The 72,089-nt window shown below is 37.5% G+C and overlaps 1 protein-coding gene and 1 pseudogene across 1 annotated transcript; one reads left to right on the top strand and one right to left on the bottom strand.

Annotated features, from left to right (window-relative positions):
- Nucleotides 1-7,632: 7,632 nt before the first annotated feature.
- On the bottom strand, nucleotides 7,633-10,396 carry LOC145937912 (uncharacterized; annotated as a pseudogene).
- A 19,636-nt stretch (nucleotides 10,397-30,032) lies between these two features.
- LOC145937911 (uncharacterized) lies at nucleotides 30,033-41,861 on the top strand. Its single transcript, XM_083041266.1, has 6 exons — nucleotides 30,033-31,021; nucleotides 31,093-32,458; nucleotides 32,589-32,888; nucleotides 32,973-33,704; nucleotides 33,753-35,203; nucleotides 41,615-41,861. The coding sequence occupies exons 1-6, from the start codon at nucleotides 30,033-30,035 to the stop codon at nucleotides 41,859-41,861; spliced, it is 5,085 nt and encodes a 1,694-aa protein (XP_082897392.1).
- Nucleotides 41,862-72,089: the final 30,228 nt, after the last annotated feature.

Raw genomic sequence — 72,089 nt, 5'->3', positions numbered from 1 at the left:
ATGAGATACAATCATTGTAAAAATCGACACATAGGCTCTTTCAGTTTATAGAAGAAACTTATTAAAATTTTATTAAAAATTAATAAAATTTATAAAAATTTTATATAAGTTAATTTTATAAATGAATAAGTTTTTTTATAAATTTTATTAAAATTTTTAATAAAATTTTAATAAAATTTTTTTAAAAGAATGCGTGTCAATTTTTACAATGATTGTATCCAACAAATCTTGCATCGCTGGGAAAAATGTGTAACTTTGTAGGATTCATATGTAGAAAAAAAAAGTGTATATCGGAACATGCCCAAAATATGATGTTTCAGAGATTAAGTATTATTATCATTAATCCACATAAAATTTCACAAAAAAACGGAAGTAGAAATTAGTAATTTCAAAGTAATCTCAAAGTAAATTAGTAATCTCAACTTTAGCTAAAACAGAATGTCTTCAAATCTTGTAAAAAAATTCCCTGAGAATTTCCTGATCTTTCTTGTATTTTCGTTGAAAATTTCAAGTAAAATAAAAAAGTAGATGCAGCTTTTTAAAATAAGTTTTTTTTGTGTTCGTTTTTTAATGTTTTCTATTCATTGCAATTGCAAAGTTATTAAAAGTGCAGTTTTTCTAGCATTTAATATTGATTTATTAATTGTAAAATTAATTTAGACAATAATAAATTTTCAAGGTTGAACAAAATTTTCTAAGAATACTAAGTTTTCAAGATTTTTCCCAAGAGTATACACTCTATAAAAAGAATGATTTTACTTACCTATATTTTGACAAGATAATTGTGTATTTTGTATCGTTGCATAGCCTGTGAGCTCAGATATTCTAATTCCTTTTCCGTCTTTATAATTTATCTTTCAACCTTGGACACAGAATTTCTTTTCCAATGCCTTCATCTAATAATTATTTTTATCTGAAAAAAATTACAATAAAGATTATTAATTACGAAAAGAAGGAAGTAGAAATCACAAAATCAGATTATTTCAAAGTATAATAATCGATCTTGGCTAAAAAGAATCATTTTACTTACTAGTCTATATATTTGCGCAAGATAATTTTCATATATGTATATTACTGCACAGCCAATGTATATCACGCAATATATATCTTTTCTGATATCTTTGTTATATTTTTATCTGAGAAAGTTACAATAAAAATTATTAATTACAAAAAGGAGAAAGTATAGAAATTAGAATCTCTAACAGCACACATATAAAAATGTTCCAGCAGGGTGTTCTCTGAATGTCTTTCGAATATGCTGTTAGGGATATATCAATATAAACTTCAAAGTAATAAAATAGACTAAATAAATTGGTTAAGAAGAATTATTTTACTTACTATTCTATATTTACACAAGATAATTATCACTTTATCCTTTTTTATCACTGATGCGCATCCATATTACAGAGAGATTTATGTGCATATCACAGAGCAGATATCACTTCCTTCTTTAATGCGTTTGTATAATAATAATAAAGTATTTTTATCTGAAAAAAATTACAATAAAATTATTAATTACAAAAAAAGTAAAAATTAGAAAATTAGATAACCTCAAAGTATAATAATCGTCTTTGGCTAAAAAGATGAATAATTTTACTTACCTATTCTAAATATATTTGCACACTCTGTAAATCTATAATTTATTGTTATCTTTATACATATATTATATAAAACGCACAACTATTATATAATTATTAAATATTATTAAATTAAATTTGCACAATCAGTGTCCGGGCCAGCACGCACTAACATAACACAACACACAACCAGTGAAATTGGCGGGATTCCTTCCCGCGCATGCGCGGTAACGCGGTAGTGGCGGCGGCAGTGAATACATTCCAATGTTTCGTACAATAAATAGCAATCATGTGTGTATATTTGATGTATATTTCTACATTCGATAAATCAATTTATTTATCAAAAGCTACTAACTATTGCGTCCGTTATAAAATCGACTAATAATTCACGCAATATTTTCCATTTCTCTGCAATAATGCTGCAAGATTTTTACAATCTTGCGCCGTAATAATACATATATATTGCAATATCTAATATCTACAATGTCTCTGCGAGATTGCACTGCAATCTGCAAGATTGCAACGTTCCTGCAATGTAACTGCAACCATCTGTGCTGTATGGGTTAATTGTACCTATTAAATCATCATCATTCAACTCCATTTCTTCCTCGTCAATATTGACAATTTTTATCTTAGGTTTCATCCGCGATGACTCAGTAACGTTAAAATTCTCGCCCAGCTTGGCTTGTACTGTCGCCTTTAGCTTTTCCATTTCTTCTCCAGTCTCACAGCCGAGAATCACTGTTCCCTTACTTCCTTTTTTTAACTTCGTTATTCCCATAGCCATATTCTTGATATCTACCTTTTCTTTTATCAGTTTTTTAGTTGCTTCACTCTCCTGTTGCACCTTGGGTTTGACAATTATAATATTTTCTTTAACTGCTTCACTATAACATCTTTGAGCTCCTCCTGCCAGTCCACCCGCTCCCCCTTGTATAATTCTTCTCAAGTCTTCCAGTTCTTGTTTAATACTTCCAAATTCTTCTCGAACTATTTCCTTAACCATCATTTTAATTTCCTTCTTACATGCTGTTTCGTCTTTTATTTCTTTCACAGTTTTTACAAGCCAATCTATTTTTACGTCAATACTCGATGATCCACTCGCTCCTGATATTCTATTTCCACTGCTTGATGTCGTAAACGAACCCGTAGATCCTGTAGATCCTTGTCTTTCCTTGCTGCTCCCCGCTGCTGTCGGTGCCTTCTTCATATCTGCTTCACTTTCAATTGTAAATTTCTCAAATGGGCCAGGACACGACACCAGTTCGCGATTTCTATCATAAATTTTGTTTACTTGCACATCCTGGATGGTAAAACAGCTTAACATAAGACTTGCATGCAACAACTTGATTTTTTATTGCCTTCTTACATGCCGAGCATCGATACTCGTCATATTCATCGTTCATATCGATAATTACCGGCCGAAGCTGTTAATATCAGCATAGGCGGTCAATTACCTTTGTCCAAATTCACACGTCAGCGCTTTGTGTCCACCTTTAATGTCTACTTGTCGCGTGAAATCTCGATGCCTCATACAAGAAATATAACTCTCACGCTCACAAATCAGCATATTACTGTTAGATAACACTCATGTCTATTTCCGGTCTATGCAACTATTACTTCAATACTTTTTCGCCACTCTCCCTCACTATATAACCACTTAAAAGTTGGTCGCACTTTTGCAGAGCGATGTTTGACACGTCTTCTCAGAGAAAAAAAAAAAAAAAAAAAAAAAAGAGAGAGAGAGAGAATTAAGATTCATAGTTCAAAAATATGTTTTTTTTAGTCATACAGCTTAATTGTCTCAAAATTGAACATCTAATAATTTCGATTTAAAATCTTATAATGGAATTTAAAAAAACTTAATTATTGTTAGTTCTGTTTTTTTTAATTTAGATTGTTCTGTAAGTACTTTTCTTGATTTATTGATAAAATTCTCAAATTTTTATTAAAATATCTGTTAGATAATTAATGTTTTTAATCTTTCTCTCACTATATTGGCTCTAACAATAAGTTGTATAATATAAATGTGTTAATATTTTAACATAATAAAAATAAACAGGGTAGTTAAATTAATCGACCACACTAGCCAATGAATTTGTCTAAGTTATTACTTTATCGACCATATGGTTGTGGTCTTTATAAAGTATAACTTGAAATTATTAATTACAAATTTTTCATAAGTGAGAAAAATATTGGTCCGAAAGTCGCTGAATCGGGAATCGAACCCGAGTCTTTCGCTAAAAAAACAACTATCCTGTTGATTAATTTACTAGCGATATAAAAATAAAAAACATATTTAAATTTGCTCCTGGACCTAATCATGGAGCCCACCCGTATAGATGATTTTCCAACTGTTTAGTATACGCCGGCGGATATACAAGGCGTTATTTACAAATAAACTATATAAAAGCAAAAGAGAAAAGTATTGTTTCGAAGGGTCTGAATAGCTTAGAGGTAAGAGCAGTCGCCCGGAAAGCGAAAGACTCGGGTTCGATTCCCGATTCAGCGACTTTCGGACCAATATTTTTCTCACTTATGAAAAATTTGTAATTAATAATTTCAAGTTATACTTTATAAAGATCACAACCATATGGTCGATAAAGTAATAACTTAGACAAATTCATTGGCTAGTGTGGTCGATTAATTTAATTACCCTGTTGATTAATTTACTAGCGATATAAAAATAAAAAACATATTTATAATAAAAATACATGCTAAAAACATTTACACATTTATATTTCACTACTTATTGTTAGAGCGAATAATATATAGTAAGAGAAAGATTAAAAACATTAATTATGTAACAGATATTGTAATAGAAATGTGAGCAGAATTATCATAAATCAATAAATGTACTTATAGAGCAATCTAAATTTATGCAATTTCTAAATAAAAATAAAATATATATATAGTATATATCGTTAAAACATTTTACATATTTATGCTTTTACATATTTTTATTTTTTATTATTTAATATGTGTTTATGTGTAGGAAGAGGGTACAGAAATGGGAATGTGTATAAATCAAAATATTAATATTACATTTATATTAGCTTTTATTATATATTAATATAAAATATGTCTTAAAAGATGAATATAAAATATGTGTATGTTTATATGTATCATTTTAGCGTGTATAAACAAACATATTAATTTCCCCTCGTCCTCTTCTTCCTCGTCCTCCTCTTCCTCCTCTTCCTCGTCCTCCTCTTCCTCCTCTTCCTCATCCTCCTCTTTCTCCTCTTCCTCCTCTTCCTCGTCCTCCTCTTCCTCGTCCTCCTCGTCCTCGTCCTCCTCTGCCTCTATCTCGTACTCCTCTTCCTCTTGCTCTCATAGCTGATTCAACAGCTGTATTAATTATATTATTTAATTCTTGTGTCTGAAACACAAAATGTTAGGACAGGAATAAATATATAATAAATGTAAAAACATACATAAAAGGAATTACATACATACATATATACATATATCTATACATACATATTGCAACGCCTAAGTCTAATGCAATAATTATCTTATTTTACAAATTGTTAAAATTTATAAATATATTTAATATATCTGATAAATATAATAAAATAAAATAAATATTATCATTGATTATTATTTATATTATCATTAATTATTAATCTAATTTTTTTAGATAATAATAAAAAATTTCTGTCATAAAGCTACTAAATTAAAGAAAAATATTTTCAAAAAGATAAGAAAATATTTTTTTATAAAAAGAAAAATAATTATAAATACGAATTTTTAAAGGCTCCTATATATACTAAATATAATTAATAATATTAAAGGCTTTAAAGCCGTACGAGGATGTCGGCGCATAAATTTCTCGTTGGAATCGGCGCACCGACATCCTCGTACGGCTCTAAAGCCTTTAATATTTTTAGTTAAAAATAATTATATTATCAATCAAAATATTTTTTAAAAATAAGAAAAATGTACTATATGACTAAAAACAGAATTTTTCACATTTTTTAAATAATTGAATTCTCAATTAAATGCATTTTCAATATTAATAATGTGCAATAAATGTGAAATAAACTCTAATTAATTAAATATTTTTATAAAATGTGATGCTTACACTTAAGGCAGGCATGTCAAACTCGTTTTGCATTACGGGCCACATGATCTATTTTGTATTAAGCTGAGGGCCGCATGTTTTCAATGTTCCTAGAATAAATAAAATACGATTTTTTAAATTATTATATTTAGTATATTCAATGTATATTATACATAGTCGCTTTATATTTATATCTTATGTTACTTTTTAAAATAAAAATATTTTACGATTTTTTAAATAAAAAAACAAAAATAGAAACTATAATAAAAAATATTTTACTTTTTTTTATAAAAAACAAAAATAGAAACTATAATGAAAAATAAATAAAATCACAATTTAATATTATTTTTTAGAAGATATTTGACATCGTTTTTCACAAAACAATTTTTTTGAAAAGATTTTCAAGAAGTTTCGGCGGGCCGCAGTTTTTTGTTGACGGGCCGCATGCGGCCCGCGGGCCGCGTGTTTGACATGCCTGACTTAAGGGGATGCTGGAATGACGGCCGAACTCCGACGGGTTATCGCCCTCATCTAAGCGGAATTAAAATTGTCGGTAATTACCGACAATTTTAATTTCGCTATTATCGACAATAATATATATGTATAATAGATTTACATGCATGTTATAAAAAGTATTTCGAATTGTATTCAACATATATTAAAATCAAAAAACATTTTATATTTTTACTGTTCTATCGTTACGCACGCGTTTTTAATTTATCCAAGCGTATCAATGACAGTAAAACATATACATGTATAAATGTGTGTCTTATCTTTATCACATAGTTTGAACACAATTTAAATATTGTTTATATATATATTGCTTATATATATTGACATGCAATTCTTATATATATATAGGAAGAATAGAGATGTAAGAATATGTACCGGGTGTTTAAAATAAGCGTTACCAATTTTTATCTCTAAAAATATTTGTAGAAAAAAATGTTTCAAATAAAAGTTTCAATATCTCAAGGGGGGCATAGTTGATGTCATAGAAATGTTTGTAAAAGGCAATTTTCAAGCTTATTTTGGTCAATTTGATTATTTTATATAGAATTATTCTAAGCGTTTATGTAAATAGATATTTTGTAATATTCTGCATAAAAAATATAAGGAAAAGTAGCCAATAATTGAACAGTTTATGAGATATTTCACATAATCTAACATATTTTTGATATAAAATACAAAATATCTCGTAAAATATTTAGTTTTCAATAATCTTACTTTTATGTATAAAATAATTAGACGAATCAATTGGTATAAACAAACACGTTGTTGTTTTTACGAAAAAATATATAACTGCATGTTGCAAATTGTATATCTTTTCTTAAAAATAACTATGTATCTTTTTTATATTTGATTTGTCTAATTATTCTATACATAAAAGTATCGAACACTAAATATTTTAAGAAATATTTTTTATTTTATATCAAAATATGTTAGATTATGTAAAATATCTCGTAAACCGTTCAATTATTGACTTTTATCCATATAATTTTGTATGCAGAATGTTACAAGGAATCAATTAACATAAATACTTAGAATAATCCATATAAAATAATCAAGTTGACTTTAAAATGACCTTGAAAATTGTCTTCTACAAACATTTCTGTAACATCAACTTATGTATATCCCCGTTGAAATACTGGAACTTTTATTTGTAGCATTATTTTCTAAAAATAATATTTTTAAAGTTAAAAATTTGTAACGTTTTATTTAGAACACTCAGTAAATATATTCATACACACACATGTGAATAAGTAATTATATTGATATATTACATGTAACTCGATAATAACAAAATATATAATATTTATTTAAATATCGAGGATAGAATGGGCCCCTCCATCGCCCATTCCCGTGAGAACGCAACCAAAATGTTTTTTTTTTCGTCTCTCCGATTATAGCAAACGAGACATTTGCATTGAGGCGTCTTTTTGCAACGATATTTATTGGAATATCACAAATTATTGATTTGATAAATTTTTATTTAGGAAAAGGCGACAATTTATTTTCTGCTACAATTTGAAGAAAATGTTGCCTCATATATTTAACATTATTACAATATGTATCTTTACAAGGATTTCCTCCTAAAGCTATAGTTGTAGCAAATGCTGCAGCAAAGATTCCACAACATATAGCATCAGGTTGTATTTGAACCTTTTCAAATATTATATTATTTTTATTTATTTGTGGATAACGGCGATGAATGTAATTTTTTTCTTTAGCCACCAATTTATCGTATGTACAACCAGGTAGACTGTCGTACACTCGAAGCTTGGTGCCGTCAAAAGAAATACATCGCCAGTGATCACTGCAATTTCCTCCAATAATTTGTAAGCTTTTGTCGTTACGACTTGCTTCAATTATATGAGGATATTCCACATATAGCACACTTTGTGTTTCAAAACAAGAATTATCTCTTACGACGCGCAACAATCGATCCAATGATTCGTCATTTATTTTACTATGTAAAGGTAATACATTAGCCTTTACCAAATAAAAAGGAGCTACCGAATTATCTAGAAATTCTTTCTGTTTTGCCATATCGTGTTCAGTTAACTCTTCTGTATTTCTCGAGCAACTAACCAAGATGCAATCATCATCTTGTTTTGCATTCAAAGCAGTAATAGTTGCTTTTATCGATAAAATATTTGAATCGAAACATTTATTTTCTTTGGCAAGGTTTTCGTCTTCTACATTACACTGTCAAAGACTTGTTCGGTTAATTCATTTTTAGCTGCTTCTTCTTTAGCTTCTATTATATAGCTTGGATTTCTAATTAGCATATGTCTATTATGCCGACTATCTAAGATTTCCGGAAGCATGCAATCGTAATAGAAACGTGTTAAAAAGGGCAGCATTTGATTACTCCAAAATACATTGTCCCTATTAACACGTACTATTTTCAAGCTGTTTGGCGTCCATACAGCGAAGATACAATAATCTCGCTGCGTTATATTTAACTGGCCTTGAATTTGATAGAAAAATCTATGATTTCGATTCATTTTATCTGGATTTTTCTTATCAAAGATGCCTTTCAGTTGAGGCAACGTCTTTAAGGCCTCTTCTGCTGTTAAATGCTCAGCTGATAGAGGACATTTAATTTCTACCAGACCATCTTCATCTATAAGTCCGTCAGGAGAAGCACCCAAGCATGGATTTTTAATATCAATAAATAAACCGCAAGTTTTTATCTCCTTTTTTAATGTTACGGCTAATTCTTTTTTCGCAATTTTTTCCATTTCGCGACCATATTTCATAGCCGCAGTATCGACAGAGGGAGGAAATAAAAGGTTCTTTACAGTCGCGACGCAAGACGTTGTCGGTCTCATGCGACATACGGTTCCAAAATTAGACGCCGTCAACAATTCCTGTCTCAATGTATGCCACAAATTTGAATCACTTTGCTCCGTCGTATTACGTTCAATTTGTCTCCAATTTTTCCCATTTTCAAACAACTTTTCCAAATGATTTTGTCGAAGTTGTTCAAAAACATCGGGTGGAAGATCCAGTTTTTGTGATTGCGGACCGTAATGACAATCTGTTCCTGACTCCCTTTTAAATTTCTTTTGCCTTCCATTTACTTCCCGAGATTCTCTAGTTCTTGCAACTTTTGCTTGTCCAGAGTCTCGATAACAGGAGGAACATTGCTACTCATGCTTTTATGTACTTCCGTGAGAACATGTTGCGTATTAAATTGCACAACTGCTCCCGCAACTCTAGCATTGTAGGAGCCCCGGTTACCAAAATTAATGCGCTTATCACCAATTTCTTTGCAGATTATCGAATTGAACGACTCTGCAGGATTGTTGGTTAATTTGAACAACAAGCTGTCGGAATAAGTGCTTATATATATGATAGCATTCTCAACTTTTTGGTAAAGACCGTGCAACTTAAGAAACGGTACATAATTTTTCTTCGTTTCATTAAGGTCACATATACGACTGCGTTCCTTACATCGTTTATGTTCACCAAATATATGGCTAGGAATATTTAATATATCTTTTTGTAATTCTGTAGCCTTATAATCGTCAGATTGCTCTTGTTCTCTTCGTAAATCAATTGCTTCTATCACCTCTTTTCGTATTTTTGAAATGTTGTCTTTTACAACATTTCGTTGTAGCTTGACGAAACCACGCTTTTTCTGCGTTTTTTGCTGAGTTGTCTCTGCTACAGCCTTCAGCTTTTTGCATAGATTTCGAAGCAAATAATTAGTACATTCAATTTTTTTGACGATCACCATTTGTTCCCGATATGGTCTGTTATCAACGATGGCCTGATATACGCTGCAATCACCATCGGCAATAACCGTTCTATAAATTAATCCATGCATTTCCAGACTACATTTAAAGCCTTCTGCAATGGCGTCGCTCTCCATTCTTGTGGAACTTGCGTTACGATCAAAATTTTTATAGCATTTATGGTCTCTTGGTTCGATTCTGTTTCGTTCCGCTACATCACATATCGTGCAAAATTTATTGCGGACACCGACGAAGAGAATCTTTTCCGTGCGGTAACCAATTATAGCACCAACACCGGAAAGAGAATCGTAGGCGGTGCCGTACGATCTCTTCATTCAACTACCATCCGCTATAACAGTTATGTACGGAATACCGTTTATAACATTGTTCCTTTCGAGAGCGAGTTGCTTTTCAACTTCGTCAGCCATTTTCATATTTTCCATGGCTGTTTTCTCAAAATCATCGACTAATTTTTCTCGATTTTTAATATAAGTTTTCTCGGACATACATGGAATATTCATGGCTGCACACAGTTCTTCCAGCTGAGCATAGCCAATTCCCACTGTTATAGTTTCTGCTACAGCAGCCATATGAATGTCCAATGTTTTTGGCTCTTTGGGTTCTGACCAGAAGTTGGCTGCAGTATTGCACATTTGGCACTTAAAGAAAAACTGCGTCTTTAACCCTTTGCGTGAACAGTATGCGTGAGTTTCCAATCTCTAAATTGGCACTCTATTCCTTTCATATGATCATTAAATGTTTTTTGGATTTCATTCCATATATGAGAAATGTCGACAATGCAACGGCCTTCAGGCAAGTCTTCTTGTATACAACAACTGTCTGAAAGGGCTTCGTTGTCAATAACAAGAGAATTGTTATCATCGCAATTGTCATCGACAATGCGATGGCCTTCAGGCGAGTTTTCTTGTATACAAGAATTGTCTAGAAGGGCTTCGTTAATAACAAAAGAATTGTTATCATCGCAATTGTCATCGACAATGCGACGGTTTCTCTGAAGCCTTCCAGCTAAAAAGAAGACAATGCGACGGCCTTCAGGCAAGTTTTCTTGTATACAAGAACTGTCTGGAAGGACTTCGTTGTCAATAACAAGAAAATTGTTATCATCACAATTGTCAACAATGCGACGGCCTTCAGGCAAGTTCACCTGTATACAAGAACTGTCTAGAAGGGCTTTCTTGTCAATAACAAAAGAATTGTTATCATCGCAATTGTCATTTTGGTTATACATACCTTTATTTGACTTCAAGCGTTGCATTACCTGGGTACTGATTTTTGAATCCATGTTGGGTGATCCCTTTGATTTACAAAAATCGATGGATTCGTCATCAGTAATCTTTATAATATTGGAGTTAGCTTCTTGGGCCTTCAATGTCAATGCCTTTAAAAATTGTCGCCTGCAAAGGAAAATAGATTGTTATATTATAAAATCTTATGCCAAAAAATAAAATGCCACATGTAACATACTTCCTAACAATTCTATATATTTTAAAATGTTTTCAATATTTAAAAAACGTTTCTGAAAAATAAGTGCAATCCTTTGTTTATAAAATCTAAAATCGTAGATTTATAATAGAAATAATAATTATTATTAAAAATTTTGTGACAATATAAATGCCATATTTTTCACTAAACCAAAGCGCACATGCTAACCGCATTTGGTATAAAATATTTTGTGAAACAACCAGCACACGAATAGATCGCCTCTGGAATTATTTTTTAAAATAACCAGCACACGAATAGATCGTCTCTGGAATTATTTTTTAAAACAACCAGCACACGAATAGATCGCCTCTGGAATTATTTTTTAAAACAACCAGCACACGAATAGATCGCCTCTGGAATTATTTTTTACAACCAGCACACGAATAGACCGCCTCTGGCACTAACTACAATAAAAATTATAATAATTTTTAATTATATATGAAAAAGTAAACAAAGGATTGCATTATCTTTCAGAGAAAAAAATATTTTTAAAATTGCATTTTAATAATATTTGATATTTTATTTTAAAATAAATTTTTCGCCAAAACATCTATTTGAATCTTATATAACAATTATATACACCTATATATATGTATTAGGGTGGTCGTTAAATGGAAGATCATGTTGGATGGTCATAAATCAGCTCCAAATGTAAAAAAAATAATTCTCTAATTTTTTCAGATTTTTATTTTCAGCTTTGAGTCTCTCTGTTTGCACGTGGATTTTTTCCATTTAAAAAAATACCAATTTAAGTAATTTTTAGATTAAAAATAGAATCAACAAACCTGATTTAAATAAGTTTCGCTGCCGTGAGGTATAGCATGAAATTGTATACGGGGTAGTTCACTCGACTTATGTTATATTCTTATATCAATTCATTTATTTATTCATTTATATGTTATTTAAATATTATTTATATGATATTTTTTAATAATTTGAAAAAAATACTAATTTACTTCAGTTCTAGATGGAGTCAGCTGCAAAAGTAGTGAACAAAATTATTCAATTTTTCATAAAAGATAGTCAAAAATCGTATATGGGCTATTCCACACGAGTCGTGGGTGTTTTTAACTCAGTTAATTATATTTATCCATCTTTTAAGCAATGTAACGACGTATTTTATATTTTTTTGAATCTTCCTTGAACTTTAAATCGTCGTTATTTTCGACTATATAGGAAAAAGATGTGTAGGGAATTCCATTCCAGTGCTCAATGATTAAGCGCAAATTTTCGATAATTTTTTTTTTTTTTTTAGAAAAACATTGATAACAGAAAAAAAATTGATGACAGAAGCAGCTGCAGAACTGTGGTGTTAAGATATTAAGCTCTCATGTGAAATACCTAAAACAAAAGCCCAATGTATCATCAGGACTACCAATACAAGAAAATAAGCTGTATTAAAAAGGAATACAAAAAAAATTATATCTTCAATAAAAAAAATCAATGGAAAATAATAAATTAATCGATATATTGATTACTCCGTAAAATAATAATTTAAATTTTTTCACTCGATTTGTGTGTAGTATAACACACACAACTCGAGTGAAATACCTCATATACGATGTTTTACTATTTTCACGGCAATGAAACGGTATTTCATAAAATGTCGCTATTTTAGACTAGAACTAACTTAAATAAATATTTTTTAAATGAAAAAGAAAATTATATGCCAACAGGGAGACTCAGGACTCAAAATAAAAATCTGAAAAAATTAGAGATTTTTTTTTTTCACATTTAAAGCCGATTTACGACTATCCAACATTAAAATTCTGAAAAAACCCATATAACGACCACCCTAATATGTATATATATATATATATAACATAATCGAATAAATTATTTGTGAAATATGAAGACATGAAAAAATAGTTCATACCGACATATTCAGTACAAAGGGGGACATCATATAGTAATAAATGATTATTTGATGAGTTGAGACATTGAGGGCATTACAAAGTCAACTTTATTTTTTTAAATGGAATGCTATATTTTTTATTTTATAGGCTTTTTAAATACAAGTTCATTGATATTACATAAAGATATTCAAGGTCATAAATACATAGTAAAATAAAAGTCTAATGTATGACTTGTATTTCAGTTCTAACAAAAATTCAATTGACCTTAGACTTGACGACACAGATGAATTTTATGTCATATGATGTACTGCTTCTCTTAGTACTTCTAATGAAATATTTTTAAGTGTTGCAGTTATACGAGCAATCATGTATTATTATTACGAATTGTAGATAGTTTTGAATACACATGTTTTTTACATTGCCCTATAAAATATAATCTAAGAGAATCTAATCTAATGACCGGCATAACTGGCATTAACGTCCAATCTGATAAATTACATTTATCATGGGAATATATGAAAAGCATTGTGTATTCTGAACCATCAACAACTCATAATAATTATACATACGATTGCTCGAATAACTGTAACACTTAAAAATATTTCATTAGAAGTACTAACAAGTAAGAGATAAGCAGTACATCATTTGATACATAAAATTCATCTGTGTCGTCAAGTCCAAGGTCAATACTTTGAATTTTTATTTAGAACTGAAATACAAGTCATACATTTGACTTTTATTTTACTATGTATTTATGACCTTGAATATCTATGTAATATCAATGAACTTGTATTTAAAAAGCCTATAAAATAAAAAATATAGCATTCCATTTTAAAAAATGAAGTAGACTTTGTAATGCCCTCAATGTCTCAACTCATCAAATAATCGTTTATTACTATATGATGTTCCCCTTTGTACTAAATATGTCAGTATGAACTATTTTTTCATGTCTTCAAATTTCACAAATAATTTATTCGGTTACTTTATATGAATCACATACATACATATAAATATATATATACATACACACAGTATTTAGTGTAATGGTGCGCATGATTTTTGAGACGTTTCTGATAATTTAAAACAGTTTATATTGTGCAAATTAATTTGTTTCACAGGCTATTGCGTAAAATAGAAAAATATGTAAAAAATTTTTTTCATGAAAAAATTAATGTCACCATAATTTTTAAAATAAAAGTACCATATTCAATCTAAATCAATTCGTTACAATATTCTGCATAAAAATTATAAGGATAAGATAGTGAAAAAGTGAACAGTTTACGAGATATTTTAGTTTTAAAGAAAATATGTAGTTGCTAGTTTACAATTTATATCTTTATTTATATCTATGTATTTTCTTTACACCAATTGATTTAAAATTGAAATAAAATCATCAGAAAATTATTTTATGAGATATTTTATAGTTTATGTATAAACTAAAGTATAATATATTTCATAAGCTATTCGCTTTTTGACCATCTTACATTATAACTTTATGCAGAATATTGTAAAGAATCGATTTATATAAAAAAATATGATAGTTTCATTAAAAAAAGTTCAAGGTAACATTTACTTTCTTTATGAAAAAATTTTTTCCTCATTTTTTATTGCTTGTAATAGCTTGCGTAACACAGATTAATTTTTACAATATAAATTTTTTTCTAAACTGTTGCAAACATTTAAAAAATCATACGGACCGTTACGCTGAACATCGTATATGTATATACCGGGTGTCCCATTTTAAAGGACCCACTCAAATATCTCAGAAACACTGCGTTAAATAAAAAAATGTTTCCTACAAAAGTTGTAGGGTTTAGAGGGGGACGTTGAAGCTGGAGGGAAACACACCCGCAACGCCAAATCGCGACACAGAGCGGGGAGGCAGCAAGGACACGACAGCTGACGACAAATCCTTGCCATCTACACCTAAGGTGATAAAGCGTCTAAAGATCCTGAGGACCGAGCTTAAAACGGACGACAGCGGAAGCCAGTCAAAAGTGGCAATCCTGGGACGATGCCAGCAGGACGAGGACAGCGATGACAGCGGGCTGGAGCCTACTGCAACACCTGTAAATAAATAAATAGTAATAAATTATACTTAGTTATAAGTAGCATATAAGTGTACTTATAGGCGAGATGCCTATGAATGCGGCGAGCATTTTTCTTTGATTATTTAGTATATTATATCTTATTTACTGTTGAGTGCGAAAGCGTGAGCGAGAGAGCTCGAAAACACAAGAAGTGCAATAAAGTGTAGCTTCACTGCACTTTTCTATACCTGTAGGACTTACACTTTCCTACACATTCAGTCATTACTTATTTGTTTTGTTACCATTGGAAATGTATCCATATATTTTATTTGTTTCACACGCGACAAGGGTAAAAAACCCGATATTAGCGTAGAACTTTAATTTAATCAGCCTGATCACCCTGAGCACAAGCGCGAGGCGGCGGCGAGGAGTGCGCATGTGTCGAGCCGCCGATGGAGCGAGCATAGTGGGGAAAAGGTATATAAGGAGAGACCGAGAGAGGATCGAGGCTTTCGGTCAGACAACAACGAAGTATTAACATCTCGTGATCGGAAGACAAATATAGTGGCTTTCCAATTGGGTATGAGTAAGAATTAACATCTCGTGATCGAAGATCAAGTCTTATGACTTTTCGGTTAAATAACAACGAAATAGTTAACATCTCGTTATCGGAAGTCGAATACTGTGCGCGTACAATAATAGCAGTTTTTGTTCAAATAACAGCGAGATAAATAATCATCGCGAGCGAAAGTACGCTGTGATAGGACAAGCGTTTCGGGCGAATTACCATCGCGAATAAATCCGGGCGCAATCCTGATTGGACCAATGACGCGTGCGACGTGCGTCAGCGTTTGACATTGTGATAATTAAATCCAAAGACTAAACCTGTAAACACGTAAACATATATATATCTTTTTGTTAAATATATTTTATTTATATATTTTAACTAAAGTGAAGTTACTTACCTTGGCGAAATCCCGACATCCTGGAAGTCCGTAAAATCCTGTGTCCGTGGTGATCCTGGAATCCTGCGAAGACCTATAAAAAAGGAAAAGGACATTAAATAAAGGTAATAAGGGAAAAGTGAATGCGAACATAGCATACTTAGCTGGGAAAAAGTATTGCGTCATCACGACGTGTCACGACGTGTCGAGGCAGCCATCTTGGAAACAGTTGGTCGACACAAAGGAACTGCGTAGTTACGGCGGCCATCTTGGACACCGTCGACAGCCAACAAAGGATTGATGCGCAGTGACTAAAATAAAAAAAGCATCCTTGATCATTAGAGGTGAAATGATCTGGCGACCGTGTATGTAAGGTAAGAGATATCAATATTATCTCAATCTGTAGTTCTCGTCCATGTATCGTCCGATCACAGTATAATTGCCGCGGAATCGAAGTAAGACGCCAATCAACTACTCTGACAACGCGGTTCTGTAATCTGATCGAAGTCTGATAACGTTAACTCGGGAGCTCGATAACCCGTGGCGTTTTTCCCCGGAAACAGTAAGAGAAGTAAGATAAAAAAACTTTTTCTTTTCTGGCGACTGTGACAGGACTCTGTCGATTAAAAGTGACGTTAGTTTCGGTATAAAGTGTCTGCGCGAACGCGAAAGCGATTTCGGTAAAAACGCGACGCAAATCGAAACGCAGCGACGCGACGGAGTGAAAGTCGAGATAGTGTTAGAGCGCAGATAAAAAATCGATAGAGCGGTTAAGATGACGGACAAATCAGACAAAGCGAACGAAGCGACGGGAGGACGCGATAACGCGAAAAATCCGCCCGTAATTAGATCGCCAACGAAGCACACTGAAAAAGTAATTACGCGTGCGACGACAAAGAAAATGACTCTCGAAGAGGAATTGATCGCGAAAAACGCGGAAGTGCAAATGTTGAGTGATCAAATTGAAAAAATGAAAAGACGCGTAGCGGAAGCAACGAAAGCGCGCGATGACGAATCGGTTTACAGTAGGGAACCGGAAAAAGAAAAAAGTGTGGTAGCCGAAGGGCTCAGCGAAGTGCTGCGTGAGTTATGCCGTCGTATGGAATCGATGGAAAAACGCGTGATAAAAAACCCGAGCGATCGCGGACAGCACGGAGATAGGGAATCCGGCGATAAAATGTCCGATGACGACGGAGAAGCGGGTATCGCGAGACGAAGTACGGTGACGGTAAACGAAGGCGCGCATATAGTAGCAAAATTACCACGCGGAGGTTGGTTAAAAAACCCCTTCGAAGATTTAAAATTCACGGGAAAAAACGATGTGTAAAACCCGATGAAATTCATACAAAGATTCGCGAAGGTAGCAGAGTACGAAGGTGTAAATAGGCACGAGCAGTTGCACTATTTCACAAAGTGCATGAGAGGAAGCGCAATGAATTGGATAGACGTTAGAGAGCCGGATAATATAGACGAGGCGAAAGACGCGTTTATAGATTATTTCTGGGGGGAAGAGCAGCAAGCTCGTTTCCGAGAGAATATATATACCGGTAGTTATAGATTCGATTCAAATACTTCCATGGCCGAGTACGCGATGAGTATAGCTAAGCAGGCTAAATTGCTAAATCCGCCGATGATGGAATCGGAAATTATACGGTGCGTAAAGAGACACTTCGGTGTAAGCGTGATGCGAGAAATCCGCCCTACGACTGTTAAGAATATCGAAGAGTTCATAAAATTGCTAGACGAACTCGAATACGAGAGGAAAAAGTTCCAAAAGACGAAATTTCGAGATGAAAATCCGAAAGGAAAGGAGGCCGGAAAAGATAGTAAATTTTCCGGAAAAAGATTCGGTAACGCATCCGGACAGGTCGCGACGCGAGCGAGCGGAAAGCAGAGCAACGGCGAACGATCCGCGAAACCGTATCAAAGCGCGAAGAAAGAATCCGCATACAATTACGCGAAGCGCGATAACGCGAAACACGCGGAAAGTAGAGCGGGCATACGGGAGGTAGATGACGATGACGACGTGAAACGCGACGACGACAAACAAATAGTTCCTTATGACAAAGACGTTGCTGAAAAAGCGATTAAAAAAGCGTCGAGCAGCAAGGGAATGTCGAATCGTAAGAAAATCGCATCGATCGAAACCCAAAGCAATAGCGCGAGCGAACCGGAAAATTCGGATAGCGAAAACGAACAAGATCGCGACAAAGACAAACACATCGCGATTATGAGAACGGAACAATTGATCAAAGACGTGGATGAAGTCACTAAGGAGGATCAGAGCAGAGCGTTGTGCAAAGCAATGCCGTTCGTAGTAGCGAAGATCGGAAGCGTAGAGGTCAAAACACTGATAGACACAGGCGCGCAAATATCCGCGAACTGACGAGCAGCGGAGTGCAGATGAGAATCATTCCGATCCGCAAATTTTCGTTGGTGGGAGCATTTTCGGATCGTGGACATCCGATCGCGAATAGAATCCAAATTAGCTTCACGATCGCGAACAGAGAATTTACGTACGAATTATATGTAGTGCGAAATTTATCTTACGAAATGATTTTAGGATTAGATTTCCTAACGGAACAAATAGCGACGTTGAAATGCGGACGCGAAAAATTCGAGATAGAATTCCCGATGAATAGCGAAATGCGGTTCGAGATGAACGCGATAGAGATAGAAGGCGGAAAAAAACAGCTAGCTAATATACTCGAGAACAATTACGAACTATTCGAGGACGGAGTTGGCTGCATGTCACACTATTCTCACGAGATAAAAATGAACGTGAATCGACCGTATAAAACGCGAATATATCCAGTGCCCGAAGCACATCGCGAGCGAGTGAAGGAACACTTGAGCGAATTAGAGGATACGGGAATAATCGAGAGAGCATCGACTCAATACGTGAATCCATTAGTGGTAGTCGTTAAGCGGACAGGCGATATAAGACTATGTTTAGATGCGCGAGAGCTAAACAAAAGAATGACAAACGAACACGATCAACCACCGACGATCGACGAGGTATTTAGGCGCATTGGCGACAAAAAATATTTCACGACGTTGGACGTGTCGAAAGCATTCTGGCAGATTCCGTTGACTGAGAATAGTAAACAGTATACGGGATTTATCTTTAATAATCAAACATATGTTTTTCGAAGAATGCCGTTCGGACTAAAAACCGCAGGTTCAGCATTTACTAGAGCGATAAATAACGCGATAGGGGACGAATGCGACCCGTTTACGATAATATATCTCGATGATGTATTAATAGCGTCAAACACGCTAGAAGAGCACCTGTTTCATATAAATTACGTGCTCGAAAAATTAGCGAGAGTAGGTTTTCGACTAAATAAACAAAAGTGTGAATTTTTAAAGACGGAAATTAAATTTCTCGGACACACTTTCAATCAGATTCAAGCGAAAATGAACGAGGACACGAAACTCGCGATTCAAAATTTCGAAAAACCGAAAAACAAAAAAGCGATACAAGCGTTTTTAGGTCTCGTAAATTGGGACAGACGTTTTATCAAAAATTTGGCCGGAATGGTCAAACCTCTGGAAAAACTACTGCGAAAAAATGTAAAATTCGTTTGGTCAGACGAAGAGCAGAACGCGTTTAATGAGGTTAAAAGAGCTTCCAGAGATGCGCCGAGTCTATACGTAATACGACCGGGATACAAATTCGGTATCTACGTGGACGCGTCTAAATACGGACTAGGAGCGCGATTGTATCAGTACAGCGACAATGATCCGGAAAAACGATATACAGTAGCTTACGCTAGTCGTAGCTTAAAAGGCGCGGAGTTAAATTACACGGTAACGGAGATGGAGTGCCTAGCGCTCGTATGGGCGTTACGAAAATGGCATACTACGTTATTAGGTAGACACGTGCGCGTACACACGGATCACAGAGCGTTAAAGTTTATGACGGCGTGCGCCGATGATAGCGCGCGTATAGCCCGGTGGATAGGGTTCTTAAATGAATTTGATTTAGAAATCTGTCACATACCCGGAAAAGAGAATACGATAGCCGATACATTGTCCCGTAATAACGTAAAAAACGGATACGTCAAGAAAGAGGGCAAAACAAAATATATCGTTGCGATAACTCTACCGGACGACAACAGGGAAACCGCGAACTGGGTCGAATTCATAAGAAATGCCCAACAAAGAGACGAGGTAATATTACGCGACGCGGAGGAAGCGCCGGAAGAAATTAAAGAACGCGACGGATTAATCCGTATAGAGGAAAATAACGACGATAGAATAATCGTGCCAGAAGCAATTAAGTGGAAACTCTTGCACCGCGTACACGATTATTTACTACACTTCGGTACGGATAAAGTGTCGGAGTTCGCGAAACAATATTTTGCGATTAACAATTTAGAGCGAGTAGTCAGAGACGTGGTAGCGTCATGCGAGATCTGTCAAATGACTAAATATTACACTAAACCGACCCGGGGAACACAATATTTCGAGTTACCGGAAAAACCGGGACAGGTAGTGTCGATAGACTTGTACGGACCGTTGCCACAAACATCTCGCGGGCTCAAATACATATTGGTCGTAATGGATCAATTTTCGAAATTAACGAAATTATACCCGTTGAAAAATCAAAAGTTAGAGACAATTATGGATAGCTTACAAACGCGATTTTTCCGCGAAGTAGGAATTCCGAATGAAATATTGTCAGACAACGGCGGGCAATTCATAACAAATAAATGGCGAGAATTTGCAGACGAGATAGGTTTCTCTATCCGTAAAACCTCACCTTACAATCCCCAATCAAACCCCGTGGAACGAGTGATGCGGGAATTGGGACGAATAATACGCGTATACTCCCATGACAACCAAACAAGATGGGATAAAGTTATAAAGCGTACGGAAAAAACCATAAACAACACAGCACACAGAAATACTGGTTGCAGACCCATAGATTTCTACGGAGGAAACGAAGATCAACTACCAATCGACGACAGACTCAAACCAATCAAAGGGCAGAATAACAACCCGGAAGACCGAGATCCAGAAGAAATTTTACAAGAGAAGATCGACAAGGCTACCGAGACCCTACGGAAGAGAGCGAGTCAGAGAAAGGTACAGGCGGACAAACACGGAGAGGCGGAAGTGTACGAGCCTGGAACCAAAGTCTGGGTAAAACTGCACCGGAGAAGTGATGCAAACAGACGGTTAACAAAGAAGATACACTTGGTATACGACGGACCATATACGGTGCAGCGCGAAATAAGAAGAAACGCATACCTAGTTGCGGACGAAGACGGAAACGTAATAGGTTCTTTCAATTCGAGACAGCTGAAACCAAATCGCGAAGCCAAGATGAATCCTGAAATACGAATAAACGTATTAACACCCGAAAGGGAAATTAAAAACATATCAAATAAAGACGTCGACAAATACATAAAAGACGCTAAAATACAAATAATTACCTTGGAGGATCCGAGAGGACATTCCACACCGAAGAGGAAGGAGCACACATCTGAAGAGCCGGATACGAGTGCTGAAACAGAAAAACAATCCAATAAGAGAAGAAGTCAACGCGTCAGTGAGAAAGGAATGAGACACATCTCAAGATTGACGGACTTAATAGCAGAAAAAAAATCTTTACCTTACGTTACTGGACACGTAGAGGGAGAAGAGATGAAAATAATAATAGATACAAGGGGAGAGTTCAACATAATCTCCAAAGCAGCTGTAAAGAAGATAGAAAAACAAGGTAAAAAATTGGAAAGAATTAAAGATTCAGACAGCATTCCAATGTATCTTAAAAGGGAAAGAAAAACAAGATTTAAAGCGGTACGAGTACAAGTATCCATACTCAACAAAATCAAGGAAGTAGAAGCAATGATCCTTGAAGCCAAAAAACCATGCATGTTAATAGGAAGAATAGCACGCAGGGAAATTGAGAAAAAACTCAACAATTCGTTAATAGTCCAATACGAAACGACAAAATGGAGAAACGAACAAACCACAGGGAGCGAAAAAGAAAAACTTCCTGAAAATAAAAGTACTTACCAAGATGATCCTGAAAAAACGCTGGAGGAGCAGGAGGACAAACACCTGAGGGAGCCAGACAGGAAGAGATCTAATATCCAACGAGAATCTAAACCAATCCTGACGAGAGATGACCCGAGGGAATCCGCAAATCCAGGGGAGAAGTCCAAAAAGGTACCTGAAACAGAAAATAAAAACATTAATAACGAATCGGAAATAACCGATGAAATAGCCTACTTAAATAAAAATATTAAAGAAATTAGGTTAGAAAAACAAACAAACGTAGATAATAGAAGCGACATACAAGTCGTTAAAGAGTTTGTAGAAAACATTATTAGTCACGCGAATTCATATAAAAACGTACAAACGAATAGCGAACGCGACTATATATACAAGATAGAAGTTGTAAACGCGAAAAATATAAACGAAACAAAAACTTGCGAAAAATCTAAAAATTTGCAAGATTTCGACAGAATAAATATAAACGCGAACAACACAGACTTAAATAAAAAGCTATGTAAAAAAGTAGAAAAGTCTAACAAAGTTATAGAATATATAAATATAGGGGAAGTAATAGATATAGAACCCGACGATATAGATATATTAAACGTAGAAAGAAATTCATCTGCGGATACTATAATTTTAGACAATACTAGCGATAGCGAAATAGAAATAGATATACAATCAATAAGGGATGTAAATTATTCATCGTATAATAACACAAAACATGCGAATAATTATATAACACCAAATATAATGACAAAAATACCGATGGGTGTGATCGACAATCACACAAATATATGTAAACCCACCGAAAACATCCGTGACATCAAACCACACGCGTGCGGCAGTTTAACGAACGTACCGTGGTGGTGGCGCTGCCAGAAAAGCCCACGTGACCGCGCGGACCAAGATGGCGACAGACCCGTCTTGACAGTCACAGCGTGCGAACGTATTGTTAATTCGAGTGCGGAAATATACATAAAAAGCGAGCCACACAGTGAGGAAATGATTTCTCCGGAGGAAGCAGAAAACATACGCGAGGAGGAGAAAGCTCTCATGCGAGACATCGAGGCGGACACTGTTCTGGAAGAAATAAAAGCATGTAGAGAGAGAAGATTGGAGATACTGCGAAGCTACGCATCGAGTCAACAGAAGACATCGAGGCCGACGTTGCAGGAAATTCTTCGGGTGAAAAACGAGGAGGAAGAACGCACTAAAGAAGTCATAAATAGAATTGCCACCGCAGCACTAGCCGAACAAGCGAATAACGTGTTTTACGAGAGGGTAATTCTAGGCGAATCCGACGAACCCGTGGCGGAGGTGACGACGCTAATTTCCGTGCGAAACCTAAGGCCTAATACGCAACACGTGAAACCAATAAAATTAAATTTCACGATAAAAGGCAAACAGATGGCACAGAACATTATTTTTATAAACGACGGAGACAACATCACGCCCGGCGGAATCGAAAAAGCTAAATTCAACGTGAGTGATATACCGTTCGAGGATGAAGCGGGACCTTCACAATCATCGGAGAAAACAAAAGAATCAAAAAACTCCGGTGAAAAAAGCAAGTCTCGAGTAACAAGTAACGTGGCAGTAAGTCTCATCGATATTTGCAAAGCACGTACACTGCGTGAGAGAGATGAAAATAAGGAGAACGCAACAGAAACCACCAATTTGGCCGACAGAATTAAAAGCGCCAATAAAAGAACAGCAGCAGAGAGAAAACAACTTCCGGAAACGGAATCCAAGAGGCAGAAGAAAACATCTGCGAATATAAAAAAGAGCGGACGGAACACATCTGAGCAACCTGAGTCTAATAAGGAGCTTAGACGTTCCGAGACGTCTTGTCGAAGCCCCTTGGCTGGGGAAATGAAGCCGGAGGGAAACACCCGCAACGCCAAATCGCGACACAGAGCGGGGAGGCAGCAAGGACACGATAGCTGACGACAAATCCTTGCCACCTACACCTAAGGTGATAAAGCGTCTAAAGATCCTGAGGACCGAGCTTAAAACGGACGACAGCGGAAGCCAGTCAAAAGTGGCAATCCTGGGACGATGCCAGCAGGACGAAGACAGCGATGACAGCGGGCTGGAGCCTACTGCAACACCTGTAAATAAATAAATAGTAATAAATTATACTTAGTTATAAGTAGCATATAAGTGTACTTATAGGCGAGATGCCTATGAATGCGGCGAGCATTTTTCTTTGATTATTTAGTATATTATATCTTATTTACTGTTGAGCGCGAAAGCGTGAGCGAGAGAGCTCGAAAACACAAGAAGTGCAATAAAGTGTAGCTTCACTGCACTTTTCTATACCTGTAGGACTTGCACTTTCCTACACATTCAGTCATTACTTATTTGTTTTGTTACCATTGGAAATGTATCCATATATTTTATTTGTTTCACACGCGACAAGGGTAAAAAACCCGATATTAGCGTAGAACTTTAATTTAATCAGCCTGATCACCCTGAGCACAAGCGCGAGGCGGCGGCGAGGAGTGCGCATGCGTCGAGCCGCCGATGGAGCGAGCATAGTGGGGAAAAGGTATATAAGGAGAGACCGAGAGAGGATCGAGGCTTTCGGTCAGACAACAACGAAGTATTAACATCTCGTGATCGGAAGACAAATATAGTGGCTTTCCGATTGGGCATGAGTAAGAATTAACATCTCGTGATCGAAGATCAAGTCTTATGACTTTTCGGTTAAATAACAACGAAATAGTTAACATCTCGTTATCGGAAGTCGAATACTGTGCGCGTACAATAATAGCAGCTTTTGTTCAAATAACAGCGAGATAAATAATCATCGCGAGCGAAAGTACGCTGTGATAGGACAAGCGTTTCGGGCGAATTACCATCGCGAATAAATCCGGGCGCAATCCTGATTGGACCAATGACGCGTGCGACGTGCGTCAGCGTTTGACATTGTGATAATTAAATCCAAAGACTAAACACGTAAACATATATATATCTTTTTGTTAAATATATTTTATTTATATATTTTAACTAAAGTGAAGTTACTTACCTTGGCGAAATCCCGACATCCTGGAAGTCCGTAAAATCCTGTGTCCGTGGTGATCCTGGAATCCTGCGAAGACCTATAAAAAAGGAAAAGGACATTAAATAAAGGTAATAAGGGAAAAGTGAATGCGAACATAGCATACTTAGCTGGGAAAAAGTATTGCGTCATCACGACGTGTCACGACGTGTCGAGGCAGCCATCGTGGAAACAGTTGGTCGACACAAAGGAACTGCGTAGTTACGGCATCTTGGATACCGTCGACAGCCAACAAAGGATTGATGCGCAGTGACTAAAATAAAAAAAGCATCCTTGATCATTAGAGGTGAAATGATCTGGCGACCGTGTATGTAAGGTAAGAGATATCAATATTATCTCAATCTGTAGTTCTCGTCCATGTATCGTCCGATCACAACGTAACATAGTAATATTCATATGACCTTGGGCGACGTCTCCAAGGTCAAGTGAAGGTGAGAATAAATTTTTTAAATGGAAACCCATATTTTTTATTATAACATCTTTTTCTACTAATTAATTTGAACAACTTTTATCTGAAGCATTTTTTTATTTTCTTTAAAATTCATTCTCACCTTCACTTAAGGTTAACCTTCACTAACCTTGGAGACGCCGCCCAAGGTCAAATGAATATTACTATGTTATGCCCCCTCGAAACCCTACAACTTTGTGAGAAACATTTTTTTATTTAACGCAGTGTTTCTGACAATGAGATATTTGAGTGGGTCCTTTAAAATGGGACACCTGGTATATATATATAAAACATTGTTATAAACAGTACAAATAAACATTTAACAATTACATGTATCTATTTGTTATACACATACATGTACATAATGAATAAATGAACAGATACAGAAAGCTGAAGAAAAGAAGAAAAAAAGAGAAAGATAGTGAATATGAGCTCTCTAGCCTTTTTATATTATAAATATATAAAGCAATATACATATATATGTATACATAAATACATACATACATACGTACATACGTACGTACATACGTACGTACATACGTACATACGTACATACATACGTACATACATACATACCTACGTACATACATACATACATACGTACATACATACATACATACGTACATACATACGTACATACATACATACATACATACATACATACATATTGTGACGGGATACATTTTGAGTGTCCGTCACAAGGGCCGAAAGGCTCGGTCGGGAGGGTCCCCGAGACCTCTGCTCTCCTCCCGTGTAACGGAAGAGAGAGAGAGCGAGCGCGCAGGGCGCGGAATCGGACGCGATTCCGCTGCCATCAGTCTGCGTAGTTTATAAAATAAGGTAAATAGTTAGCGATAAGAAGCGGCTGGAGGAAGTGAGACGAGATCCCATCCGGAGGGGAAGGCAAGACGAGGGGCGACGCCAGGACGAGAGGAGGCCGCATCCAACACGGAGCACGCCAGGTGAGATACGACCGTAAATAGTTATATGATTCGACAGTAAAAAGGAACCGACGCTGCCGCCCCTTTAAAAGAGACCTTCCATCCCACAGGAACCGAGGAGATCGCACGGGGGAGGCCACTCCGAGAGCAACGCGCCCCGGAGCCCCCACAAAGGAGCGACGGCGAGAGACCCGCTGCAGACCCCGCGCCGGGGACCGGATGCGATCCGTAATCGACCCAGGATTCGACTAGGAGGCCATCCGGAGCCCCGGGGAGCGGGAACGGGTCCGCTGTACGCTGCCGAGAAAAATCCACCTCGGTGCCCCAAGAGGAAAAAATACGGGGAGCAGAGAATTCGGGAAAACCCGCGCCGGCCGGATTAAACGACCGCGCGACGTCCCTGACACCCGGGAGCGCCACCCGTGGCCTAATTGACAAGTCATCCGCCGGCGTGTCTCCTGCGAGTTTCTCTCTCGTCACTGATCGGCGAGCGTACGCGGAGAGTAGAGGTCCTGGAGAGAGAAGCTCGAGAGCGTACCCCGAAGGACGAGAAGCGGAAGCGAAGAGATCCCGGTGCGACGGCGTCGTCACCCTCCAGCCGTACTAATAAGGTAGCCGGTTCGGACGTGTAAAGCAAGAAAAGACAGGCCACCGCGTAATTCGTTGCCGCCCCTCCGGGCGTTTTGTCGCGAGTATAATGAAAAATTACACTATATCGACACGTGGCCTCGCGGTACTGTTATAATAAATATAAAAATATCACTGAAAATATCACAGAGTATATGTCTATCACAGTATTCGACACGTTATTACACGTTATAACAGTCGAGTCGCGCTGCTGTGTAAGCACGTGCAGTACGTACCGCGCGACAAGTGAGCCATCCCGCGCATATATACAGGGTGTCCCAGAACTGGCGAAGAAGCTTTTAATGACAGATTCTTCATGAAATTCTAAGTCGAAAAGTTCTTTACAAAAATGTGATCCAATGAATAGAATTTGAATGGTGAGGCATTGAAGTTGACGTATGGGAGCGCATGAAATTCGCGCGGTCAGGAGCGTAACGGCCAAGCTCGGCACGGGTACAACTTATAACTCGTGTATCGCGCCGATGCGTGTTTATCGTTACTCTATAATATTCTGTTATTAATAATATGAATTAATTATTCTCATTAATAATAATATTTATCTTTATCAATTAATAATTTTGTGTACTTGACCTACTGGTTGAATATCCTTAAACTATGGGATATGCGAGATATTGATTAGACTAACTTAACAAATGACACATTTAAAATAAATTAATAAATAAATTAATCATAATTTTATCAATTAATTAATTAATTACTCAAATAACTGAAATTAATAAATAATGAGTAAATAATAAATATTGAAAAATAGAAAAAAATAAATAAATAGTTAATGAATAATTAAATAATAGTGTAATATTGAAATAAAGTTTCAGAGAAGAATATAAAAAATTTCAAATACATATTTTGATAAAATATCAAGTTTAATGTCTTTTGATTAATCAGAAAAGAATTACAATTATTCATTAAGTATTTATTTATTTTTTTCTATTTTTCAATATTTATTATTTACTCATTATTTATTAATTTCAGTTATTTGAGTAATTAATTAATTAATTGATAAAATTATGATTAATTTGTTATTTATTAATTTATTTTAAATTTGTCATTTGTTAAGTTAGTCTAATCAATATCTCGCATATCCCATAGTTTAAGGATATTCAACCAGTAGGTCAAGTACACAAAATTATTAATTGATAAAGATAAATATTATTATTAATGAGAATAATTAATTCATATTATTAATAACAGAATATTATAGAGTAACGATAAACACGCATCGGCGCGATACACGAGTTATAAGTTGTACCCGTGCCGAGCTTGGCCGTTACGCTCCTGACCGTGCGAATTTCATGCGCTCCCATTCGTCAACTTCAATGCCTCACCATTCAAATTCTATTCATTGGATCACATTTTTGTAAAGAACTTTTCAACTTAGAATTTCATGAAGAATCTGTCATTAAAAGCTTCTTCGCCAGTTCTGGGACACCCTGTATATGTCATTGCGCGCGCACGATTCCGCTTACTACGTTAAATAATATGTATATATATATATAAATATATATATGTGTGTAATATATACAATATATTCAGCGTAACGGACCACAAAATTTTGAGACAATTCCGACAGTTTATAAAAAAGTATATATTAAAAATTAATCTACTTTACAAGCTATCAAATGCAATAAGAAAACTTAAAAAAATTTTTTATAAAAACCACTGTTTTAAATTTTTAAATAAATAAACCATATTTTTTTATATAAAAAAATTTCTTACAATATTCTGCATAAAAACATATAAAAGTAGAATAGTGATAAAGTGTATAGTTTTCGAGATATATTTTAGTTTAAAATAGACATAATCTTACGTAAACTATTAATATCTCGTAAAATACTCATTTTCTCATAATCTTATTTCAATACTTTTATGCACAAAATAATGAGAAGAATCAAATTTATTTATTTATTTATTTATTTATTTAACGGGACTCATCCCTCTAATATAAACAAACAAAATTGAAAATTTTATGTATTAACATTGTTAAAATAATTAACTCATTTAATTAGATATTTCATTTTCGTCATTTCTATTCAATATTCTCGATTTCATCTATTTAAACGATTCTCGCAAAAGCCGTGCAACGGCTCGGATTATCGCCGAGCATGTTTACGTTTTTTCTGTATCTCGCGTCTTTCCCCGCGCCTCGCCGCCCATCGCGGCCTTATTCAACAGCTGTTCGAAATGAAAACACTTTTCGAGACCTTGACATATATTCTTATATACCACACAGTACTCGACCGACTTTTCGTGCGTTTACACCTCTCTCGATCAGCTGCGCTTCTTTATCACGAAATCCTTTGTTCGCTAATTTTTCAAGTCTGTGATAATCTCTTGTGTTTAATAAGATTTTCTGTTCTGAAATAAACTCGTGTAACTCAGATCATTGTGTCGCTTAATTGAGTATTCACATTCGCTTCGCTTTAACATTTATTTTGGTCCTTCGAGCCGGATTTTCTACTTCGATTTCGCGAACATTCTGGAACACTCGGCAGTATTCTCTCGTGTATCTCGCGTTAGCAAGACATTTTCTCTATCTCTGTGAGTGTCAGTGTTCTATATTGCCGCATCATCGTGAAGTGCTATCTCGATCACATTGCATTCGCATTGTGAAACATATTATAATACATTGTTCTAAGTGACCGTTAACAATTTAATTTCAACAACAAGTGCTCGTGACCTTTTTCACACTCAAGATGACAACATTCGGAGCAGTCGTCGAAAAGCAACATCTCTTCGGCTTGATTTCCCGCGCTTACGTGAACGCCAAAAAACTGGGGCCCGAGAAATTCAATCGATTCGCTATTGATGCTCGTCTTCAATCTCTCGAGTCTAATTGGGAGACATTCCAACTAAATCACGACAAGATCATCAGCAGTCTTACTGAAGAAATGCGTAAGCATGCATATATCACTGACGATCTTTACTCTACGTGTGAAGAAGCGTTCCACGACGGAAAAGCCAGTCTGATGCATGACCGCGAACCGCTCCTTCCGAAACGTGACGAAGGAAACGAATCTTTTCACGGGAAGAGTGCGTCAGGATCATGTCGCGCGCTGCCAAAAATCAACTTGCCAAAATTCTCTGGCGATTACCATGAGTGGCCTTCATTTCGCGACCTATTCCATTCTATGGTCGGATCGAATCGCGACATACCGAGCGTCGAAAAATTACATTATTTGAAGTCGCAAACCACCGGCGAAGCTGCTCGGTATATCGCCAATATTCTGGTGACAGAAGAAAACTTCTCGCACGCGTGGGAAGCGCTCACATCTCGGTATGAGAATCGCCGCATCCTCGTCACTACCTATCTCGATCGCATCTTCGATTTGAAGCAGCTTACGCAAAAGTCTTGTTCGGACCTCAAAGTGCTATTATCGACAGTCAAGGAATCTCTCGGCGCTTTACAATCTCTCGGTGCGCCTACCGACCATTGGGATATCCTCATCGTCTATCTCGTCGCTCGGCGTCTCGACTCGCAAACATTGGAGGCTTGGGAGCTCGAACAGGGAACGTCCACCGACCTCGCCACCTTCAAGGATCTTGAAACCTTCCTCGAAGGTCGCATTCGGGCATTAGAGACCGTGCAATCTCGCTCTTCAAAATCCACCAACGCTGCCTCGAAAGTGCCTCCGAAAAGCAAACCCGCCGCTCGTGCGCATGCTGCTGTCGTCGGCAACACGAAGTGAAGTGCTCGTTCTGCAGCGCAGCACACTACATCTCTTCATGCTCAGAATTCGCTGCTAAATCGCTTAGTGAACGCCAAGAATTTGTCAACCAGAAGCATCTGTGTTTCAACTGCCTCGGAACACACCGGCTAAGTGAATGTCGCACCTTGAAGAGATGCAGGCACTGCAAGGGACAGCACCACACGCTTCTCCATCGCGACGTCGCGTCAGCTCCAGTCGCAGCGACTTCCTCAAGTACTTCAGCAACATCTAGCGCAGTACCATCTGGATCTTCTACAGCGCCTGTTATTCGGTCTCATCACGCCGCTGTACCATTCGAGCGTCCTCACGTATTGCTGGCAACTGCCTGCATGACGCTAGTCACTGACCATGGTGAGCATTTCAAGGTCAGAGCACTACTTGACCAAGGATCAGAAGTATCGTTGATTCGAGAGTCATTGGTGCAACTACTTCGATTTCCTCGTGGTCGCGCGTCACTACCTATCCTCACTGTTGGCGAACAGCACGTCGGCTCCACTCGCGACATTGTCTCATTACTCCTTCGATCGCGCATTGATCCAGCGGTCGAAATCAACGTCTCTGCTTTCGTCCTGCCTCGAGTCACTGGGCAAGTTCCTGATCAAGCTGTAGTGACTTCTTGGACGCATCTCGCTGATCTATCATTAGCCGATCCAGAATTCGCGGTGCCACGCGGCATTGATCTAATTCTAGGCGCAGACGTTTATGGCTCTCTCCTGCGCGGCTCTGTTCTTCAAGGACCTCCAAACGCTCCAGTTGCTCAAGAGACAGTCTTCGGTTGGATCGTTTCCGGACCTACCAGTTCGGTAACCTCCACTTCTCGTCCAGTCTCATACACCGTCCGATTCACCAAGGTCACTAATCTGCACGATGAGCTGCAGAAATTCTGGCTCCAAGAAGAAGTCAACTCTTCATCATCCAGTCATCTTCTTCCTGATGAACTTGAATGCGAGACGCACTTCCGCGAAACACACTCTCGAAATCCTTCAGGAAGGTACGTCGTTCGTCTGCCATTCCGGTCTAATCATCAACCACTAGGAAAGTCAAAGTCATCAGCTCTTCGATCGCTCGAGCGAGTCCGTCAACGACTACAACGAGATTCATCGTTCGGCGACCTCTACGTCAAGTTCATGACTGAATATGAGGAGTTAAAACATATGCAACGTACTGCCGATTCTTCAGATCATCTCACGGCAGTCTACCTTCCGCATCACGGTGTTCTTCATGAATCCAGTACCACGACGAAGTTACGAGTGGTATTCAATGGCTCGTCGCGCACTACTACCGGCGTTTCATTCAACGACTGTCTACATTCGGGACCGAAACTGCAGCAAGATCTCGACGCAGTTCTCTTACGCTGGCGAACTCACCACTTCGTATTCGCTGCCGACATTGAGAAAATGTATCGGCAGATTGTGATGCGAGGACCGCCATTATCAACGAATTCTCTGGGGTACCGTCGGAGCCCCTCAGGAATTTGAGCTTTGCACTGTGACGTATGGCCTCACGTGTGCTCCGTACCTCGCTCTTCGTGTTCTTCAACAGCTCGCCTCCGACGAAGAGCACAACTATCCGCAAGCAGCCGCGATACTACGGAGGGAAACTTACGTGGACGACGTCCTCTCTGGTGCTGATTCTCTACCAGAGGCTCAAAAGAAAGCGGATCAGTTAATACGACTTCTCACGGCGGGCGGCTTTCACTTACAAAAATGGGCGTCAAATGAAGAGTCCATCCTGACTAGCCTCTCCATGACCTCTGAAACCCCAACCTCTCGAGAACTTCCAACCGAAGCTCGCACTCTCGGCATCGCTTGGCATCCTGCGAACGACGCCTTCAAATTTCACGTGAGTCAGACTACGTCCTCACTCACTCTCACCAAACGATCTGCCTTGTCTCGTGTAGCTCAATTATTTGATCCTCTCGGATAGCTCGCTCCAGTAACCATAGTCGGCAAAATCTTCATTCAACGCCTCTGGCAATCGAATATCGGATGGGATGATCCATTACCGTCATATCTCGCCAACGCCTGGATCAACTTTGACGATAATTTGAAGGACGTTTCCGAACTCGCAATACCACGCTGGATAGGAACATCTTCATCAGCACGAGGCATCGAATTTCATGGATTCTCCGACGCCTCGCAAGATGCACTTGGAGCGGTTCTATATATTCGAATCTCTAATTACTCCGACGCCAAGGTCACACTCCTCGCAGCCAAGAGTAAGGTAGCTCCCGTCAAACGGCAGACAATTCCCAGATTGGAACTCTCAGCCGCCATCTTGCTAGCTCGTTTGGTTGCCCGAGTTCAAGATATTCTCGAATACCAGCACGTTCCTGTACATCTGTGGACCGACTCGAGTGTCATCCTCGCATGGATCAGAGGTCATCCATCCAAATGGAAAGAATTCGTTTCCAATCGAGTGGCCGCCATTCAGGAGCTAGTTCCCGACGCACGGTGGCATCACGTTGCTGGAGTCGACAATCCAGCTGACTGCTTGTCTCGAGGCCTCTCACCACGTCAACTCCGTCATCACCATCTCTGGTGGCACGGCCCAACTTGGCTCCAAAGTCCCTCAATTGGGTGGCCTTCAGATGCTCCTCCAATTGACTCTTCAATCGATCTCGAAGAGCGGTCTCAACCTCCTGTCCACGTGTCGATGGTAAGAACACCACCTCCTTACTGGGACTTACTTAATTGATTTTCACAGCTTAATCGTCTGCTGCGTATCACGGCCTGGATCATGCGCGCCACGCTCCTCTTCAAGGGTGACACCACACCAGCCTCCACAGGACTGACCAGCGACGAGATCCTCAACGCACGGACATTCTGGCTAAAGGAAACGCAGAAGGCCTATCTTGGCCGAGAACTGGAGATCTGCGCTCAACCAACTGCTCTTTCTCGCACTCATCCTCTACTCAAACTGTCGCCATTCATCGACTCGGAAGGCATTCTTCGCGTCGGCGGACGCTTGAAAATCGCATTACTCGATTCTGAAATCAAGCATCCAGCTATTTTGCCTCGCGGCTCTCCTTCCTCACGCCTTGTAATTTCAGACATCCATCAACGGACTCTCCATGGTGGAGTTCAGGTCGTTTTAGCTACGATGAGACAGCAATACTGGATCATCGGTGGTCGAGCCCCGGTCAGCGCTTTCATCTGCCGGTGCGTTCGATGCACTCGACATCGCGCCGCCACCGCCAGCCAAATGATGGGATCATTACCGACGTCTCGCGTGACACCAACGCGCCCTTTCTTCAACTCCGGGGTGGATTACGCCGGTCCGTTCATGCTTAAAACCTGGCGTGGACGCGCTTTTCGCACCTATAAGGGGTACCTCATCGTCTTCATCTGCTTCGCCATATCAGCCGTCTATCTAGAGCTCGCCACGGACTACTCGACGCAAGGATTCATCGCAGCGTACCGACGATTCATCAGCAGACGCGGTCGATGCAGCTCGATCACGAGCGATTGCGGCACTAATCTCGTCGGCGCCGATACCGAACTTCGCCGTCTATTTAATTCCACTTCTCGAGAAGTCGCCCACCTTTCTCATCTTCTAGCCGCCGACGGTACCACGTGGAAATTCAATTCTCCCTTCGCTCCACATTTCGGTGGTAAATGGGAGGCCGCGGTAAAATCCACTAAATTTCACCTTCGACGCGTTATCGGTGACTCCGTGCTCACGTACGAAGAGTTCAGTATGTTGCTCATTCAAATAGAAGCCGTCTTGAATTCGCGACCGCTTTGCGCGCTTTCGGACGATCCCGCCGACGTCATCGCATTGACTCCCGCGCATTTTCTCGTTGGCGAATCTCTCATAGTTCTTCCGGAACCGTCGCTAACCGAAACGCCGATCTCTCGCCTTTCACGGTGGCAACTTCTCCGCCACATGCTCGAACGATTTTGGCATCGCTGGTCAACCGAGTATCTGCAGCGCTTTCAAATTCGAAACAAGTGGCAGCAGTCAGCCAATTCAATTGCAATCGGGTCTCTGGTACTAATTCTCGATGAGCGATACCCACCGTCGAAATGGCCGTTAGCGCGAGTCACTGCTGTACATCCAGGTACAGACGGCCTAATTCGGGTTGTATCCGTCCGTACTGCCACGTCGGAGTTCAAAAGACCCATCGTTAAATTGTGTCCGCTCCCGATCAACTCGTAACAATTATGCGTGTAATTGTCGTCACGACTTTCAATGCGTCTTCACTTTCTGTCAAACTGTCCAATCTGTTTAAATTCACGTTGCGTCGTTTACCATCTCACTGCGTACTGCTTAAATCATTTAACTTCTGTTCATTACTCATTATCACGTACAATATTGTAGTCATTTTCATCCATTTCTTATTATTCATTATAGTTTCATTACTTCAGCGGCGTCCAGCCCCTGAGGCGGGCGGTAATGTTAAAATAATTAACTCATTTAATTAGATATTTCATTTTCGTCATTTCTATTCAATATTCTCGATTTCATCTATTTAAACGATTCTCGCGAAAGCCGTGCAACGGCTCGGATTATCGCCGAGCATGTTTACGTTTTTTCTGTATCTCGCGTCTTTCCCCGCGCCTCGCCGCCCATCGCGGCCTTATTCAACAGCTGTTCGAAATGAAAACACTTTTCGAGACCTTGACATATATTCTTATATACCACACAGTACTCGACCGACTTTTCGTGCGTTTACACCTCTCTCGATCAGCTGCGCTTCTTTATCGGGAAATCCTTTGTTCGCTAATTTTTCAAGTCTGTGATAATCTCTTGTGTTTAATAAGATTTTCTGTTCTGAAATAAACTCGTGTAACTCAGATCATTGTGTATTAATTGAGTATTCATATTTGAGTATTCATATTCGCTTCGCTTTAACAAACATCAGTAAAAGACATAATTCAAATAATTATAATAAGAGACAACGCAATATAAGTATTAAAAATCAGAAACAAAAAATACGTGATAAATCAGTGAAAACATTTCGATAGAGATCGTTTGAATGAGTAGAGCGGACAGTGAAAGAAATCGACACGATCTGAAAATTTATTCGCCAATATGCTAAGTTTGTTTAGCGGTTTAAATTTACCAAATGAGGTACGATGAAATTCTTCCCCAAAAATTGGACTGATTCTAAGAGGTCTAGCTGGGATACGCAAATTTACTCGTGCCAATAATTCCGAACAACAGATATGGCCGTTGATTAATTTATATAAAAACAGTAAATCTAAAAAAACTCTTCTATCTTCTAATGTGCTTAAATTAAGCTTCTTCAAAATTACATCATATGTATGATCGGAGAAATGCATTGGCCTGTCCGTAAGAAAACTCATCCTGCGGAGAAATCGATGCTGAACTCTTTCAATTAGAATGCAACAACTCTTCCGATACGGATCCCATACAATCGAAGCATATTCCAGCTGAGACCTAACAAGCGTGCAATACAACAATCTTAAAGTAAAAATATTTTTAAAATACTTGAAAGAGCGCATTATAAAGCCAAGTTTTTTAAACGCCCAACTCGTGATATTTCGAATATGTTTACCAAACGATAAATCCGCGCTAAAAGTGACACCCAAATCTCGTATGTCATCAACAACTGATAGAGTAAACCCACCTATCATATAGTCGTGCTTATACACTAATCTTTCATGATTAAAACGAACTACATGACATTTAGATAAATTAAAGTGTAATTTATTCCTATTGCTCCAATGGTCAAGGCGAAGCAAATCTTGCTGTAAAAGATCCGCATCCACAGAGTTATCCACCCGACAAAAAATCTTTAAATCATCAGCATAGAGCAAAAATTTACTATGATAAAATATTTCTCCAATATCATTAATAAATAAATTAAATAGTAACGGGCCTAAATGAGAACCTTGTGGTACGCCTGATGACACTTTTATAACTCTGGATAGACAATTATTGAACTTAACGGTCTGCAATCTATCAGTTAAATAACTAGTTAACCATTTTAATATGTTACCCCCAATGCCACAGGCACGCAATTTGCAACGCAGTATAACATGGTCAACACTATCAAAAGCTTTTTTAAAATCGGTATAAATAGCATCCACCTGGGAGCCATCCTCAATTGTCGCGCTTATAAAATCCTAATACACCAATAAATTCGTAACCGCAGAACGACCAGCAATAAATCCATGCTGCTGCTCAATCATTACATTCTTCATCATTAAAGCAAGTTTATTAGTAATCAAATTCTCAAATATTTTTGGTATAATATTTTGCTTACTTATAGGTCTATAGTTGTAAATTGATGTAAATTAAACATAGTTATTTTTAAGAAAAAATATGTAATATGTAACTAATAGCTACATACTTTTTGTTAAAATAACTACGTATTTTTTTTACATCAATTGATTCCTCTCATTATTTTGTGCATAAATATATTGAGGTAAGATCATGGGAAAATTAATATTTTACAAAACATTTCATAGAATATGTAAAATTGTGCAATATTAAAATGTACAATATCTCGTAAACTATTTTAGTCATTCTACCCTTATAACTTCTTATGAATATTATCAGAGAAATCATTTTATATAAAAAAATATGAGTTTTATTTAAAAGAATCAAGGTGACATTGATTTTTTTATAAAAATATTATTTTTCCATTTTTTTATTGCATGTGATACCTTGCCTAAAACAGATTAATTTTCACTGTAAAAACTTTTTTTTAACTATTGAAAACGTTTCAAAAATCATGCGAATCGTTATCCTAAACACTGTACATGAAGTTGCTTTAGATGAAGACATGCATATAAACACTAGCATATAAAGGTAACAAGATAAGTTTGATATAAAGTTGTTCAAAATTATTCCATTTTCCTTTTCTACATATCGATATAAATAAAAAGATGTGAACTTCATATGCAGATGAATAAGATGTATAAATATATATATATATATATATAATATATATATACATAAGTATTTTATTAGCTTATTACAAAATTAATTCGGTATTCAATTTGCCAATTATACGGGCGGTCGATTCATGTCGTGTTTATGTTATCATTTGTGATATCAAATATTATCTATCAATTATTTTCAGACAGGTAAAATGTAAATATATATAAATTTATTTCATACTTTATTTATATGAAAATAATTGATACAAAATAATTGATAAAACAATAAGATAACACAAAACACGACATGCATCGCAAAATTGTTAAACAAAAAGTAATAATTTAATTACATAATGTTTAAAAATTATTCGATTTATGTGTCGTGTTGGTGTCATTTTAATCACAATAAATCATCAAAATTATTTGCAAATAGATAAAAAAAGAAATACATACATTTTATTTTCTGTAAATAAGAAAGATTATAGAAAAAAAGTAACGATATTTCTGAATTGTTGTGTAAATGTAACATAAATAACAGTATTTATACAATAAATCTCGGTACAATTAGTAGTCACATATACTAAGTGACAGCTTCGTATGTACCGCATAGACCTCGAGACTCGAGTTCAAATCCAAGTACATCCTGCACCGCCTGCAAGTGTATAAAAAACGTTCCTCGTACCGCCCGTATACGTGTCTGCGCTAATATGCGCAGACCACACTTTTGCAATTTTTTTTTATGAAAATGTAAAATAATTTGGCAAATTGAATATCGAATTTATTTATGATTTTTTAAAAATGTACATATTTATGACTTTCAAAAATGTAATTATTTTCTATAGTAAGATGACATACATGGTAAAATTAAAATACATTTTAAACATTATATATATATATATATAATTTTAAAAATGTTTTAATTATACCTTTTATGTCATCGTACTATAGAAAATAATTACATTTTTTGAAGTCATAAATATGTACATTTTAAAAAAATCATAAATAAATTCGGTATTCAATTTGCCAAATTATTTTACATTTTCATAAAAAAAAAAAAAAAAAAATTGCAAAAGTGTGGTCTACAATTTTCGATAGCAGCGTTATTCCACACGCAATTGCCTGTTGCCAACGTCTCCAAACTGGCAACGCTGCGTGTCTGTTACCAGCGTCTCGAAAGTGACAACACTGTTGCCTTTTGCCAGCGTTTCGTTACTGGCACTGGCATCGTCAGTTCATTGTCGTCGATCGTCGAGTCACGTCGGACGTCGGACTTGTAATACAACGATGCCACGACGTAAGTATTATTTTATATAAATTATTTGAAAATAACGAGTTGAGACATAAAAATTAAGGTAACTGTAAGTACAGATTACGCTGCATAAATTATAATGATATGTATAATCTCTCGCTGTTCTCGTTATCATCCTCTTTCTTAGGTTATGAGCACATGCTTGCGACGCTACAGTTTACGTAAATCGTAAGTGTAAGTAACGCACAAGATTTGTCGTATGTCGTAGAAATGTACTACAATCGTTACTTTCGATTGTAGCACGTTTTTATTACACGCCAAAAACTTAGAGACGCCAAAGACTTACGTAAATTGTTGCGTCGCAAGCACGTGCTCATAACCTACGAAAGAGGATGATAACGAGAACAGCGAGAGATTATACATCCCAGCAAACACAGAATATAACTATTATATAATCCATGGTGTAAGAATACCAGGTGTAACATTCCCGAGGATACGCAGTCGTTCAAAATAATGGCCACTCTTGAATCAATCAGAAATTTGCCCCAAATTCTAAAAACTAATATGGGCACCGCTATAAGTTAGGTTAGTGGAACCCATGATTTATTACATATTTGTTTTTCTTTGCAGACATAATGCCCTCGTGCTGCATACAAAATTGCAAGAGTCGTACATATTGTACAGATAAAAAAGGAATAACATTTTTTAGATTCCCAAATGAAGATAATATTCGTCAGGCATGGATAAATGCTTGTCAAAGGAGCGAAGTAGCACTTATTAATTGACATAGATTATTATTTATTACTTATTATTTTCATTTTTTAGTTATATCATAATTTTTTATTAGCTTTCACTTTTTAGTATTATACTTTTCTATATTTTCATTTATTGTATTTGTACTATATTTATTTTTATAATTCTTAATAATATAAAAAAATTAATAAAAATTAATAAAAAATATTAATAAAACTAATAAAAATTTTAACAGTAATTAAAAATTTTTATTCTTAATATAATATTTTAATATAATATGTAATACAACAGACAGCACGTAAAAATGTCTAAAAAATGTTGTAAAGATGTGTTTAAGATATTTTTAAGACATATGTTGTTTGGGTATATATTTCATCAATATTATGTTTGAATTCCGCGCCAATTTTTGGGGCAAATTTCTTATTGGCCTTTCCTGTATTCAGCCGCCATTATGCGCAATGTTACACCTGGTATTCTTACACCATGATATAATCTAGAAGTAACACGCAATATAACATGAGTTATACATTATTAATATTTATGTTACATAATTTTTTTTGTAACTGCAATATAATTGTGTTTTAAAACGGTTATATTTCTTTGTTATTTACTGGTTATAACAGCAATATAACTGAAATATTACACATTATATAACAAATGCTACATTAGCATTACTTTAATATTACATAACATATGTAATATTTTATGAGAAATGTTACAGTAATATTCCAAAAATAACAATATTCAGTAATCATTAGTTCTTTCATTTACCGCTATGCGACGCGCGATGATCTAGCTATCTCGTATTTAAATTTCAGTCATGAGAATTATATAAAGCTTACAAAAAATGACTATTAAGATTAAAAAGATGTCATAATTAATTTTTGTCAGTTTAATTTTTCTGATATATCCCAATAGAGAATTCAGGTATTGAACTGATCGAAAACTTAGAAAGCGAACAAATAAATGTCCGAATGAGAGAAAATCGCTCATAATATTATAATATTTAAGTTAAGCTATAAAGTTTACTATTTTTATATAAATAAAATTTTTAATTTGAAATAAAAATTTTATAAAACAATTTTTTTAAAAATATTATAAAAGAATTTTATAAAATAAATTATTTAAATTTTATTATTTTTATATTTAATTACATTGAACTAATTGTAAGTACTTTTGTCATATACGCATATACATACATGCGCCTAACCTTCATATTTGCATGTTATAACATGTATATAACAATTTTATAACTTATACCGCGCTATATTTATGTTATATCACTGCAATTTTGTATAAATGGGAAATTACAACTAATTTTTATACATGTTATGTAAGTATTATATAATTTTTAAGAAAATTATATAACATGTTATTTACGTGTTACATTAATGTTATATAGCTGTAATATATATGAGTAGGAAATTATTACTAACGTGTATATAACCTTGTACATTCGTGTTATATTGCGTGTTACATTTCGTTTTATTATGACAATATAACAGTTATATACTCGTGTTTGCTGGGATATCATAATTTATGCAGCATAATCTGTACTTACAGTTACCTTAATTTTTATGTCTCAACTCGCATGTGCTCATAACCTAATCAAGAGAATGTTCTTATACCCTTATATTCTATTAAAAATAAGAGAAACATATTTAAAAAATGCATTTTTGTAGCACGAAGCGAGGGCAGTAAGCCGATGGCAGCAGCGACGACGATAGCGGCAACAACAACGACGACGACAATGACGACGATGCCAACGGCGATGACGACGAGGACGGTAGCGATGACGACGAGGATGGCAGCGATGACGACGAGGACGGCAGCGACGGCGCCGAGGACGGCAGCGACGGCGATGAAAACGACGGCGACATCGCCGTCACAGCCATTGGACAACAAGAGAGGAAACGTAAGAAATGTAAGTTATTTTATGTGCGAAAGCAAAAGGAGTGAGTGCGGACACGGGCAGAAAACTAAACTCAGAACTTTAACGCGACAAAGATGGACGTATATTTGACAAAAAAAATAAACGATTACAGAGAAGAATATACTATGTATTCTTTTGGTACACAACGAATAACGGAACTTATTTCGAAGCTTTATAAATCCGCAAGCGACGGAAGAGAATAAGCGCGCAGATTATTAGACAAGCGATCTATTAATTTGTGTATCCCGACTATCTTTTCACCGTGAGAGCTACTAAGTAGTGAGAGCGATGGTCGCTCGAGAGGAGGTTTTATACACTCGGTTTTCTGGAACGTTCGAGATCTTCCAGGAATATTGTTATTGCGAAAGATCGAGACATCCGTTGACACTGCCTATTGTCATGTTTGTTGTTATTTGGTATCCTCTCGAACGACCGCGGCTTGTATCGCTTTCGATCCAGACGCGCGTTCCGCGTGCGCGGCCGGCGGCGCGTTTGTGAAGGCGCGGGGCGAGAGGGGCGTCCCGCAGCCGCGCGCTTAAACTACCGAATTACGACGCTTAAAGATTATAATTAATATAACCAATAAAAATGTTAGTAGAAATTATAATTATTGTATCACTATTCAATTTACGAACAATAGAACGGGATTCGTTTTGAACATTTTATTTGGCTGAAATAAGTGTGCAGATTTAACTTAACTATATACACACATGTAGACATATACTAACATCTACTTTATTATATTATTATTTGCAATTCTCATGTTAATTTAATGCGTTGTTCAATACTTAATATCATTTGCAAATCACACATTAAATTAACATGTGAATTGCAAATAATAATATAATGAACAAGTCATCAGTATATGTGTATATGTGTATATATATGTGTGTGTGTGTGTGTGTGTGTGTGTGTGGCTGCGGCTGCGGCTGCGGCTGCGGCTGCGGCTGCGTTCGGAAACGTCCCCCGAGTGCATTCCCTCTCTCTCTATACCACTCCTATCTCACAAGGGGAGGTCGCGGTTGACTCTTCACCGATTTTGATCTCCTTTGGTATGGTGAATCTACATCGAAAAAAAGTTGCTCCGTGTTCGAGCTTTTCGTCCAATGCGCCTTGTAAAAAAAAATTTTTTTTTCCCGAAGTTTAGAGAAATTGTCAGGTTCGTTATGAGGCCTAAAGAAAGACACACTTTCGATCGGTGCCGCTAGTGCAGCGGCAGAGCACAAGAATAGTAATCCCGGGATCCCAGGTTCAGAACTTTGGGCTGTCATAATTTTTTTTTTTTTTTTTTTTTAATAACGTATTATTTATTATGATAAATAAATATTCGGCATATTTTTATCGTTAGTTATGCATATATCTCTTTATATATTTAAAATTAATAAAATGATCGTAATATAAATAAAATATTTTTATAGAGAAATATTTTTAGAAATATTTTTACTTTTTAAAGATTTATACATTTTTTCAAATTTTCTTTAATCTAATAATGTTAGAATACACACTTTTCATAGCTTTACAAAATTTAATTTATTACTCATTATTATTTTTTGCTTCAATATGTAATAAATATGTCATAAATATATAAGTAAGATATTTTCTAACCGACCTTCTAGAACCTTTATTAGTAGACAGGATCAGACGACCCTCTCCTCTCCCTCCAACGTTCCTTACACTTTCACAACCAGCGATTTCATCCAGCGGTTCACAGCAGGTAGAAAATCCGAATTTTGTAAAGCTATGAAAAGTGTGTATTCTAACATTATTAGATTAAAGAAAATTTGAAAAAATGTATAAATCTTTAAAAAGTAAAAATATTTCTAAAAATATTTCTCTATAAAAATATTTTATTTATATTACGATCATTTTATTAATTTTAAATATATAAAGAGATATATGCATAACTAACGATAAAAATATGCCGAATATTTATTTATCATAATAAATAATACATATTATTAAAAAAAAAAAAAAAAAAAAAAATTATGACAGCCCAAAGTTCTGAACCTGGGATACCAGATTACTATTCTTGTGCTCTGCTGCTGCACTAGCGGCACCGATCGAAAGTGTGTCTTTCTTTAGGCCTCGTAACGAACCTGACAATTACTCTAAACTTCGGGAAAAAAAAAATTTTTTTTACAAGGCGCATTGGACGAAAAGCTCGAACACGGAGTAACTTTTTTTCGATGTAGATTCACCATACCAAAGGAGATCAAAATCGGTGAAGAGTCAACCGCGACCTCCCCTTGTCAGTAATATAGAAATAGACGGAATGCACTCGGGGGACATTTCCGTACGCAGCCTGTGTATGCAAAAATAATTTTTACTAATTTTTTTCATTTTTAGCGCATAAATGAAGCAGTCAGGCGGGCCGTGAACAAGGAACGGCGTAAAAATAGTTTTAGAAATAGAAAACGTTTTTACGCCGTTCCCCCTGTTTACGTATCCACACCGCCTGCAAGTGCGTACGTCCCCGCATCGCCTGCTAATGCGTTCGTCCCCGTACCGCCTGCAAGTACGTACGTCCCCGCACCGCCTGCAAGTACGTACGTCCCCGCACCGCCTGCAAATACATACGTTCCCGCACCGCCTGCAAGTATGTACGTCCCCGCACCGCCTGCAAGTACGTACGTTCCCGCACCGCCTGCAAGTACGTACGTTCCCGCACCGCGTGCAAATGCGTACGTCCCCGCACCGCCTGCTCATGGATTCGTACAATTTGAGTACATGTCCGCACCTGCATACCTGTCTCGGTATTAAAAAAAGGTAAAATATTGAATATTACATGCACCATTCATCAAACCACACACATGCACGCGCGCGCACTCTCTTTCTCTCTCTCTCTCATATATATATATATATATATATATATGTATTTGTCATATATAAGTATTGCTGTTGTTACATGTAGATGTATACTCTATAATAGATTCTATATATATAGATGTACACTCTATAATAGATTCTATACATATATATATATATATATATATATAGTGTTGCGCCCCCTCGGATCTGCATCCTCATCCTCGGGATTATCCTGTGTTCGTTTCCGGGAGATCGTCGTCAAGGGAGTTGTTTATCAACAACTCCCTTGACGATGATCTCCCGGAAACGAACACGGGATAATCCCGAGGATGAGGATGCAGATCCGAGGGGGCGCAACACTACCCCCCTCCTTTAAGATAGTCATCCCGACAATCCAACATGGAGACTACTGAAGACCCAGGACTGACGCTGATTCCAGGGCACCGACGATTCTCCTGCTCTTCCCAAGCTGCTGCTGTGGGTGGTCGAGCGAAACGTCTGGTCCCAATCTTGCGTCTTCTTCGTCCGGACGAATCCTGCCCTCCCTAAGCTGCTGCTACAGGTTACCGGGCTTCGCCCTCTTCCTCTCCATACTCGAACGGTGTCTTCGAAGAAAAGTTGGCCAGACTCTTCTTCACATCCGTCGAGGTGAAAATTTCTGCTCTCTTCGCTGTTGTTCTGTTGTTCTCGCTTAAGCGTCTTCCGGAGAAAATCGAAGAACGTTGAATCTTCAGACAAGGGGGGGGGGGTAACATCCGTGGACCCATCGTCCCTCGAGGACTCCCCAAGTCCCTGCCTCGGCATTTGCCCTACATCCCACGGGAAAAACCACGGATCAAAAAAAACCGTGGGCGAGACAGTCTTCTTAATTGAAGAATCAAACGACCTTTAGAATACAACGAATTGGAAATTTTCTTTTGAAAGATGTCAGCTGTTTCCGATGAGTCTCAGCCACAGGAACTCCCTTGGAGAATCCTCCCGTACCGAAGACTCAGACAAACCTTGAAGATCTTGAAGATCTTCAACTAGAAAAGAAAAACATTTTTCGCAGTAAGAATTCTAAAATGAAAATATACATACACACAAACTCATACACACACATCTCTTCACTACATACACACACACACACACACAAACTCATACACACACATCTCCCTACTCCCTAACAATTTTATTCAGGCTCTGACCTAACTAACAATTAACAACATTTCTATCTATAAATGGAGCTATTCTATCCGCGTGAACCACTTTTTTCCGATGTCTGGGTGTCTTCTGAATACAATACACCACATCGTTGAATTTCTTCACTATAAAGAAAGGTCCCTCCCAATTGCTCTGCAATTTGGGAGCTTTTCCTTTAATTCTTCGGGGGTTGTAAAACTAGACTCTCTCTCCCTCCTGAAATGGAATCTTCCTAGCTCCCCTATCATACCAACTCTTTACTCGAGAAGATTTTGTATCCATCTTTCTTTTAACTTCGGAATGAATTTCATCTAATTTTTCTCTAAGAATACTGGCGAAATTCTCAATTGAAGAAGAAGATTCTCCCTCCTCTGTCCTAGGAAGGTTCCCTCGTAACAAATCCACTGGAAGTCTTAAATCTCGAGCGAAATATAATTCCGCAGGAATCATTCCAGTAGTTTCGTGCTTCGAAGATCTGTAGGCCAGAAGAAACATGGGGATCCACCGATCCCAATCCTTTTGATTCTGTGAAATATACTTCGCTAAATAGTTTATTATAGTTTGATGTTGTCGTTCGACTTGATCATCAGACTGAGGATGTAACGGGGTAGTCCGTGTTTTCCTAATTCCAAGAAGTTCCATTAATTCGGCAAAAAGTTTGGATTCAAAATTCTTCCCTTGGTCGGTATGTAACTCTAAAGGTACTCCATATCTTGAAATAAATTCATTGACGAAGATTTCTGCAACCGTTTTTGCTCTAATATTCTTCAGGAAAAAAGCTTCTACCCATTTGGTGAAGCAATCAATGATGACAATCACATATTTATTTCCTGAAGAAGTGATAGGAAGTGGGCCTAAAATATCCATCTGAATCCTCTCGAATGGATTTCCGACATTATATATCTGCATGGGAGATTTTCCTTTTCCTGTGGGGCCTTTTTTTGAAACGCAAACTTTGCAAGACTTGCACCAATTTTCTATGTCTTGCTTATAAGTTGCCCAATAAAAACGTTTTCGAACCTTTTCTAAGGTTTTGTTTATTCCGAAATGACCTCCGGATGGACTTCTTCGAGAATCTCTTTCACTCGTTTCCGAGGAACAATTAACTGAAGAAAACTAGACTTCAAATTCGGGGCTTCCCACTTCTTGTAAAGGATTCCATTTTGAAGAACTAATGCGTCCCAATATGTCCAGTAAATTTGAGCGGAAATATCGCGAGTCGTCAAATCGAAACGAGGTGGGCGTATTCCTTCTCTTTTTCCTTGTATTATAATGGCGATGTTAGGATCCTCTTCTTGATCCTTCTGCCATTCTTCTAAATTTTCTCCTTGGAGTATGAGTCGAGCAATTATTTTTTCGTTTTCTGAATTGCTTTTTGCTTCAACTTTGGCGCAATATTCGCAGCCAAAAGTCTCACAAAGTCGTCTGGATAATCCATCGGCATTCTTGTGAGATTCCCCCTTACGATGTTGCACTTCAAAGTCGAATTCTTGGAGTCTTTCCAACCAACGAGCCAGTTGCCCCTCAAGATCCTTAAAAGACATAAGCCATTTTAATGAAATGTGATCGGTTCGAATTAAGAATCTTCGACCTAAAAGATAATGTCGAAAAAATTTGATAGCGTCAATAATCGCTAATAATTCGCAACGAGTCACACAATAATTCCTTTCGGTTTTACTAAGGACTCGACTGAAATACGCGATGACCATTTCTTTTTCGCCTTGTATTTGTGATAACACTGCACCAATTCCGATATTTGAAGCATCGGAATCTAAAATGAATTGATCTTCCCCTTTGGGAAAAGATAACACTGGGGAAGAAGATAACATTAACTTCAAGTTTTCAAAAGCATTATTACACTCGTCGTTCCAAACAAATTTAATTTGATTTTCTGTTAAGGCGAAAAGAGGCTTGGCTATCGAAGAAAAACCTCTAACGAATTTCCTATAGTACGAGCAAAACCCTAGGAAACTACGCAATTGCTTCTTAGTATGTGGTACTGGCCAATCTTTAACAGCTGTTATTTTTTCTGGATCTGTGGTAATGCCCTTTTTGGAAACTACATGTCCAAGATATTTGACATTTCTTTGCAAAAGTAAACATTTTTTTGGATTAATTTTAAGATTTGCTTTTTGTAATCGTAAAAATACTTCTTCAAGGTTTTTGAACATTTGAGTAAAATCTTTCCCGAAAATAATAATGTCATCTAAATATACCAAACATTTTTTCGAAATAATTCCATGTAAAACTTTTTCCATAAGTCTTTGAAAAGTCGCGGGGGCGTTACACAATCCAAAAGGCATTATTGTAAATTGCCAAAGTCCCTTTCCGATAGAAAAGGCTGTTTTTTCTTTGTCAGAAGAATGTATTTTCAACTGCCAATAACCACTCTTCAAGTCAAGCGTAGAAAACCAAGAATTACCTGATAGCTGGTCTAATACGTCGTCGATTCGAGGGAGGGGATAGGAATCTTTTACTGTGATAGCATTTAGTCTCCGGTAGTCAATGCAAAATCTCAGGGTTCCATCTTTTTTTTTTACCATGACAGCTGGCGAAACCCAAGGACTCTGAGATTCTTCAATGATTCCTTCAATTTTCATTTCCTCCATTATTTTATCCACTTCCTCCCTCATCTGAAAAGGAATCCTAAGGGGTGCCTATTTTATGGGAAGAGAGTCTTTCACATTTATAAAATATTCGATAACATCGCAATTCCCGGCAACAATATCGCAGGAGAATAGATCTTGAAACTTATTTAGAAAATTAATAAATATTTCTTTTTGGGATTCTTGTAACTCAATTGAACTCTTTTCGAAAAGATCATTTAAGATAGATGGAATTTTTTTAGAAAAATCTTTAATTCTTGAACATTGATAATTCTTTAGTTCTTCATTATTCGTGAATTCATCAAAAACTTTATTAAATACATTATCCAAATTAATTATTTTAAGGAAGTCAACTCCAAAAATGCATTGATCATTGATGTCAGCAATAAATAAGGGAATTTCAATTGAATAATTTCCAATTTCAATTTTTACTTTCACTAAAAAATCAATTAAAATTTTTCCTCCATTTGGACTTTAAATTAATATTTTTTACTGGAATCTTTTCAAGATCTTCTCCCACAAGTTTACTATTTAATAAAGAGACGTCAGAGCCTGTATCTATTTTTAAGAGACAACTTTTTTTGTTTAATTTTCCAAAATAAGAAAAATATTCTTTCTTTTGCATCCTTCTAACCCTGCAGCCGGAAGTCCAGCTGACACGGATGCAGGCCGGGGTCTTCAAGATCCCGAAGAGGAAGCCGGAGACGATAACAATCGGGCAACAACAGGACTGCTCAGAAGACAACAGGCCAGCAACAGCAGCGGAGGTCGAAGGAAAGAGGTCAGCCGCTGCAGATTTTTTCTGAGGTAACTGAATGACAGAAGATAAACAGTTACCGACAGCCGACGGTCGGTAACTAACCGACCCAAGGAAAAAGACTTTACACGTCGAGCCTGACCACTTACCGACGGACGATAAGTGACCGACTGTAAAGTGAACACTAAAAAAACTTACCGACTTACCGACCGAGCACAGTCGGTAAGTTGACCGACACTCGAACTTAGCATCAATGGTACTTACCATTGAGGAGACAACCATATTATATTTAGTTTTATTTAATTATTAATTATTATTAATTGCGGTACAATTAAGCGTTTATTGAACTGTAAGCGGTTAGATATAATAAGCGCAAACGTATAATAGGTATTTAGAGTTTAAGACGCGTATGCGTGATTGTAGGACGCGCAGGCGCAAGGAGCTCTCGAGGACGCAGAGTGGGGGCTCACGGCTATAAAGAGAGAGCCGAGAGAGGGATCGAGGCTCTTTCTCCTGGAACAACCGACGCGGAACGTCGCAGGGATAAGCGTGCAATATACACGCAAAGCTATTTCTTTTTTGTTTTGTGCGCGTAGAGTCAGATTATTTTATTTTTGTTTTGGATGTAGAGAGCGAGTATATTTTATATTAATTAAAATAAATTTTATATATTTATAATATAAAATTGAGTCCTCGTTTATTATCCATAAACCGAAATCCTGTGCGTGGTGACGTCTTCGGTGAATCCTGGACAGGCCCTGACGCATAGACTGGAAGCCGCCACATCCTGGTGGATCCTGAAACAATAATTAATACAATTAATTATTAACAAAGTGTGTGACGCGAGTGTTGCGTCATTGCATACGACGAACAAAGGTGACAGTTGGATGACGTCATCTTGTGCCTTTGTCTCTGACAAAGGAAGTTACGCAGTAGCCGCGGTGAAGCAGTAAAGGTGCTCATCTGTAGAAGGGGTTCTCATCCTGGGGATCCAAAGGTCTTGTCTGTTGACAAGGTAAACTAAGTAGCAGTGGTGATCATCTGGAGAAGGGGTTCTCATCCTGGGGATCCAGAGATCCTGTCTGTGGACCAGGTAGACTACGCAGCAGCGGTACTCATCTGGTGAAGGGGTTCTCATTCCGGGGATCTAGAGATCTTGTCCGTGGTGTAGAGAAACGGACTGGCGACCGTGTTAAAGGTAGGAAAACTACCTAAAGAACATAACTCCCGAACTCTCAAGACCCATCGTCCGGTCACAGTATTATTGTGCTCATCTACGGGGAATTTGATACCGTAACCGCGAATCCTGTTTTGGAAACGAAGTTCGGTGTCCCGTGTCTGTGGGAATATCGCGCGGTAAAGTAACATAACCCAGTAGAAAAATATTATTGCGATAGCGGTGTATTTCTTTTTAATCGAGCACCGTGCAGTGTATTTCTTTCGAATTGGCGACCGTGACAGGACGTTGCTACCCAAGTGTCGTGAGTGCTTTGCGAATACGTGTTCACGCGGTGAAGTCGAGTAACGAGCGTGACGAAATAACCGTGTTCGATCGTGCGTAGCGATACGGCAATAGTTAACGGTAGAGCCTGATACGTGGACATAGCATAATGACCGACAAAGACGAGAGAGAGTGTGAGGAGAGAGCGAGCGACATCGCTACAAAAATTCCGGGACCGGTGAAGCATACGCCGATTCGTGGGGAAAATATCGCGAAACTCGTAACCGGAAGTCAAAACGAGAGTGCGACGGACGCGAATGATGAGATTACGTTGCGATATGCGGAAGTACGCGACAAAGTAACGACGTGTTCGAAGTCAGCGTTGAGCGCGGAAGAGATGTTGGGTGTCAAGTGCGCGGAAATAGATATGCTGCGTGCACAGATAGACAAAGTGACAGGTAGGTTAGGAAGGATGATGACAGAGTCGTCTAAGACAATTCCAAAGTCACGAGTCGATAAAGAAGGAAGGGACTTGACCGGCGGGCACGCCGGTAAAGTAGATAACTACCAAACCGATCCAACAGTCGGTAAGGTAGGAACTGACCGTATCATGCGAGTCAGGCAGGGCATGGTCGGTAACGAATCGACGGACGATAAGTTATCGACAGTGTTGAGGTCAATTAGTAACCGACTAGACGCGATTGAGGCTCGAGGTAAAGGAAACGCGACCGAAGCGAGACGCGCCGAGACTAAAAGGGTCCGCGACACAACGTCGAGCGATGAAGAAGTTTCCAGGGGTCCGTTCGTAACTATAGGTGAAAATACGATCGTACGAGCTAAGTTACCGAGGGGGGGGTTGGTTAAAGAACCTATTCGAGGAACTAAAGTTCACCGGGAGAAATGACGCGCAGAATCCTATTAAATACCTATGGAAATTCGAGAATATCGTAAAGTACGAGGGGGTAGACGAGCGTGACCAGCTCTACTACTTTGGTAGGTGCATGCGTGGCGCGGCAGCCAGCTGGCATGAGATCCGCGATCCCGACGATATAGAGGACGCAAAAGAAGCGTTCAAAGACTATTTTTGGGGCGAGGAACAACAGGCGCGATTCCGCGAAGAGGTATACAACGGGAAGTATAAATACGATTCCGCGATCTCGATGTCGGAATACGCGTTAAATGTATTCAAGCAAGCCAAATATATGTCACCGCCAATGGCGGATCACGAAGTCATTAGATGCGTAAAGAGGCATTTTGGCGAAACCGTGGCTAGGGAAATTAGACCGACTACGGTAAAAACAGTCGAAGAGTTTATAAAACTACTAGACGAACTAGATTACGAGCATAAAAGGATACAAGCGCAGAAGCCGCGTACCGAAACGCCGAAAACTAAATCCGAATATCCGAATAGGGATAGGATAAATAACAAACGATTTGCAAACACGAGTGAGCGAAACCAAGCATGCGCGAAACCTAGTACGGGTTATCAAGCTAACAACGCGAAACGCGAAAATACGGAACATACGCCAGATACCGCGAAAACCTCAGAACCAATAGAAAGTGTCGGTAAAATGGGCAATAAAGGGGTCTACAAATACGACAAGAGTGCCGATAAGAAAGCATTCAAACAAGTGTCGGTAAAAAACGATCTTGCTCAGCGAAAACAAGCGACTATCGATACGAGGGAAGAGACGAGCGAAGCGGAGGACGACGTAGAACCCGATAAGAAAATCGCGATTATGAGGACGAAAGAAATAATTCGCGAAGTAGACGATCTATCTAAGGAAGATCAGGAGAAATCCGACGCGAGGGCGATGCCATACGCGGAGGTAAAGATAGGAGACGTGTCGGTAAAAACGTTAATCGATACCGGGGCACAGATATCCGCGATAACTAAAGCATTATACGACACGTTAACCCAAAGAAAGATCCCAATGAGGATCATACCGATAAGGAAATTTTCCTTGGTAGGAGCGTTTTCCGACCGAGGACAACCAATCGCGAACCGAGTACAGTTAACTTTCCTTTTAACGGGTAGAGAATTCACTTACGAGGTATACATGGTTAGGAACTTGTCTTACGACATGATTTTAGGGCATGATTTCTTGTCCGAACAAACCGCGACTTTACGATGCAACGTAAGCCGGTTTACAATAGATTTTCCGGAAGGAGAGGAACCGATTGTCGAATTAAACGCGATAGATATAGACACCGCGGAAAGACAATTAAAGATAATAATCAACAACAACGGCGAGCTGTTCGAAAACGTGATAGGGTGCGTGACGCATTACCGACACGAGATAAAAATGAATTCGGAAAAGCCGTTTAAAATGAAACTATATCCTATGCCGGAGGTACACAGAGAACGGGTGCGCGAACACTTAGCGGAACTCGCAGATCAGGATATAATCGAGAGAGCCACGACTCAATACGTCAATCCAGTAGTGATAGTGGTAAAGAAATCTGGTGATATTAGGCTCTGCATAGATGCGCGCGAACTAAATAAAAGAATGACGAATGACCACGAGCAACCTCCGACGATCGACGAAGTTTTCCGCCGAATAGGCAACAAAAACTACTTTTCGACATTGGACGTGGCCAAAGCGTTCTGGCAGATTCCTTTAACGAACGAAAGCAAGCGTTACACCGGATTCATGTTCAATAACAGATCTTACGTATTTAAACGTCTACCGTTTGGCCTAAAAACGGCGGGTGCCGCGTTTACACGAGCTATGCGAGCGGCAATAGGGGACGAATGCGATGCGTTTACCATCGTATATTTGGACGACATACTGATCGCGTCGAATACGATAGAAGAACACTTGTTCCATGTGAACTACGTGCTCGAGAAATTGCGCAGAGTAGGGTTTAGATTGAACCGCGACAAATGCGAATTTCTCCGAACTGAAATAACTTTTCTGGGACACACGTTCGATAACGTGAAGGCCGAGATGAACGAAAGTACGAAAAACGCGATTAGAAACTTCGAGAAACCCAAAAATAAGAAAGCCATTCAAGCTTTCCTGGGACTCGTAAACTGGGATCGTCGTTTTGTGCGAAATTTGTCCAAATTGACAAAACCCCTCGAGAACTTACTTAAGAAATCGATAAAATTCCTATGGACCGAAGAAACGCAACAGGCGTTTGAGGCGATTAAACGAGCGTTCGAGGAAGCGGATAGTTTATTCGTAATTCGTCCGGGAATGAAATTTGGTATTTACGTCGACGCGTCGAAGTACGGACTAGGCGCGATGCTTTACCAATACAACGACGATAAATCGGAGGAAAAAATCACGGTAGCCTATGCGAGCCGTAGCCTGAAGGGGGCTGAACTAAACTATTCAGCGGTAACAGAGATAGAATGTCTCGCATTGGTGTGGGCGCTTAGAAAATGGCACACTACGTTGCTAGGCCGACACGTTAGAGTTCACTCCGATCATCGCGCGTTAAAGTTTGTAGGAGCATGCGCGGACGACAGTTCGCGAATCGCGAGATGGATGTCGTTTCTCAACGAATTCCAGCTCGAAATAATACACGTACCGGGAAAAGAAAACAAAATCGCGGACACACTGTCGCGTAATAATGTCAAAAACGGTTACGTAAAGAAAGAGGAGAAAACTAAGCGTATCGCAGCGATAAGCAAACCGAACGACGACACCGAGACGTCGAATTGGTGCGAAATGATTGCGGAAGCGCAACGGGCGGACGAGGAACTGTTAAAGCAAACTCGCGAACGCCCACACAATTTTCTAGAACGCGAAGGTTTAATTCGATTAAATAAAACAGGCGGAGATCGAGTAATTGTACCAGAATCAATTAAGTGGAAGATAGTAGATAGGGTACACAATTACCTACTACATTTTGGTACCGACAAAGTTATCGTCTTCGTGGAACGATACATGTCGATATTAAATTTAGAGCGCGTGGTACGAGACGTAGTAGCGTCCTGTGAAGCGTGTCAAGCCACGAAGTACTATACCCGACCGACGAGGGGTACCGAGTACTATACATTACCTGAAAAACCTGGTCAAGTAATTTCTTTGGATTTATTTGGACCACTACCGCAAACTCCACGCGGAAACAAATACATACTGGTCTTAATGGATCAGTTTTCTAAATTAACGCGACTTTTCCCGTTAAAGAATCAAAAGTTAGACTCCATAATGGATTGCTTGCAATTAGAGTACTTTCCAACAGTCGGTATACCGGACGAAATACTTACCGACAACGCGGGTCAATTTATAACGAATAGATGGCGAGAGTTCGGGACGGAAATAGGGTTTTCCATCCGAAAAACGTCGCCATATAACCCTCAATCGAACCCTGTCGAGAGGGTTATGCGAGAATTAGGCCGAATTATTAGGCTATATTCGCACGAGAGACAAACAGGATGGGACAAGATCGTCAAACGCGCGGAGATCACAATCAACGCAACGACACACCGAAGTACGGGTTACCGACCGATGGATCTACATCCTAACTACGAAGATGCACTGCATATCGACCCTAAATTCGAATCACAGCGCAACGTCGATGACGAAGAGGACATCGATCAAGCCGAGGAGGAAGAAGATCTAGAAGAAAAAATTAACAAGGCAGCCGATACACTCAAAAAGAGGGCTGACCAAAGAAAAACGCAGACCGACAAGCACGGAGAGGCTAAGCCATTCAATCCGGGCGATAAGGTTTGGCTGAAACTACATCGAAGGAGCGATGCCAGTCGACGGTTGACAAAGAAGATACATCTAGTCTTCGATGGACCATACACCGTACGACAGGAAGTACGTCCAAATGCTTACGTGTTGGAGGACGAGGAGGGGAACAGTCTAGGAACGTTCAACTCCAGACAGCTAAAACCGCACCGCGAGGCAAAACTAAAGCCCGAGATGCAGATAAACATGTTGACAACCGATAAACCAATCGGTAAAATTCAACACAAACAAATCGACAGATTTATCAACGATCTGAAAGATCAAGACGAAGCGACAAGGGAGGAGGAACTTACCTGGAGCGAGCCAGAAGGAAACTCAACGCCGATAGATGTGGAGATCACAGACGACGAGCAGGAACATCAACGGTGAGCCAGGAAGTCAGCCGGCAATCCCTGAAAAGAAAGAGAAGAGAAAAGATTAGCGAAAAGGGGATGCGCCATATATCAAGAATAACCAAGTTGATGTACGGAAACAAACAAATTCCGTTCACGATGGGTCTAGTAGAAGGTCAAGTAATGAAAATCTTGATGGACACACGTGGAGAATTTAATGTAAACACTAAAAAAGCAATCCAAAGAATTGAAAGTGATGGACATATCCTGGAGAGAATAAAAAATCCAGAGAACATCCCAGCGTATCTGAAAAGAGAGAAGAAAATTAAAATCCGAGCAGTTCCAATAAAAATGGAAGCCTACGGAAAAGAATTAAGCATAGAAGCAATGATCCTTGAAGGAGACGAACCATGTCTCATGATTGGAAGGATTACGCTGAGAGAACTAGCCAAAAATCTCAACAAAAGCAAATGTGCATCAATAGAGACACAATACGCTTTAACGAGATGGAGCGAACACATATCTTTGGAGTCCAGGGGAGCAGACAGCCATGGTGACCAGGAGGATGACCAGGAACCCGGAAGCAGCCAAGCTGACCAGAAGGATGACCATAAACCCGAAGGAAGCAATTGTCAACCCCAAAACGAAGGACGACCCAAAAAGAAGCAAAATGTGCGCCAAAGTGGTTTTCGTGTGCGCGAAAGCAAAGAAATTCCGAATCTATCGGAAATCCGAATTCCCGACAGTGCAAAAAGTGCATTCGTTGCGAAAAATTCCCAAATTAGCGGAAAACCGAATCAAATAAAAGATTACGGCAAAGACTTCAAAGACACTCATAGAGACTTTAAATCTAGTCGTAAGAAACCGAAACTACCCGAAATTAATCGGAATTTAGCCTTAAGTCACGTAGATTTAAGATACGATATTAATAAGTCACTAGATTCTAGTGATAATATATTTATAAAACAAAAGTCGACTAATGAAGTCGAAATAGTCGATGAATTAACAGATTCATCGTCAGAATCAATAATTCCAACACCTGTCGATAACGAGATAGAAAGCGGTGCAATGGCGATGCTAAGTACCCAAAAGTTGAATAAATTAATTGAGAATAAAGATAGAGGCAAAATTTGCAATAATTTAGCTAAAATTAAAGAAGTTACTAGAGAAAAATCACTAGAATCTAGTGAAAATTCACAAATAAATAATTATGTAACACAAATATACGATTCCGAAAGGAAATATACCAACAATCCACTAACAAATCATAAAGAAGTGGATAACAACGTTAAAAGTATTAATTTAGCGTTTAAGAATATAAAAAATAGTATAAACTTTAATAATAAGTTAGAATTAAGCAAGAAATCGCGAGAAACTGCGAAAAATACGATTTTTCAAAAAGTCACTAGCCTAGGGGAAAAAATTAATCGTATTAACAATGAAGATAAAACTTCAGAACACACCCAGGATAAATGGCAGAAGGACAGCGACCGCAGCCACATGGAAACAAGCCCTGAGGTCAAGATCCAATATGGCCGTACCTCAAAGTCAGCTGAGACATCGTGCTGTGGAATAATCAGTCAGTACAAGCAGTTGTTAGACAAGATGCAGAAAAGTGAAGCTGTAAACGAATTTTACAAGGAAGAAGACGGACAATATGACCGTGTACTTCAAGCAGTGAAGCTGAAGGGTGTCAAGAGACGACGCGATATGAGAATGCAGATGCTAAAAAGATTTGCGGACACAGAAGGGGAATACGAGAAGTACACACCCGAGGAAATCGACCAAGTGATCGAAGCAGAAAACGAAAAGATCAACAGGGTCAATGCAATGGTCATATCAGCCATAAAGGCGCAAGGTTTGTCAAAGACATACTTTGACAAGACGCTGCTGAAGGATGACGACGGAGAGGACCTTTTCGAAATTCAAACCATCATCGAGGTAAAATTTCTCAAAGACGAGGCAGAGAAAACAAAGCCAATAAGCGCGGAATTCATCATAGATGAAAGTAAATTGCTCAAAAACATAAAAATTTTGAGCGAAAATACCAGCGAGGCCGATAAAATATTATCCATCGAGGACTCGGCGGATAACAGTACGAAGGATAAGTTACCAGAAACGGGACCGAGCCAAGATAAAAGACAAGATGACCCGAATAAAATAAAACTTATCAGCAACGTCAAAATAAAGGACGCAAAACCCAAGCCAAAGAAGTTGTCTTTGGAGGAGATGGAAAAAATCTTCCAACAGACAAAGGAAGAAGATAAAGAAAACCTTCCAAATAAGAAGAAAAAGTTATCGGAAGCCTGCATAACCGAACAACCACAACAAAATAAAGAGCCTTGTCGTTCAGCAAGCTCACGACAAAGCCCTTTACGGGGGGCAATGCAGCCGGAAGTCCAGCTGACACGGATGCAGGCCGGGGTCTTCAAGATCCCGAAGAGGAAGCCGGAGACGATAACAATCGGGCAACAACTGGACTGCTCAGAAGACAACAGGCCAGCAACAGCAGCGGAAGTCGAAGGAAAGAGGTCAGCCGCTGCAGATTTTTTCTGAGGTAACTGAATGACAGAAGATAAACAGTTACCGACAGCCGACGGTCGGTAACTAACCGACCCGAGGAAAAAGACTTTACACGTCGAGCCTGACCACTTACCGACGGACGATAAGTGACCGACTGTAAAGTGAACACTAAAAAAACTTACCGACTTACCGACCGAGCACAGTCGGTAAGTTGACCGACACTCGAACTTACCATCAATGGTACTTACCATTGAGGAGACAACCATATTATATTTAGTTTTATTTAATTATTAATTATTATTAATTGCGGTACAATTAAGCGTTTATTGAACTGTAAGCGGTTAGATATAATAAGCGCAAACGTATAATAGGTATTTAGAGTTTAAGACGCGTATGCGTGATTGTAGGACGCGCAGGCGCAAGGAGCTCTCGAGGACGCAGAGTGGGGGCTCACGGCTATAAAGGGAGAGCCGAGAGAGGGATCGAGGCTCTTTCTCCTGGAACAACCGACGCGGAACGTCGCAGGGATAAGCGTGCAATATACACGCAAAGCTATTTCTTTTTTGTTTTGTGCGCGTAGAGTCAGATTATTTTATTTTTGTTTTGGATGTAGAGAGCGAGTATATTTTATATTAATTAAAATAAATTTTATATATTTATAATATAAAATTGAGTCCTCGTTTATTATCCATAAACCGAAATCCTGTGCGTGGTGACGTCTTCGGTGAATCCTGGACAGGCCCTGACGCATAGACTGGAAGCCGCCACATCCTGGTGGATCCTGAAACAATAATTAATACGATTAATTATTAACAAAGTGTGTGACGCGAGTGTTGCGTCATTGCATACGACGAACAAAGGTGACAGTTGGATGACGTCATCTTGTGCCTTTGTCTCTGACAAAGGAATCTACGCAGTAGCCGCGAGCAGTGAAGCAGTAAAGGTGCTCATCTGTAGAAGGGGTTCTCATCCTGGGGATCCAAAGGTCTTGTCTGTGGACCAGGTAGACTACGCAGCAGCGGTACTCATCTGGTGAAGGGGTTCTCATTCCGGAGATCCAGAGATCTTGTCCGTGGTGTAGAGAAACGGACTGGCGACCGTGTTAAAGGTAGGAAAACTACCTAAACAACATAACTCCCGAACTCTCAAGACCCATCGTCCGGTCACAACCCTACATTCAACAAAATCTAAAGTCGGGGAATTATCCGAAAAAGTCGAACCTTCCCCGAAAAGTTCAACCAATTTCAGTTTCCCTTCGCGTCAGGGCACTGGAATCATAAATGTCCGGTCTTTCCGCAAGACCAACATTCTTTTGAAGAAGAATTGTTTGCTTGCGCTTTCCTTTTCGAGTCAAATTCCTTCTTTTCATCGGGGTTCGCGCGTGGTTCCTCTCTCCTTTTTGATAACTTTGTCTTTCATAATTTTTGTGAAATCCCGCATTATTTTCACTATTCCCATTATTATTCCCGTAATCTTTCTTATTCCCGTTATTCGCGAATTCTTTCTTATTTCCGTAAAAATCTCTTTTATTCCCGTTATTTCCATAATCTCTGTTTTTGTCAAAATTCTCGTCCCGAATTATTTTAATAGCTTTTCCTCTCTCAATAGTCAAATTTAGTGAAGTCATTCCTTCTAATTGGAGGATTCTTTTTACAAAATTGTCGGATAACGCGGAAATGAATTGCGCGCATGCAATCTTATCACGGACTTCGTAAGGACATTCGGAATAAGCAAGCCGCGAAAGTCTTTCCAATTCGGTCCCGAATGAAGCGAAATCTTCCCCGTATTTTTGTTTCCCATTGGTAAAGAGTGAGTAATAGTTTTGAGTCAAATTTCCGTCTCCAAAAAGTAATTCTAGTTTTGATTTTAATTCTGCGAAAGTTAATTCCTCAAAATTCTCGACGTTTTCTAGAACGATACGCGTTTTTCCCCTAAGGTTCGCGGCGAGAGAGATTGTCTTTGTTTTGTCGTCCCATTTATTCGCGACCGCGATTAGGAGGAATTGGGAGAGGAACTCCCGCAGCGGAACTTTCCCGTCGTACGTGTCGGGCTTTAATTTCAAACCCGTTTTCGTGCGAAAGTCGGCGGTCACTTCACTCGCGTTTATCGCGTTTATCGCGGCACTCGCGTTTGTCGCGGATCTCGCAGTACTCGCGCAAGCCCCAAAATCGTTTTGCGTATCATCGCAAGCCCTATTGCAACCGACGGCATACCTGGCTGCTGATCCTGACGACGAGGAGAGGCGGAAGGTGCAACCGATGACATGCCAGGCTGCTAATCCGAACAACAAGCCAGAACGGATGCAGAAGGTGACGCAGCGGACCATCAAAGCGCATGACGAGGAGCCGAAGCCGGGACCGAGCACTGGACCATAGGAAACCTGAAAAGTAAACAAACATTAGTTATACAAACAAAAATACAAAACCTATCAAATAGCAAAATTAAATTAAAAAAAAAAAAAAAAAAAAAATATATATATATATATATAATAAATAAAATACAACAAAAAGATATTAATACATACTCATAAAATGTAGGAATAAGATTGAAATTAGCATTAGGATTAATTAATAAAAATAAAAAATTAAATATAGGAAATAACATAGTTGTAAGCATATACAGTCCAAAACATGTGCAGACATTAACGTGTACATAACTGTGTTTTTCCTATTTAATTTCCAACATGATATTTTTAGTTTATATATTTACAGGATAATCTTTTGTGTTTAAAGTCTAATAGCTAAAATAAATATTATTAATACTTATTAATGTTATCGACATCTGGTTTAATCAACACATTCTATTTATATATAAACATTAAAAATAATTATATAAAAAAAATTAATTATTTAAAAAAAGAAATAAAACATTACAAAAAATAAGAAGAAAGAAAAACAGAATTCAAAGTTTGAAAAATATAATCAAGCAACTACAAGAAACGCCGATCATAGAAAGCGAGAGTGATGGAGACGAAAAGATGGCAAGAACAGTTAATAAAATGAATGCCGCAAATACAAACACAATAAACATCGTGGATAACTTCAAAATAACAAGTCTAGACGAAAAAATAGAAATGGACATCATGCTAAACGTACACATTAATTCCGAAAATTCAGTCGAACAACTCAGAAGAAAACCTTTCAAAATCATGATTAACGTCAATCCAGACGGCGCATCTAAAGAAATAGAAGCAGACTGGAAATTCAAAATAACTAACTATACCGTAAAAATACCTATCATAGAAAACGAAGAACCACTTCTAGGAAAAAACAAAGAAAATCGAAAGAGGAATGAAGAAGAACAAGAAATAGAAATACCACAAAATCAAGGAAATATACAGGAAACAGAAACAGAATCAGAAAATGAAAGTAGCAATACAAGTAAAGAAAACGGAACGCAACAAGTAAAAGAAAATATAATAGAAAACGATCAAAAAACGAACGCAAAGCGAGAAGGAAAGAAACAAGAAGGAGAGATGGAGAAAAACAAAACTGCAGAAGAAAATAAAGAAAACGAGAAACCAACACCGGCCAAGGAAAAGAAAGAAAAACCAAAAATCATAAACATGGAAATAGTAAAACAATTACCAAGAGAATTAAAAGAAATATTAAAAGATACACAAAACCATCCCATAAAAACAACGAAAAGAAAGAGAAGCAAGAACAACATATCCTACAAAGACCTATCATCAGAAGAATCAGATGAAAAAAAATATAGATTCAAAAAATCAAAGAAAAGACTATATTGGAGAAAAGTAAAGAAAATAGAAAAAAGATTAGAAGAAGGAGACATCATTAATTCGTCATCAGAATCGGAAGTAGAATCACTGATTCGGGAGATATATAAACCTACCAGAATGAGTGAGGAAGGGGGTATGCAACCGACGGCATACCTGGCTGCTGATCCTGACGACGAGGAGAGGCGGAAGGTGCAACCGATGACATGCCAGGCTGCTAATCCGAACGACAAGCCAGAACGGATGCAGAAGGTGACGCAGCGGACCATCAAAGCGCATGACGAGGAGCCGAAGCCGGGACCGAGCACTGGACCATAGGAAACCTGAAAAGTAAATAAACATTAGTTATACAAACAAAAATACAAAACCTATCAAATAGCAAAATTAAATTAAAAAAAAAAAAAAAAAAAAAAATATATATATATATATAATAAATAAAATACAACAAAAAGATATTAATACATACTCATAAAATGTAGGAATAAGATTGAAATTAGCATTAGTATTAATTAATAAAAATAAAAAATTAAATATAGGAAATAACATAGTTGTAAGCATATACAGTCTTAAAACCAAAACATGTGCAGACATTAACGTGTACATAACTGTGTTTTTCCTATTTAATTTCCAACATGATATTTTTAGTTTATATATTTACAGGATAATCTTTTGTGTTTAAAGTCTAATAGCTAAAATAAATATTATTAATACTTATTAATGTTATCGACATCTGGTTTAGGTTTAATCAACATTCTATTTATATATAAACATTAAAAATAATTATAGAAAAACGTAGAATATAAGTTAGTAATAAGACTAAGGGGAGGATGCACGATGGGAGGAACTGACCCGGACTACCGGAACAGTCATTGGCTGGAGCCTTCATGGAAGGGAAGACGAGCGCCATTGGCTAAAGGAATCATGAAGGGGCGACGGCTTATAAAAGACGGACGGCAGCAGTCGAGGGGGCTTTTTGCTTTTTTGTTTTTCGAAAGAGTAGAGCCGAACGCGGGACTTCAAACTTTGTAAACATGCATAGTCATGTCGGGAAACCCTTTGTAAAAAACAGTTCTATATAACGTGCAATATACGTGTTAAACGGAGAACACTGCTAAAATAAAATAATTTGTGAATTATTTTACCAAACATAAACTGTGTTAAGTTTTTTACAACCGACGTACCCTATCGAGCGAAACGTAAAAGAAAGCGCCTTATGGGATACGGATGGACCACTGGGCAATCCACAACAGTCGAGTTGAAGCAAACATAAGCAACGTCCACGCAGAAAACCTTGTTGTTTACCAAGGTGAAAACAACTGGCGACCGGAAGGTTAACACGAAAGCATCGCAGTCTGGGACCGGCAGGTGAGTGGTTTTCTCGCGAGATCCGCAGTCCGGTTACACTATCTCTATTATTGGAAGGACTTAGCTGATTGGGTGTTTGATGTGAAGAAACTCTTTGAATCCTCTGCTCTAGTCGACGTAGCTGGTCGTCCTTCTCTCTCAGGAGAGTCTCGAAACGAGCCTGCTGTCGATCTCGCTCTTCGCGCATCTCTCTGAGCTCTTGAAGCGCGGCTTGTAGAGGATCCGTCTTGGCGTCTTTCGCAGCCGTTCGAGATCGCGTTGCTTTCGGAGAATTCTGTGCCATCGGTGGAATTTCTTTCGGACGATCCTTTCGGTTGATCCCGGACGAGCCCCCAAAATGTTGCGTCCCCCAGACGCCTCTTGAGATATCTCACTCGCACAAGCACTCTCACTCGCGCGCGAAATAAATAAGACAAGGATTACACAGAATTGAGTTTAATGGAATGAACGTCCCTTGAGAGAAAACAAAGAAGAATACAATTTAGGAATATTTTGGGATATAATCTGTAGTCGCATAGCACGTCAATATCGTTTGACAGCCAGACTAAGACTGACATGGCGTCGGCAACAAAAGTAACGCGGGAGTTGTTGATAAACAACTCCCTTGACGACGATCTCCCGGAAACGAACACGGGATAATCCCGAGGATGAGGATGCAGATTCGAGGGGGCGCAACAATATATATATGCATATTTACCAAGTTATTTTTCATTAAATACTTTTCGAGTTATGAGACTTGAAATTTACAGTATTTTGATATAAAATATAAAAAAATATCTTATAAATCATTCGAAATAAGCTACAAGAATAATATATAATAAATGTAGGGAGTTCAATTTAAAAGGTTGAAAGTGATCTTCACGTGACGTAGACAACACTCTTTAAGGTTATAATAATATTATTATGTAATGTGCAACTTAAAACCTTGCAACTTTTATATAAAACATTTTTCAATAAAATGTTTTATATTCAAAATATTTAATTGTTCCGTGATTTTTAGGACACTCTGTATATGTACTTATATAGTGTTAAAGCATGAACCGATAAACTTTGAAGAAAACAATTCAAATTAAATAAAGATTTTTTATTAATACTAATTTTCTCTACGTTTAATTTTAATATTACATGGTATGAGCATTTACTTTAAAAAGAGTCAATCACTTATGTATTTGTTTCGTGTTTTGTTCAAGATTCTTTTTTCTTTTTTCTTTTTTCTTTTTTTACACACACATTTTCCTTTTTTTATTTTAATTTTTAATTTATAATTTTGCTTCTTGCTCATCCATGCATCTCTAATGCATCTTGACATCATATAATTTTATTTATCTTAATATAATATAATTATATGTTTTCTATATTACTTGATTCTTTTAAATCAGATAATTTCTATTTTAAATTGCTTGTTTTATTTTTAATAATATTAAGTTTATTAAATAATTTATTTTGATATCTACATATATACATTACATATATGCTTACATATTTTTCAGGTTTAGAAGGTTATTTGAAATCGAATTTCGCAGAAATTCATGATAATAAAATTAATAAAGTAATCGGTTATGGGTCCATAACCGATGGCACTTATAAAGTAGAAGTTCATATTATGAATTTCAATCAAGATTATTATGCTTTAGATATATTATCAAAATGCGACAAAATCGAAATAATAGGAACAGTACAGACAAGTAATGTCTTTTTATTATTTTACAGGCAATCTAATATATCTATTAGTCCATGACATTAATAACATTAAAAAATTAGATGGACATATGTCTATAAAAGATTTATTAAAAGGAATACGACATCCTAATAAACGCAAAACAGAAGGAGAATCCTCAAAAGAAGTAAATTAAATTGAATATTTAGTTAAATATTTTTCAGTATGTTAATTAAATTTAAAAAATATAAATAATTAAAATTAAAAAGTCAATAATTTCAAATATTAACAAAAATTAATCAATATAATTATTATTAAGAAATTTTAAAGAGACTCTTAATATTAAATATAAATATGTGAAATATAAACGGGCTGTAGAGCTGAACGCGGATATCAGTGCGTAATAAGTTGTTTTAGCGAAAATTAATTTTTCGTTTGTTAGCGGTATCTAATGTAGCGGGATGTCCGGGAAATCACCTTACATATATGGTTATTATTATCGTGTCGGGTCGTTGTCGTGTTTTCGTATATACTTCGTATATCTGTCCGTTGCTTCGATATTTTATCTTGTATTTCTGACGAAACGTGCCCTGCCGTGATTGGCGTCGTTTAAAAGAATAAGCGTTTGAACTGTTTTGTATATAAACGGCGACCGCTCGGTCATACGCGGCTCTCTCTCTAAGAATTTATAAGAGTAAAGTAATAAAGTGTTTATATACGATTCTGAATTATAACGAGTTGAAGAATATTTAATATACGAGTCTCCTATCGACATCCGAAATCCGCTAACAAAATCAGAAGTGGGATAGTGAATTCGTGCGTCAAGTGCTCGGAGGAAATTGCAGCATGAGCGTGCAGGGCAGCGACTTCACAGTGGTTGAGTTGAAGGAGGCACTGCGGGCGAAGGGGCTGCCGACCGGAGGGTCGAAGGCCGAATTAATCCAGCGGATAGAGGAGGACGGCGATTCGAGCGTGTGGATGGAGATGAGCAGACAACGGGAGGCGTTGCGCTCGACTGGTGCATCGGACCCCGGCGCCGGGAGTGCGGATGCGATGGAGGATGAGGTGGAGCAGACCGCGGCGATGCGGGAGCGTGGAGACGCTTCGCGGCTCGGAGCACGCGGAACTGATTCTTGTGCGTAGGGAGAGAGAGTTGTGGGAGAGAGAGAGATCAATATTGGTGAGAGAGAGAGATCAATATTGGTGAGAGAGAGAGAACTGTCTCGCGACACGTCGGTCGCATCGACGGAGGTGCCTGGTGGTGCGGTTGTTAGAGGCGTTAAAGAGTTGTTGCCGGAATTCGACGCGAGCGAGAATACATTTTGGAGGTGGAGAGGCCAGCTCGAGCTTCTACGGGACACCTACCGACTTGACGAGAACGCGACCAGAATTCTAATTGGCTCCCGTTTGAAAGGACGTGCATTAGCGTGGTTTTACTCAAAAACCGAACATCTAACGCTAAGAATAGAAGATCTTTTGAGAGAAATGGGGCAAATGTTCGATTTACGCCCAGCTAGACTGACGCTCCGGAGGAAATTTGAGGCGCGTGTTTGGAGGGGGGACGAGCCCTTCTGCGATTATTATCACGAAAAAGTGATTCTTGCCAATCGTGTCCCGGTGGCGGAGGACGAGCTTCTCGACTACCTCGTCGAGGGTATAGTAGACGTGCAGCTGCGGAACCAGGCACGTCTCATGAGGTTCCGGTCGGGGGTGGAATTACTGGAGGCCTTCGAGAGCATTGTGATCGAGCGAGAGGACAGAAGGATGGGACCGTCCGGAGGAACCGGAGGAGCGGGGTGGAGAGGAGGTAGTACGAGACCCGCTAGTAGATATACTATGAGAGTTCTAACCCTGGTCCTCTGAGGGGGGTGCGGGGCGCGGTGGGTTCTCCGGGGCGAGGTATGACGTCACGCGGGGTGGGGGTATCTCGATGGTGCGGGGGCTGACATCACGCGGGTGGAGGGGATGTTTCGACAAAGGAGGGGGAGTTTTCTGAGTGCAATATTTGTAGATGGCATCTTTACGACTTTTTTATAAGGGTTCTTAGACATTTTCCCAAAAAGGTATAGAACAAGCGCCGATGATTGACAATTTTGTACCCTCGTTAGTATAATTTTATTACGGAAGCGCCGATGTCCGGTTGCTCGAACTTGTCAACGAAGCGTTCTAGAATCCATAAAACTATGTTTTTCATTTTATGGACAAAATGTCCATTAAATGTCCATAAAATCATTAGGATATTATGGAAAGAAATGAAGATTTTAGGGCCGACGCTGCGACGAACATGTCTAAATGTTATTTATAGGTGCAAATGTAAAAGCGTTGACGTTCAGCAGCTTTGTACCCTCGCGGAAAATCGGTCGTAAACGAGAGCGAAACATCTTCCTTAATATTTTTTAAGGAAGAATGCAACGTATCGGCGCCAACGTTCGGCAGCTTGTGTCCTTACTCCTCTATCCATAAAACCGATATCTCGGGAAACTATCTTTTGAGATACGCCAAATGTTAGAAAAGGAGATAGAATTAGGTGAAATATATAAGGAGGATGAGAGCGCGTCAAACCATAGTACGATTTGAAAGCGCATAGATGCAGCGGTGAAAAAAGTTTAGTGGCTACTTTTCTTGTGTCAGAAGTGTTTGTGGCATAGTAGTGAGAAAAAAAAATGGAAAACATTGAGCAGAACGAACGCGACCTGTTGGAGCGGTCCCATCAAGTCACCGCCTTGGGTGAATATTTTGCATGGGCGCTGCGCTGCGAGGAATTTATCAAATTGCTCGAAGAAAACAGCCGTAACAAGCGTCCGCGATTCTCGATTGGATATAGACAATCTTTGGTTCCTAGAATCGCGCGACTCGAGGGTGCAAAGACTCGATTGCAGAGACAGTTTATACTCAGTGGTGGTAATTACAGTGGTGGTAATTACAGTGGCGATAATAACGCTGGAAGACTCGTTTGGCGAGAGATCGATACCGCGTTCGAAAATCGGATACTGACAGGTGCGGTGATTAACGCAGACTATATCGAACCGCGACAATTTTTGGAAGACGCTAGTAGTGTAGTACACGAGCAAGTGCAAGATGTTGTAAAAATACACAACTGTGCAAAAGTAAATACCGTGTTCAACGGTGAGTTTGTGATAGGTGATAAGCGCGCCAACAAAAGCATTAAGGGGATCCTAGTCGGATGTTTTTACCGACCGAATGCGAATATAGAGATTATTTTGGGATATCTTTTTATTGACTATACAGATCAATAAATCCTTTTCCACGATTAAAGTACTTATAAAAACGGACCGCGTTAGCTATAATTCCATATATAAATCATATAAAAATCAAAAATTACAGTTTTGTTATCGGCTTCTTCATGTCAGCTCGTAACAATACTTATTTAATAAAAATAGTTCTGCCGTTTATCTGTGCATAAAATATAGTATACGCGATAGGGTTAACATGAAGAAATATTAGTAAACAATAAAAAGTGAGATTGCAAGTCTAATAAAAAAGTTATATTTAAAAACATTTTCACGCATATGTGTGTGTGTAAATCGAGGCTGCGGAATAAAACAGAGCAGTAGATTAGTTGCGCGATGTCGTGATAGATGGAGCTGACAAAGACAGATACAGCAGTACATCCTTGGCTATTTTATGTACGTGTAGAATAATACACATAATATAGACATGAAATAGACATATATACACTAAATTATTGCAATTTCTCATGTACGTTTTCTCGATCGTAATCTCATTTCATCTCTTTCTAATCGCGCATTCAGTTTCATTCTCCTCACATACATATATTCGCTTACACATTCACTCGCGGTTCTTTCTTTCTCCTTTTTTCTCAAACTGCAAATGTAAAAATTATTGAATTATACGTATAAATAAACAGCATAATTAATTTTAAAAATTGAAACATTTTATTCATATATTTTTATAAGCAAAACAAACAAAATTCAAGTACACTTATATATCATACGTATGTAAACTTATGCGTATGTCGCTTATTTTTTTTCTGTTTTTTTCTTTATTTGATTGTGACGCGTTACATAATTTTTACATAATTGTAGCAATATATAATAAAATCAATTGAGAAAATATACTTTTTAAATTAATTTCTTTATTTGCTTCACATGTTTTACAAATTTAAAAAAGGATCTTATCCTATCTCTAATACTGGGTGTGCGTAGCACACAGATAAATAAATTATTAAATAAATAAATAGATAACTAAAAATAAACATTATTTCCTGAGAAATAAAATTTGATTAAAAAATATTTTTATTCTCTAGAAAATTTTTTAGTTTTAAACTAATTATAATTATTCGATATATGATCTGTATTCTCTATCTTTCGAAATAAATATATAATTATAGAAACTTGCTTGGTTTCCCTCATCGCTTATTGTTATAGTTACGTTGAATTGCGATATCAAGAGCGAGAAATCATATCGTTTTTTCTCGCACTATAATGTATACAAATACTTTTTCACTACAAATTACTCTTTTATATATCATATTCTATAATCTATAATATATCATATAATACAATCTATAATAAGCAAAGATTAATATAAATCTCGATCGAATTGTCGTAAAGTTTATTTTTGCTGGAAATGTAGAACATGTACAAATGTAAAAGTGTACAAATAAATTAAATTATATATATGTTCGTCAACTAGTGCAAGATAACAAAAAAAAAAAAAAAAATTACTGAATTTTCTCACTTTTGCTATCATTATTCAATATAGTCGCAGTGATGAGGAGCCAATAGTTTTATTATAGGTTTAGATTTGAAAAGACTCGAAAAACTATTTTCGTACATATCTATGTACGTTCTATAAAAATTCAAACGGCTTTTTCATATATTATTACATTCAATCGATTTATCTCTCACATTTACGTTACAATATAAATTACATATGCGATTATCGCGTTTATATTGTTACAAGTCCTGAAAATATTCTTGCACATTGACAATATATATTTGTCATATAACAAAAATTATTAGAGCGCTACTCGTGTATTTTATTATTATGCTTCTTTGCACAATAAAATTAAATTATCAAACATTAGACAATCGGGATATATTATTATCATTTAGATATATTTTCAACATGTGGTATTTTCTGTAAATAAAAGTGTATATACAAGGCGCAATTTATTATTATTCGTATATTATCCGCATTAGCTGATGATTCGTATTAAAGTAAAAAAACATTGAATATTTTATATAAAAGCGTATGGAATTTTCTCTATAAAACTCGACGTATTGAAATTTTCTAATAAAAAGAACAACTAGAAAAAAAACATGAGATTATTGGAAAATAATTTTTGCCTCTCGATCTACTTTTAATCTAAAGAGCAAATAAAGAAGATAATATAATTGATAAAAAAAGTGCTAAGATGAAGAGAAATATATATTTATATTACGTTTACGAAAAAAGTTTTGAATATATATGCGTATCTAACAAACAAGAGTGATAAAGCTAATGCGTATCTAAAATATACAATAAGTCTCAAGTTTTTTTAGTAATGAATTTGCCCTCGTATGTCAAATAACACGCGTATTTGCGGATTTATCGTCAGTTTTGTTTTATCCAGAGAGAGATAATAATATTGCGATATTATTTTTTAGTTTCCAATTCTTTTATATATGCATTCTTATAAAATTTCTAATTTATATTTTCGACTTATTGCACATACTTTTGCCTCGTTTCTACTTTACTTTATTTAAAAAAAGATACAAAACGTCAAAAATACATGTATATTACAAATAAAAACAGACGTTTGGATATTTCACTAAAGAGTAAAAAGAGCGAAACATAAAGAGAGTAGACTGAAAATAATAACAAACAAATTAACGAAACGTAAAATAAAACATGTACATATATAGTGCGTATTTTTATTATAATGAAAATATCATTCATGTGAACATTTATCTCCGATATTCAGAATTGCTTCATTTATAGAAGAATATTTAGGAAAAATATTTAGGAAGAATATATTACTTTTCTAATGCAGTTTTAATAATTTATTAAAAGAGCAAATTCGTGAACAATTTTATTCTAAATGCAAAAGAAATTACAAGACAAGTTCAGCCTAGAGAATTAAAAAAAAAATGCGGCTAAATTTTACATTATCGTAGTACGAGAAAAAACAGAAAGAAATCTATGATTATCATCAGGTTTCTAGTTTTTGCACATAATTTTACATAATAAATCTATTTAATAAAGATTTTTTAAAATAATAATCTTAAAATGTGTAAAACAATTGCATAATCAGAAAATTATTTCAGTATAAAGTCTTTTTTCGATATGCTAAAATCGTCGTTGATATGAAAGCGTATAAAATATATCATAATTAAAAAAAAAAGAACAAAAAGAAAAAAAGCAAACATTCTTGGATCGAATGATTAATGGTAATGTATAGAAGGTAGAACCACTCATAGCATGTACTTTCTATACATTCAAGAACTCGTAATACCAGTGGTATAAATCACACGTTCACCGCCGCTGTTTAGATTCGTGCTTTCGTTCACTGTTGACGTTGGTGCCGCCGATCCTGGTGCAGGCATGGCAAATATAGGTTGCTGTATGTTAGATGCATTTTGCGATGTACCACTTTGAGGTTGAGCTGTCACAGCATCATCATCGCTCTCGTCTTCCTGTGAATATACGTATTTCGAATATCGAAAATACATGTAATAGCTCTTGTTAGACCACTTATCCGTGAAAATAATATATTTTTTGCAGAAAAAATAAAAATTTATTATTTATTTTTTAATATTGTAATAATAAATAATTACAATATTTCTTTTCTGCAATTATATATAATTTTTGGAGCAAAAATAAGAATACCGAATAATATTATAATATTATTATAATATTATTATAATATTATTTATTTGAAAGTAAATAATATTGATTTGATATGATAAATATTTGATATAAGAAAATCCTTTTCAAAGCAAATAAATATTTATTTGTTTCAAATAAATGATTTATTTGAACGTATTCTACTAAATATTAGTTGAATTAAATAATCTTTTTTTTCAATGTACCTATTTATACATGTATGGCGCGGGCGCGGGCGCGTATCCTGCACCGGGCATATATCCTGGTGCAGGTACGTATGCTA

This window comes from Prenolepis imparis, unplaced genomic scaffold (genome assembly GCF_030444845.1).
Source record: "Prenolepis imparis isolate NDT839.2.m4 unplaced genomic scaffold, iyPreImpa1.0 SCAF_6, whole genome shotgun sequence".
Classification (NCBI taxonomy): Eukaryota; Metazoa; Arthropoda; class Insecta; order Hymenoptera; family Formicidae; genus Prenolepis; species Prenolepis imparis.
The sequence above is the reverse complement of the archived record's forward strand: the minus strand, read 5'-3'. Positions and strand labels throughout refer to the sequence as shown.

Coding starts and splice junctions, on each gene's coding strand:
- LOC145937911 (XM_083041266.1), top strand. CDS start 30,033: ATGACAACATTCGGAGCAGTCGTCGAAAAGCAACATCTCTTCGGCTTG. Junction 31,022..31,092: donor GCTGTCGTCGGCAACACGAA/GTGAAGTGCTCG, acceptor TAAATCGCTTAG/TGAACGCCAAGAATTTGTCA. Junction 35,204..41,614: donor TGTCCGCTCCCGATCAACTC/GTAACAATTATG, acceptor AGCCGATGGCAG/CAGCGACGACGATAGCGGCA.